The sequence below is a fragment of the Perca flavescens genome, chromosome 12, assembly GCF_004354835.1.
Source record: "Perca flavescens isolate YP-PL-M2 chromosome 12, PFLA_1.0, whole genome shotgun sequence".
NCBI classification, from domain to species: Eukaryota; Metazoa; Chordata; class Actinopteri; order Perciformes; family Percidae; genus Perca; species Perca flavescens.
The window spans coordinates 22668209-22740297 of NC_041342.1; the positions used below are offsets into that span (position 1 = coordinate 22668209).

Genomic DNA, 72089 nt, shown 5'->3' on the forward strand with positions numbered 1-72089 from the left:
CACAATTTCTTTCATTCTATAAAAATCACAGTATAAAGCTACAATGAGACAGGAAAATCTGCATGTACAAAATTAGCTCCAGGCTTATCATAATTTGCCCTGAGTCAGACTTAAACATCTGAGCCTTGGGGGCTGAACACAGGCTGAAGGCACACTGAAAGAGAGAGGCCGACCTGAGTTCACCTGAACCTTAACCGTTCTCTATTTAAACACTTTTGTTCTGTCAATAATAGTTCCCAGGGGCTCAGATGAGTAGTTGCCACTCACTACTGTTTTCATTTCCCTGGTGGTTCTTCTGAAAGGACTAATGATACCTACAGTACATGTTGGATTCTACTCTGTTATCCACACTCCCTCTATATGAGAAATGCTCATTATCTCCAACTGCGGTCTCAAACGCAGAATGCACCTGAGCTGTAATTCCTATCCTTGTTAACTCTTGCAGACTGGAGCTGATAGTCATTATGTCATTAGTCATGTTTACTTCAGCGGCATGCTGATTTGAAATGATGCTAACACAGCTGGAACGATAAAATGTTGACAACCTACTTAAGACTTTATTTGTGTCTTTCTGTATCAAATCAGCAGTATTGTAAACAACCATTTGTACTTTTTCACCATACTGTAGATGTGACTATTAAAGCTGCCGGCACACCACGTGTTGAATTACGTTATGCAACAACAGTGCCACACCCTGATATAGAACAGATCCTCATTGAGATATTTTTGGAAATGATGAAACCTCAGGGCCAAAAGTAGAAAATAAAGTTAATCAAATACAAGAACAGACTTTCAGTAATGCTTTAGATTGCAGCCAACACATTACAGTGTAATTATTTTGGTATTAGTAAAATACTTCAAACAACATCAGTACAATAGCAGAAGGCAAGAGGGTAGGTAATGTGACTAGCAACTTTGTGTTTAAGAGGGACATACATGTAAATTGCACTGTATTCCTTTTTTTTTATTAAAACAAAACTATTATTAGTGAATAATAATGTGGGGAAAAACAGGAAACAGGGTAACAGTGTAAGTACTGTAATTGCAATACAATGTGTTGTAATATTATTTATTTTTAAATCATGATATACATGCCAAAATGTTTTCAAATTATATACGAGTATTAAGAGTGGTATCTATCTTCTCATCTAACTCTCTACAAGAAAGTGAATAAGTGTATTTCCCAAAATGTCCACCTATTCCTTTAAGTTGTGTAAATTGAAATCATGCTGTAAGTTTACAGATCTCTCTAATTTAGACATTGGCTACTTCTGAACACTGAATACTCATACATTCAAAAATCTTTTACCGTTTGATTATAATTTTAAGCAAATATTGATAATTACACATTCAACTCTGACACATTCACTATTTTTCTTTTACTATCTGTCTGTTGATTTTATTAATTCAATGAAATGTTTTTGATTTAGCAGAACCTTTTATTTGTTGTCTCAAGTCATTATTGGTGTAATTTAGGTAGATTAAACTGATGTACTTTAAAATTTTGAAAGATATTAAGTAATTAGTACATGGTGGATAATTTGAAACTGAAACTGATGTCTACAGCTAAGACAAGAGAAAACAATGGACTGTCAGATTATTTACTGATTTTTGGGACAGATGACATGGTTACAGTTGATTGAAGACAGAACGGTGTCATCCAGGCAAACATTTTTAATGAGACACAAACGAAGATGTGGTTGAGAGGTGAATGAATGCTGCCTGTCTTCTGATGTGTAGCAGAAAGGTTCTTGTAACATCTGTGTTCATCTGTGCGTGCGTGCGTGTGTGTGTGTGTGTGTGTGTGTGTGTGGTGCTGATGATGTTGGAGTCTTAATTTACAATAAAGCAGTGGTAGTTCCAATTTTAGGATTCCTTTGCCTACAGATGACCAAAAATAAATAAATCAAAAAATGAAATAAAATATATTAGTGGGTTATTTTGTAATTTGCATCCACTGGTTTTTCTCTGTTTCAGAGAAAATGTGGCATCAACGGGAGACACAGTTGCTGATGATTTGACAAGTGTGACATTTACAAATAAACCTCTGGGGCTTTGAGAAAGCACAGACACATTTTCCTTCCTGACAAACTTTGATGAAAGCCAAGGAGACACAATTGATCTTCTCCCGCTGCGTGTCTTGTTGTTTGTGTCGGCATCTGTTTTCTGTGTCAGTTTCCGTCTTGTCACTCTGTGTCCCGTGTGATGCTCACCTTCAAGCTGGTGGACTGATCTGTGTCCATGTAAACCTTTTACTTCCATATTGCCAAAGCAGCTGAGAACAAGGTCTTGATTGCTTGTGCTCTTTCCAGACCATGTTTCACCAGATGGCTCCCTCTCAGCCTCCATTAAAGCAGGAGCTGTCCTCCCTGTTCAAGAGCTTTTTCTATCTATTGTAATCACATGCATGCAGGACAGTTTTCAAAAAGCTGTTATTTACATGTTCTTTGCAACCCTATTACTGTATGTTGCACTATTCTTGTAGATTTGTTCAAAATAACACATTTTCTACTCTGGCATTCTCATAAAAATATGCATTACATTGTGCTATTACTACTGAGAGCAGTTATTTCCTATGTTTATCTTGCAAAATGAATGCAATAAACCCAGCGGATTATGGGTTGCCATGAATAATGGAAAAATAAAACAATAAAACAACCTTCGGAAGTAATTCTTCGGATCCTCCAAAGTCACGAGCCTTCCGGTGGACCTTATTACGATTACCTCAAAAACCATCGCTGCGCCCACTCTCCACGTGGGGAGGGGCAGGGCCCCCTGCTTCCAGTGCGGCTGTTAACCGGGGCGGACTGTCTTCATTGTTACCCAACCGCGCATCGCATCGCCAGGGCGGGGATTGGCTCACGTAAAAAGGTGATGTAAGCAACCCCTCCCCCGACCCGCATGTAAACACGGACCAAGGAGTTTAACGCGCTCGCAAGTCGGGGTCGCTCCGTGGTGCAATGAAAGTGAAAGCCGGCGTGTGAACAGCCAAACAAAAAATCGTATCTGAGCAAAAAATCAGAATCAGGCATTAAGACTTGCGCTGTGAACGTAGCCTTTGGCCTGCAGTCTGAACGTAGTCTTAGTGTTCCTGTGTTTCTATTTTTGACTTGGACGTCATTTTGGATTTCCTTTTTTGCCTGCCTTTTCCAGGACTCCTTTGGTTTTGTATATTTTTATGTTTTATTAAATCATCAAACGTTTCGTTCCGTCTCTGCATTTTAAGTCTGCCATTCACCAACCCTCCCCCGACAGTAACATTATCTTACCTGATGTGTTTTATCCAGTGAAGTGTTTTCAGCAGATATACAAAAGAACAAGCGAAATCCTCTGCTCATTTGAGTAACGTTAACCCCCCTGTACGATACACAGAGACATCGTAGCTTCAGCGAGACGTCATCCATGCGACTTTGAAGTGTGTAGTCTTTCTAATTATGTATTTTCACAGTCTCATACTTCAACAGTTTAACAATAAACTGAGACTTTCTTCGGTTGAAAAATTATCTTTTAAATTGATGAACATCATATTTGTAATCCATGGCTCAATTCAAACAGGATCAAAAAATTATTATTATTTCTCCATTGACTCTCGTTCATATTTTTTCGAAAGATAGGTCCCATTGGCTGGAAGTCAAAGGGCGTGACTTTGGCTCTCTATAGAAACTGTCCTTTAAGAAACACACTTGTGTGGCAGAGTGGCTGCTGTGCTCTCAAGCCCTGTAATTTCTTCAAAACACTTTTTTTTCTACATGTGTGGAGTTCACTGTAATAATGACAGCGGTGGAGCAAGTCTTGAAGCAAATTAATCAATTCAAGAGCTAAAAAAAAGGTTTCAATTTCCTCACAGACCCCCTGTAAGCATACAGTAATTTACCCAGAGCAGTTGAAGCCACATCGATGTGCTGTTATTGTGTACCATTTATGAAGTAAAACACCCCGCAAGGACCTGTGTCCAGTCTAACCTGCAGAAGCACAAATGGCATTTTATTAAGTGATTAGGAAACCTTTTACATGCAGAACAGAAGCAGACCATTTTCTGTATCCTAAACATGGGATCGGGTTCATTACAGATATTTGTACTTTATTTAGACTGGCTTATTCTTCAGCAATCTGTCTGCGGTTGCAGACAGCAACCACACTGCCATCTTCCTCCCAGCGTGGACTCCAGAGAAAGATGAGGTCATGTGGCCATGTCCCCTTGCCTAACTGCCATCTGGAGAGTCAAATACAGACTGACTCCACTGATTAGAGTTAGATCCGCAGTCAAACAACCATATTTAAATTTTCTTTTTGTATTGCGTGGGTTGGCCATGATGTTCGCCCGGATGTTCAGAGTTCATGTAGAGGAGCAACCTTGACCCAATCTGCCAGTTCCACAGTCCCCATGAGCTCAAGACTTTCACCTTTCCTGCCATGCTGTCAGCGCAGGGTGCAAAATAAGGCAGAACAAGAAGAGAGTACATTAAATATTCCAGATGGCCTTCTGTTTGTTCAGTTGCATATGTTTTTGTAGGTGTTGAATTTTTTTACCTTGATGCCAAAGCACTCTGACACAAGGCACAACTACAGTCATCATCCTTTACTCATAGAAGTCACCAGACAGCGGTGTAGTTATGAAATGTGAGATGAAAATACAATCCTGGCAGAGAGGAAAGTAAATGCACTTTCCTACGTGTGTATGGAAAATGTAGCAGCAGGAAACAGAGGTTAGACAGTCATAACCCAATAAAACTTAGTCACTTCATGCATTTTGGGTGGACCGGACAGCAATCGAATCTCAAAAAAGCTAAGTGCATCCAACAAGCAATCGAGAAGGATTGAACTTTGATAGCTAAAAAGCCCCTTGGAAGGTGGTTTCTGTCATTCAAGCCAGATTATAAAAAGGTGTAAATGCATCTATCACTCCAAGTCACATACACTTGCACATGCACTTGTGCTCACATGACAACTCTCCGGCTGTTTGAAATGTTATTCTTGTGATCAGAACACCATGGGGAGGCAGACATTCAGACTGATTCTGCATGCAAAGGAGTTGAGGTTCAGCCTTCATCCCTGCTTTGACAGATGTCACTTTTAACAGGCCCATAACTCGTCTGCACTGGAACAGGCAGAATAACTATATACATCATAAATCAAACAGTTCATTGTGGCTGTGACATAACTGTTTTAACACCGATGACTCAGACAGAAAGAAAGAGGGAGGGACCACAAGACATTTACTGCTGCAATCCATCAGACAATGTAATGTTTGTATAATTACTTGCAAACAGGTTCAGTAGGCGTAAATGAAACAGGCTTGTTAATTCTTGAACTCACAGTTTGTGACCCACAGAAGGGTCTTTGCCGATTTTGCCCATATGTCCATGCATGTAACATCTCTGAAGCAGCCAGAAATTATGCTTTTCACAACTACATTATGGCTGTGGGAAATGATGCAACACATTATTATTACATTATAGCATTTTCTCAAAATCACAACAATGGATCCCAAGGGTAGCCGTACATTTAAAACAGTAGCTGGTTACAGCTCTCTAATTTGATGCTTTTCTTTTGTTCATATTTTTGTAAATTGGATACTTTTGAGTTTCTTTTTTTCAGATTGTAGGTGAAACTACATACACAGTTTAGTATCACTTGATTTTGGGAACTGTTGAAGGGAATTTGTTATTAGATTTGGATTGCTTTGCTTGTATGCCGTTGTTTCTCTCTGACACTAATCACCCAACCAAATCTTCATGCTGTAACCTTTATTCAAGTGATTAAAAATGCTCGATGACACACTCGAGCCATCCTTAACATAACCCCACCCTATATATAAAAACACAAGCTCTCTTAGCTCTTTTAGTCTAATAAATTCATGAATAAACAACTCTTTTCAATGCCACTTTCATATAAACACAAGCAAAACAGTCTTCACTAGCATACCTTTTAGTCTTTCGAGCCGACTCCCCGGTCTGCTGTGGGTGTGTGCTTTGTGGTAACATTAGCTGCCTAGAGAGTCCGTCGCCGTGGAGTGGCACTTGTTCTTTGGTTCAGGGTGTGTGTAATGTGCTACCGTACACTGTTTTTGCTACTGGGTTAGCTGAAACGAGTCTGTCAATGTGCAGCAGCTCTTTCTCAGGCTCAGCGCCTTCAGCGGACAAGCCCCTGGCACCTCAGAGCAGAGAACACTACTTATTTTTTCAAGATTTTGAAACCTAATTTTAAATAGGCTACTTGGCGATTTTTTTAATCATTCAGCTTTGGCTGGGTGATTAACAGAGGTGTATAAAGTACTAGAGACCCAGACTTGAGTAAAAGTACAAGTGCTCTATCAAAAAAGTGACTTGAGTAGAAGTTGAAGTTCTCTTTAAGCACCCCACTTAAGTGGAAGTACTAAAGTATTCAACATTTTTTGTACTTAAGTATTGCAAGTAGTTTATTTTATAATGTACTACTGAAGTACTAAAAGTAAAAGTACAAGTATTGTGTTATGTAGTTATTAAAGAAAGCAGTCAAATTTTGAATATCATATTGTTAGAGTTAAACTTTTTACTTGGTATAAGGCAGTCACAAGCTGTACATTGCTGGATATGAAGGAAGTTTCTGAAATAAACTCCAAAAGGTACATTAATGTCACAGTTGTTATAACTACTACTATCTGATATAACAGTGGGTTATTAATCACTTATTAATGAATACTGAAATAAAATGTGTGATGTAGTGGAAAGTTAGCAAGCTAGCAAAATACAGATAAACTAGCAGCTTCACATCACAGGGTCAAACGGTTAACATTCAGGACTCACTGCAGACTGAAACAACTCAGGAATAGATTACTCTGCTGCAACACTAGCTAAATAGAAAGAGTACAAACTTACATTTCTCTGACTTCTGAACGGGCAACCGTAATGAAAAGAAACATGACGCGATCTTGGGATTTGTTACATAACTTACGTACTTATCGTATGTAACTAAAGTAGCCGTAACTAAACACACTGTAACCTACACAGTCTCCGTAGCGTGAGGCATTCACAACAGTAACGAGTAACGATACAGCACATAAAAAATGTATCGTAGTAAGAGTATTAAACTCATCGAAAATATGTACTCAAGTAAAAGTGGAAGTAGGAGAAAAAATAATACTCCAGTAGAGTACAGATACAGCCTTTTAGTACTTAAGTACAGTAGTGAAGTAGTTCTACTTCGTTACTATACAGCTCTGGTGGTTAATAACACATTTATCTATGGTGAAACTCAGAACACATTTGTTTTTGCTTAACAGGACTTTAAGCCAAAATGTACCCTTTAAAATGAAACAAATATATTATAGCAAAGCACTAATAATTGTCCTTAAATCCAGACTAAAAGCCATAGAGCACTAAGGCTTTGGAAAATGATCACAACAATTGATCCCAGGGAGCTGTACGTACTTGTTCCACAAGTGTGACCTCCCGAATGTTTTACTGATCCTGATATGCTTTCCCTTGTTTAACCTTGTTTTACGAACTGAAAGTGATTAAAATGTAATATTGTAAGCCATGTCTCAAATTTCATCAGCTGATGGATATCAGTGTCAAACTAAATTAACACAATGAGTGATGGCAGTTTTGTCCTTCAACTTCACAGTCTCATTTGTCATTTGCGAGTCGCTTTTACCTGCCACTGTGTCAACATGACCACATGCTGTAACACTATGTAGTGTCATTGAGAATACATGGTACGAGACCTTGGTTTCTGGTCCATATCCATCCATCACAGCTCCTTCAGCGCAGCTCCAGCTAGACTACTCATGGCTAGCAGAATGTGGCCTTCACCTCACCTGAGCACCAACAAGTGATAAAAAGTGAGAATTATGATCCCAATACACACACATTTCCCCTCATTGTCCACAAGTTATGTCAGTTTTATTCCAATTCTGTTTGGCCTAAAATGGCAACATAAGGCAATTGATGAATGCAGGGTTTATGTGGGCAGTGGCCTACTTGAATGTTAGCGTGTGACTGATGGCTGCATCCATCACTTCAATGTCATTATTCAAAAGACATCAAGTAACTATTGGGAAAAGTGGGTCAAAAGAAGTAGAAGTTGGTGAGTGGACTGATTTAATAAATGGGAGGGTTGCATTTGAAGTTTAGTTTTGGCTCTCCACCCTGTGACAAATCACAGCAGCACTGGAGTTAATGTCAGTGCAGTAACTAAATTAACATTAAATAGGCGAACCCAAGAGCAGAGACGGCAAAGGTGGAATTTACCTCGGGGTCTAGAAAGTTAACACATAATCCTGCATCGGAGGAATACCTGATGAGTGCATATTTATATGTATGAGGGTTGCTGCCACTTTTTATATGCCCATGAAATGGTGTAGCAGATGGTAATAAAATTCACACGCCTACATGTTAATGTGTGTGTGTGTGTGTGTGTGTGTGTGTGTGTGTGTGTGTGTGTGTGTGTGTGTGTGTGTGTGTGTGTTCATGTATGTGTGTGAAAACCCAAATCATACTATTTCCTTTTTTTGAGAACAATTTGCTAAAAGAAAATATAGTAATGAATTCTTTTGTGGCTCATTTTAAATCATACCGCAGATGTTTGAAATACCAAAAACAATAACATCTTAGAGATGCAAACTGACTCTGGGGTAATGACTACATTTATGTGCGCACAGTAAATCATGTTACTGAGAGAAATCAGGTTAAGGCAAGAAATCAGAAAACTCATTCACATGCACTGCAATAACCTGGTTACCGTAAAACTTCCCAACACAGTGCCATATTTTTTAACCAGAGTTGAAATGTTATATGGAAATTGGTGAGATATGACTGCAGCCTGAAGAATTTTTTTTTCTTACTGTGTTCATATTTTTGAATTTTACAAATAGTAGAGTGTTCAGGTGTGGAAACTGACTTGTTTAGTCTTGTTAGTTTCAGTTCTAATTGGACTTTGGATGTAATTGTTATGAATCTAATAAGGAATGATCTTTTCTTTTCACCCTCTGCATTAGCCTCGTGAGACCGTCCTGATCTCGCGAGCTCCAGTTTTCCACTCGCAGATCAGTCTGGCATCTTGAGGCAGAGAAAATTTGGAACCATTAGCCAAACGACCGGGCCAATCAGCGTTGATTTTGAGGTGGGTTAGGTGGTGATAGACAGATGGTTTATCCAATCAGCTTACCAGTATTTTCAAACAGCGGTAGCCCTAATTCTGTTAGCCGCTCGCTAATGCTTTTTTTCTCTTGGATCCTTCTTTTGGAATATGGTCCGGGAACCTGAAATGGTGCCTTTTATTCCTAAATTCTCGTTACACAAACGGCAAATATCCTTTACAGACATGTTGCTTGCATGCTGAGCTAACGAGCTATGCTTTGCCTGCAGCAGCAGGGGCGGGCTTGTGGTTGTATTTTCATACGCTTCGTGGATCTGATTGGTTGATTTGGCCTGTCTATCACCAACATAGGGGATAGACAGATGGTTCATCCAATCAGCTAACCAGTATTTCCGCCCCTTCCCAAAAGTTCTCCAACGGAAAGTTCCCAGATGGATATGCCGAGCAAATGCGAAGCAATCCATCTGGCGGAGTCAGGTTACCTCTGCATTGCTGTCACAGCAATATTTGCCCAGTCTAAGTCATGCGCAAGCATTTTAGAGAGACTATTTTTGGAAAACTGGTTTAGATGTTCCTGGGAAATAAAACTGAAATTTTAAAGGAATAGTTTGATACACTTTGGAAGTTATGCTTATTGGCTTACTTGCCAAGAGTTAGATGAAAAGATCAATGCCACTCTCATATCTTTAAGCAAATTATATAGCCAGGAGACTCTTAGTTTAGCATAAAGTCAAGAAACAGGGGAAACAGCTGGCTCTGTCTAAAGTTAATAAAACCCCACCTACCAGCACCTCTAAAGGGCTTTCCACACCAAGAATGATAACTATAATGATAACTACACATAAAAGTCGTTCTAACTCAAGTGGATGGTGGAGTCCACTAGAGTTTAGGTTCTCTGCCCGAGCCCAAACTTGACCCGCGGGCTGGTTCGGGCCGATATTTCCTGCCACTATCCTTGGGCCGGGCCGGGCCCTTGATCAAGCATATTGTTTTTTTAGTCATTACTTTATTAGCTTAATTGGGTGGGGAGAAAGCTATGCCTCTCCAGCTTCTCCCGTAGCTCTGGGTATATGTCCTGCACTGACTTGAGTGTGATGTAAACTGTGCTAAATCGTGTCTCCCAACATCTGTAGCAGCTGTCTTCCATAATTGCGCAACCAGTCCAGATTGTTTCAGATATCTCACGAGTCCTTTAGCAGCAGATATGGTCTCTCCTATATCCGGTGCGTTGTCGGCCAGTGCATCGGCATACAGACCGTGGCGAAGGACAGTATTAATTAGGTGATCGAGACAAGAAAGTCTCCTATATGGTTCCAGGGCTTTGATTATGTTCAAAGCCCTGAACATGTGTTACCCACACTATTCGGCTAAAGGTTGTTTTTTTTTACGTTTCTTCATTCGGATCCATTTGCGATCCATTCCATTCTGAATAAACAAACAACACAGTTTACATGCTTCATCCTTGTTGCATTATTCATTAATTAAGATAATTCTAAACAGATTTCTGTAGTTCAAACAACTCGGAATTGTAGTTGAGAACGTCAATTATAACAGCCTAAGTATTAAAAAAATGTTGGGTTTAAATCGGGCTCGGGCTCATAATTACAGTTAATGTGTCGGGCCGGGCCGGGCCGGGCCGGGCCGGGCTCGAATACAACGTGCACTGGCTTGGGTAGGGTCAGGCTTGATTTTTTGGGCCCAATCTAAGCTTTAGAGTCCACTCCACAACTATAATGACGACAGTGGCAAACAATATTGTTGGAATCACTTTCAGAGCGATTTGATGAACGATAGAAACATTGACAGCCAATCGAAATCCATCTGAATTCTCAACATGGCACAGCAGGTGACACTGCAGAGAGATTACATTTATGTAGGACTTGAATTTCCTTCTTGCCTTTGCAAAACAGAAAATAAAATAGTTAACTATTAAATGTGTGACTGAGAAGTTGTCAATGTTCAAATTCTTTGGCTAAGTCCTGGATCTTCACAATCCTACCTACAGCACCTTTAAAGCTTATTAGTTAATATGTGTTTTGTATCTAAATAACCAAAGTGGAAGAACCCCATGATTCCAATCTTTATGTTAAGCTAATCAGCTGCTGGCTGTAGCTTCATATTTACTGTATTTACATGGAGGTCTTATCAAGAAAGCTAATGAATGTATCTCCCAAAATGTTGATTCCTACTTATCTGGTTTATTGTTTAAGAAATCACGATCATTATTTATAATATTAAATAAAATAAAAAATTAAAGCTCACAATAATACATATAAATCTAAGCCTTACTTAAATATTCTCCACGGGAAAATTTGTCCACTAATGTCCAATACTCACATAACATGGATGTGTCTGAAATGAGAAATGGAGAAAAACCCACCCAAACATTTAGAAAACATTTGCTAACTCTGCACAGAAAAGACATTATGACCACTGTGCAGCCTTAAGGTCTGGCTGGGCGCCGTCTCAATGAAAGTCAGCCAATTTAAAAGTTACTTATTATCAAAAGTTCAACAAAAAAGAAATTAACGAGGAGAGAGAAGTCATAAAGCAGTGAAAAGAAAACTATTTGAGTAATAAGGAGCATCTCCTTACTTCTCCAAGAAAGACATTTTCTTTATTCAGAAATATTTTTTCATTCAGTTGTATTCAGAAGAATAATGACTTGGCGGGCAAAGGGGAAGGGGACAGAGCAAATGGAAGTGTTCCTAAGGCAAGAGAGCTTCTATATATAAAGTGAATGTACAGTTGGTGATCACACACACGCGTGCGTGCGTGTGTGTGTGTGTGTGTGTATGTGTGTTTGTGTGTGTGTGCAGAGTAGAATCATTCTTTTTAATTGAAACCAATACACATTTATCTCTACAATAAATGGACAATTGCCTTTTTGAGTAATTTTAAGCTTCTGTTGGGCAAGTTTTAAGCAGATTTAAGATAAAGTGTGAGTGAGTTCACATTTCTCTGTATAGATCATACAGAACACAGCCCTGTCAGACAAACCTCTTAAGCGAGACCATTTGTCAAGTTACAAATTTGTTCATTTGAATTGATCTTAAACTAATATTTAACAATAAGAATTATATTAAAGTGGATAGAATAATGTTTTCATATAGACAAACAGCTTTGAAGCAATTGTTGACTCAAACTTTTAAATCTTAGTGTCAAGGACTTTGTGGCCTCTAATACCCCTTTCACACAATGGCTCAATCAGGGTTATACCCGGGTCGACTGTGTGTTTGAATGGGGGTAACCCTACTCAATCTACTCTGTTTTGCAACCCAGGTAGCAAGGTGGGTTTGATCAGGGTAGACCATAGACTTATTTACAGTCTATGGGGTAGACTAGGGTCGATTTCAATGTGAATTGTGCAGCCGGGGCGGGACAAATGTCTTATTGGAAATAACAGTGGGGCATTGGTCACAGGTCGCCACACACTTTGAAAAAACAACAACATAGTTTTGTCTCAGTGTGCTTTACGCTGGGCACTGTATGAAACTAGGATTTTCACTAGTCAGCGTTTTGTAGCGCGGTAGCGAAGTATTACAGGCAAAACTGCCAGTAAAAACCCAGCGTAAAACGTAAACTTGAAAATAAGTCTTGTTTAATTCTCTTGGCACCACCACTCTTACTCCCTCTCTCTGGCACCCGTCTGCAGACTGCATTTCAGTGCAGCTGCTGGGTAGCGTGAATCGCTCTTTATTTTTGATCAACTTCTCTTTTAATGAAAACAAACAAAGCGAAATGTTCTCCCCTCACCCTAAAATGGTCAAATTTCGAAAAGGAGGATTGAACCCTGATCAAACAACCCTAGCCCAACCCTGGTAGGTGGTGTGAAAGAGGTATTAGTAATAACCAGTGTTGGGGAGTAACTAGTTGGATGTAACGGCGTTACGTAATTCAATTACAAAATAAAGGTAAGTGTAATCCGTTACAGTTACTGGGAGAAAATGTGTAATTAAATTACAGTTACCTATTACAATGTTCATGATTACATCTGAAAAGGAAAAGGGAAGTTTGGGGTCCCCTGCTGGAGCTGCTCCCCCCGGGACCCGACACCGGATAAGCGGACGAAGATGGATGGATGGATGGATGATTACATCTGAATATTTTCTGTAAAAAGCTGGACTAAATGTTGAATAATATTAATTGTGTTGCTTTGCAAGTTTTTCATGTGCACAATTTTTGGTGCATATCCAGTTAAATTATTATTAGAAATATTTCTTCATGTGATGAAGGAGTTTGACAATAGTCAGTGTTGAGCACTGCTGTTAGGTTAACACTGCTAGGTTTAAACTAGAGCTCGACTGATATATAGGCGGGCCCATATTATCGGCCAATATTAGGCATTTTCCAAACCATTGGTATTGGCATTTATAATGACCGATAAATGAATATTTAAAAAATAAAAATGAACGAAACACCCTTCAAGCATGTTATCAGTGTTTGTCCACCAGAGGGCACTCTACAACGTCCCTGTTGGTAACACTTGTGTTTAACCCTTTACATTTCATATCTTAAATTTGTATTTTTATATCGGCCGATTTATCAGAATATCTGATTTTTAAATCACCAAATATTTGTATCGATATTGGCCTTAAAAATCCTTTTATCGGTCAGGCTCTAGTTTAAACATTTGAAAATGGTTAACAGTTGAAAACATTCATTTGAAATTTAGAAAACTAATCAAAAAGTAATTAAATGTAATTGGTTACATTACTGTGATAAAAATTTTAAATAGTTACACTACTATTACATTTTAAATAGGGTAACTTGTAATCAGTAACCTATTACATTTCCAAAGTAACCTTCTCAACACTGGTAATGACACACAGAAGATCATTCTGTCTATGACAAACCCACTGACCAAAGCACTTCAACAACCATTTACTACATAATAATTATTTCACATTATTGCACACTCAGAGCTATGAAGTCATTATGAGATCTTTGTGCTGACCATATGGTAATATGAACTATAGTGTTACTAAAATAACTTAAGCTATAAAATTACAATACATGAATTAATGGTGAAATTTTACATCAGTCACATTAAAAGCCTACTTTTATTTTCCCAGAGAACACAAGTCACATGAAGGGCTGACTTCTGCAGTCATTATAATTGTGCAGTAGTTGCATTTATGATCTGTTTATAATACATGCAAATTGCAAGAGTCAAACATAATTGTATGCTTTCACATTTTTTATCTTACAGTAATAGTCACTTCTGGACAAGGTGCACTTTAACCCCCATACTTGATGTAAAAAAAACATTTTATAGTGTATGGGTTGTAATGGCCAAGTTAGTCTAATTTGTAGGAATGACACAGAGAATTTTTTGACATTGATCTGAGGACAGGATTCTGCACCATCTTTCTGGTATTTATTACAGCTGAGCTCTTTTGTCTCCTCTATAATTGCACATGGTTTATAATCGCCGCCATCAGGTTATCTCTGCTTTTGTTGCCACCAGCGAGCCAGAACTGAGAATGGGTTTTCTTTTAGTTTAAATAAATTATTTGCAGCTATTTATTTATTTCTAGTCCCTACAGGCTATTGTTTCATAATGAATTGCAAAGGACAGTTGAGTTGTCTATTTCCCCAGCAAATAAAAATTCATAAAAGACATGAAAAAGAAACATTGCCTTCAGGCAACCAAGCTATGAACGATTTTTACAGCATGTCATGTATGCCATTGTATTATGCTTTAACAATTACAGAAACAGTTGTTGTCACTGACAATCTTGAACTTATATATATATATATATATATATATATATATATATATATATATATATATATATATATATATATATAGTAACACAGTACGTAAACTATATGAAGTGACGTCTTTAGGGTAAAGTGACATGTGATGAGCTCAACAGGTTAAAAAGTATTTTGGCCTGTGGTATGAAACTGAGCCTGGTGGTACAGGTGATGCAACACTATCTGCCGGATGGCAGCAGGCAGAACAGTTTGTGGCTGGAGTGATTTGGGTCTCTGATAATCCTGTTGACTTTCTTCTTGCATTACTGGGTGTAAAGGCCCCACATGGATGGCAGCTCTGTCCCGGTGATGTTCTTAGCAGTTGTCTCCACCCTCTGTAGTCTTCTTGGTGCAGCTGCCATACCCGGCGGTGATGCAGCCAGTGCTGGAGTCCATGTTGAACCTCCTCAGCCTGCGGAGGAAGAAGAGCTGCTGTCTGGCAGTCTTTGTCATTGTGTCGGTGAGACCTCGGTGTCCAGGTCAGATCCACGCTGATGTGAACACTGAGGAACCTGAAGCTGATGACTCTCTCCACCAAAATCCTGTTGATGGTAGTCTATATCAACAACCTTCCACTTCCGGGATCCAGCTCTGGTGCCGGATGTCCCTCTTTTCGGGCGGATGTCCATTACCTTCCACTTTCTTTGTGTTGTAATGTTCCACCAGAACAAGTTACTTACTGAGGCAATTTTGCAGCGGCGCTGTGGCTCCGACCAGCACCTAGCGCCAGTCAAGATGATTGCGATTGGTTTAAAGAAATGCAAATAAACCAGATCATGTTTTTCTCCCATCCCGGAATGCTGTGTGGACTAGCCAGACCCTCCTTTGCAGCGCTGTTGAGGAAGGTCTGGCAATACGAGACTATGTTGATGGAGTAAGGGGAGTGTCCTTCTCTTCTTTGTTTTGCTGACATTGAGATGGAGGTTGTTGTCTTTGCACCAATATATCAGGGCTCTGACCTCCTCTCTGTATGCCGTCTCATCGCTGTTGACGATCAGGCCAATGATGGTTGTATCGTCAGCAAACTTTATGCTGGTGTTGGAGCTGTGTGGGGCCACGCAGCCATGATGTGGTGGAGCCTATACACACTGCCTGGGGTCTGCCCATCAGGAAGCTCAGGATCCAATCACAGAGGGCAACGTTGAGTTCCAGGTCTCTGAGCTTGGTGACGAGCATAGAGGGCACAATGGTGATAAATGCTGAACTATAGTCTATGAACATTCACAGCATTACGTGTTCCTCTGGTCCAGGTGGGAGATGATGCCAGTGAGTCAGGGAGGGAAAAGGTGATGAAGGTTATGACTAACCGCTCAAAGCACTTCATGATGTTGGAGGTGAGTGCTACTACAGGGCACTAGTCCTTCAGGTAGGAGGCTTTGGTCTTTTTGGGGACAGGGACAATGGTGGTCTTCTTGAAGCATGTGGGGACAACAGACTGAAGCAGTGAGAGGTTGAAAATGTCTGTGAAGATATCTGCCAGTTAATCTGCACACACCTAGAGAGCTTGATGTAATTTAAATGTTTTTGCTGTTTAATTAGTTAAAATGGCAGGCGACAAAATATATTTCTTTGAAAGGGAGAAAGAAGGTTCTATTTTGGAGGCTATTTTTCTGAATCATATAGTATACAGTGTCATTCAGTTGCAAATCCATTTCGTAAGGGCTTGTTTTGTTAATCAAAATCAGTGTAAGCTGAAGCATTTGTATGCAAGACAACAGCCAAATCAGGGACTGAGAGACACCAGATTATCTGAAACAACGCTTTGTGCTCTGATAACTACCTCATGCTGACACCAACAGTCACAAAATGTAAAAAAAAAAGGACCTGAGTGCCTCAGCTTCGCTTCAAGTGATAATGACTGATGATGTTGGTGAAAGGATGTGTTTACCTGCTGCACTTCTGAAGACACTTAGACCTTGATGCTGCCTGCTACACAAACAATCTGTGAAACAATGATCAAGGTCATTCACATGCATCTACCTGAAGTCATTCACAGGAATAATAAAGAGCAGAGGTGGTAGTTCTCAGATTTAAAAAATACAAAAACTACATTTTAAAATGACTTCCTGCTTTTGAAATACTATTTGAGGTATTTTCAGCTAAATGTATTTGAAGTATCAAGAGTAAGATTAGTTGTTCAATCAGAATAATCTTGCCTCTGAGTGTAGTGTTATTATCCTGCATATTACATTATTAGATTGTGATGCATTAGCTAGTTTTAAAGATATAATATCTAATATGTCCGAATTAAAATGTCTAAAAACTACTATACATGTTTTATATTTTGTTAAGTTATGTACTACTTGCATTATCCCAAATGTTTCCAACAATGGTCAAACCCAGAGAAATTTATGATTTTAATCAATGAAACGGAGCGTGTCATTTGGCCGCCTGTCAATGGCATCATAAATCCTTTAACCCCAGTTGCTGTAATAAAAAGAAGTTGAACTTCCGGTAAAATATGAGAAATGTCTGGAAACGCCAGATGATATCTTAGAAAGTACTTTGTACTCTTCGTACTTCGACAGCCACAGCTAGCCCCCGGCCAGTGACTACAGCCCGTCATTAATATAAAATAGTGTCGCACTATAGCTTTAACTCGTCAATCTTTGCTGAAACTTGCTAACAACTCACAGACACCACTCAGTGGCTGCTGTCAGATCTGTTGCTTCGAGGTATCTTTTGGCCAGTGGACTAAATTATTAACAAGATGATAACTCACATGATATGAAGGCCAAATGATTACAGCTATGATCAATATTGTGATGTGAGACACAGATTCCTTCCACACCAAAGCTGAAGATGTCAATAGAGCTAAAAAATAAAACAAAAATAAAAACACATTCCTCTTCTGAATTGCATTCTTCTTTATTTTCTCGTAGTTTTACGCTCCACCACTTTCGATATTGATCGTGAGTCTTTCATGGCTATTAGAAATATTTTGATGGGTTTCTTTTTAAGCTGCAGACAAAATGAGAGTGTGCGTTCCTGTTTGTGTGTCAATATGTGTAAGCGTTGCATGTGTGTGTGTGTGTGTGTGTGTGTGTGTGTGTGTGTGTGTGTGTGTGTGTGTGTGTGTGTGTGTGTGTGTGTGTGTGTGTGTGTACACAAAACATCTCTTTCATTTAGCTTAGTGAAGCATGGGGACTCACGCCTTGTGCCGGTGTTCGTTTCATACTCCCATTTGTATTGCACATTTGGAATGCAGATGAGCTTCACTGCTGGTATTTTAGCACTTGCTGTTTGGCTTTGTCTTAATGAAGTATCAGTAAATGGGCTTCTATTACACCAGATATGGTGCTTAAGGCAAGACACAGAAATATGTTGACACAGACCAGTAGGATAACCTTAATGAGCTCGGACTGGAGATTTCCCAATACAGATATGCAAATAGACACATTGTCATTAGGTGTGATAATCTGCAAAGTCCTGTGTACTTGTGTTTCCTTCAGGGCAGTATTGTGCTAACGTTAAACTGCTGCCTCACTTACACATAAAAATCAGGGCTGAGCCACAAAGTGTCGCATCCCTCTGAACTAATATTTGTTCTAATGCCCCAGAAGGAATCTCCCTCTATTTTTAAGCCGTGCAAATGAGGCTGCACAGCCATCTACTTCTCATGATACTCACACACAGAAAGGCATGCATATTGTAGGTGCACCCATACATTCACACATGCACACTCTCCACAGATGTGCTCTCAGACTCCAGAGCTCCCGGGGATCCAGTTGAGAGGGATCGATGATGGTGTCCGCACCTCCTGACCTGCACTCCGAGTCCCTGGCACCTCTCCTCCAGCCTCCAAGAGCCAAGAGGCAAAGAAAATACAGACACACACACACACGCCACAAACTCGCCATGAAATTAAGATACTCACTCTGAAAAATGTCTGCGGTTTTATGCACTCAATGCCACAGAAGGTCCTTGAAATCCACTTATTCTTACAAGAGCGCCATCTTAAACATAAGGTTGAAAGAGAGGTGGAAATTTACCTTAAAGTGCTGCTGAACTTTGTCAGGTTTCAGCTGTGTGGGAAGTTCTGTCACTTCAGTGCTGCTGAAGAGTGTTCTGCCAAGGTTAACCAGTTTAGTTCATCTTATTGCAACAGAGACAAAGATAGAAGAAAAACACAATCAAAATACAGTAACAAAAAACATACAGGGGGTAAATAGAATGAAACTTAATATTAAAAACCCAAGGGGCTCATGAAAGCATCCCACTTTAAAACAAAGAACAAAAAAACAACACTTTGATCCCTTTCTATTTATATCCCCACTTGAGTTCTACTCGTTAATATGAAGTATGATCATTTTAATGATTAAAGCTGTAAAAATTTGAATCTGTTTGATTAGAGAGTTTCTGTAAACAGGCCATCACATGCTACAGTGTTGATGAAAAGTATTCTTTCATGTAAACAATCTGTGTTTTATCTCTCCAAAATCTGAAGTGATTAATTCAGTTGAAGTTCAAGTGTTCGATTTAAGAGGAGAAATCTAATAAAGCTTTCAGGTAGAAGGTGGGCGAGAGCTTTGATGGAGATGTATTAGGTCACAAATCTTTATCTACCAATAAGAATGATAAAGGTGTCATTTGTCACGCCCTAACAGGTGCAACAGAGCTAACAGGAGACTCAGGAAGATGTCAATCAATCAGTCTAAACAAACTCACACAGTCCTGGGAAGAGGTCTAATCAGACTGAATAACTGAAAACATCTGTGTGGGTGTTCAGAGCCTTGAATGTGTCATTATATGTAATCCCTGATGATAGGTGATGATGGTTTCTCATTTCATTTCCACAAATGCCACGTCGGCAGTCTCACACCTGCAGCGCCATTACCGCCAGACCAACTCTGATCTGTATGCTGGTCACTGTTAAGCAGACATCAGCAGTAATAACTGACAACTAGCAGTCAAAGAGACCTTAAATCAAAATGCCATGTGACTGCACTCTTTTAGAAGTATAAAGATGTGTTAGTGTATGCCCTTGGGAAACAGTGATCTCAGGTCAGCCATTAACAACACAGCGGCAGAAGATGTTTACCTTTTTGATAAAAAAGAAAAAACGAAAGAAGTGACTAATAACCTGAATGAATGTGTCACTGGATGCTTTAAACATACTCATCAGTGTACATCATAATTCTCTCTCAGTCTCTTTAGTCTTTGTATTTTTTTGCTGAAGTATGTCAAACACTGTCCTACAGTGAACCTGTCTATTAAAATGCAGAGGCTGCAGAGCGGACACAGTCCAGCTGATGTGGATCCAGACTCTGTTGGACTATCATGATTCATTAACCAAAACAGAGTGTGCAGCTCAGAGGCCGTGGGCCAGATAGGGGTCTTAACATCAACAACTCTACCCTACAAAATATTTTTAGACATATTATTTGCCAGATGCATTTTGTCATGAATTGAATTGCTGCCCTGTGTTGATTTTCTTATACTGTGCAAGACCTGGGGTACACATTATCTGTTGTTAAATTTAGGCAACTTAAACCCATAACACAATCTTTCTCTAACAAGTGCATAGGTTTTAGAAATACTGAAATGAGTCAACATTTCCCCCCAGCAGCACTTCACCCACCTAAGAAATGTATGACTAGCCACCAACCATACCCTGTAAAAATGATCAAAGAAAATCACAATATTTTATTAACTCTGTCATTATTTTAATGTAATTATTTTGGGGAATACTAAATTCCTATTTTCCTTTATTCCTTTTTTATTTTGAGCTCTGTCATGCTGTACTTGCAAAGTAGTTCTTTGAGCTAAATGCTAAACATCAGCATGCTAACATGCATGCTCACAATGACGATGCCAACAAGATGTTTTTAAGCAGGTATATTGTTTACCATGGTCACCATCTTGTGATTTTTTAGTATGTAATTAACATGAAAAACAAAGTACAGCTAAGGATGATGGGAATGTAGTATTGTCAATGTCAGTAATTTTGCAGCTTATTTGGTTTTTATCCCGTTTAAGATTCTTCCTATGGGAATCATGAATGTCTGTACAAGATATGTGCCAAAGCATTGTATAGATGTTTTATGACATTTGACTGGATACGTAAATATTACCTCCGTCTTCAACGGGGTCTATTTCCCTGTTGCTTTAAATTGCCTAAACATAGCCATAACAATGGTAATGATGCTTTAGACATTGCACATTGAATATTGTAGGGATAAGTCATAAGAAATACAATTGACAACACACCAAAAAAAAATGAGGACATGAGGACATCGGCTCATGTATGTAAACTATCTTGATGAGCAGGTGTTAAACATGACTTCTCTGAGTTTATTCCTGCATTAAACTCTTACTCAGAGCAAAACCTCATTTATAAATGATTTCCTAATCCAAAATCCTAATCCTCAACTACCAACTGGGCCGGGTAAAATGAAGACTTGCCACTATGACATCACTTCTCCCAACAGTCCAAAGCTCAAAAATGACACATACAAGTAAAAAAAAAAAAAAAAAGACTCCACAAACACAAATACTGCCTCTCTCTCTCTCTCTCTCTCTCTCTCTCTCTCTCTCTCTCTCTCTCTCTCTCTCTCTCTCTCTCTCTGTCTTGATCTCTTTTCCAGGCGAGGGATTGGACACACTTCATCCACTGGACAGTATAATCTCACTCCCCCTGTCTCCAACTCACTAAGAATTTAGTACATGAAAGCACGGGGGTCATGTATGCTATGTGTGGTGCAAGACTTGTCAGTTGAAGAGGTGGATGATGACCCAGACCAGGTAACAGTGACAGGGAGGGAGTGATTTTCATATAATGAGAGATGTGCTGCAGACAAAAGGAGCACTGAGTAAAAGAAAACACTGCATCTGTGCACCGATGCTTACAGATGTTTAACTAACCTCTGAAAAGTAAGCAGGACAAATATGCTTCCTCTTCAAAAGTTTCAGAAAGGTTTGAGTGCGAGAGGCTGCGGGGCAGAGATTAATAGATATGTAGACAGACAGTAATACACAGTGACGGGGAATGGGAGAGCACATAAAAAGAGCAAAGACTTAAAATTCAAGTAAGAGGCTTAGTTTTAGTCAAAGGCCTCTTTTTTTGTGTCCTTTGGTTCTTCATGAAAGCTGACAGGGCAGATTATCCTGACAGCAAGGGTCAGAGTGAATGTCATGTCTTTCTATGAGCACAAAACTCAACAATATCAAACAGTTCCCCACATCAATAACACAGTTCATTGTGGCATAACTCATTGCCAAATATAAAATGTAACATGATGTCCTGGTGTCCTACTTTTTGGTTGGAGTCAAGGATGTTGTGGAGGCAAAACAAAAGCTTTATTAAAATGAAATACAAACAAGACTAAGAGTCTACAGTCATGCCAGCGGCTCTGTGAGGCTGTATTTGCTAAGGTCAGCATGCTAACATGCTCACAGTGACAATGCTAACATCAGCAACTTAGTTTAGTGTAAAAACGAGCAGTATTTAGCGACAAACACTTTCCTCATACCTGACCTCCTCCAGGATTGTACCTCCTCCCGCTCTCTGCGCTCCTCCTCTGCTGGTCTAACTGTTTTATCTGTCTGAGCATGTGTTTGATCTACTGCAAGGCAACCAAATAAAATGTATTATTATTATTATTATTATTAATACCAAAATAACAATATAAATCAATTCAAATGCATGCTGAGTGCATATCTCAATGTATACAGCTCTCTCACTCTCTGTACTTAAAACCTCTGTATTATAAATAGCAAAACATCAATAAAACTGCTATATGCTACTATGAAAATGCATTTAAAGATATTCCATTACTTTGAATCCCTGAACATTAACATTTACATAGCTTGAACAGAGTAGGCGACAATGTATACCTTTTGATGCTGCTGCAGTGTTTATTGATGTATATATGCATGCATGCTATATTTTAATATTTTTAACTTTTTTATCATTATTCAGTGGGTTTTATTTTCCATTTTATGTTATGCATTCCATGTATCACATTTCATCTTATTTTTTTTAATCTTATTTTTACTGTAGTCATGTGATCCATTATAGGGGGGAAAAATCTAATAGCTGCTTTAAGTTTACCGATATACTGTTACTGTATGACTGCATACTTTTAGAAAAGGGCTTATTACATTTTTTGTATGAATTGTTTTTATTCAATTGATTATCTAGTTCATACAGATTACTTCTTACAGTACATTCGGTTGCCCAAAAGCTATAAATACAATGTTGTCATGATTTCCACTCTGAGCTGTGAAGATGGCACTCTGTTTAAAAAATGTCACCTTATGGAATAAAGTCTACACTGCATGCCTGTCATTTTAAAATGTAAGTTACTACGCTTGTTTTCTTCCTGAAGTCCAACTTGCTTGAGATCAATAAGCCACGACAGTGAAAATCATGTGTACTTTTTGTCTGTTACATTATCATCATGAGAGAATGCAGTTGTAAGTGTGGCTTGATTTAAAAGCTCTGCACTGCATTGCAACATTGACTTAACTTTGACAAAAACAAGAGCCCACATAGTCTGATGCTCACTTTTCGATCTCAAGCAAGTTACACATCTCTGTGAGTTGTTATACCAAAGTGAAAAAAGTGGAATCAGGTGGCTGTTAGCAGGTTAAAAAGCACAAATACACTCCTACTACATCTCTTTCATTTGTATATAAGCTAAAACATGCACAAACATTGGCAGAGTCCTGTAACTGTTTAGCTAAACCCTGGTCAATATAACAGTCTTTTTTTATTACTTTGAATCATTTCAAATCATTACTTTTCTCAGCTGCAACTGTGAAACACTGATTAACTTGCACTTCCCATGCTGGGCAGCTCTATTGATCGCCTCAATTGACCTCAGAATCAGTGTCGAGCCCGCCGGGGGTTTCAGTCAGACAGCCGGCCGCCCAGAGACACAAAGAGAGCCACTGAGGATTATTTGATGGACTATTCCGTACTATACGGAAGAACAAAGTCATCATTTGATTATTATATAGGCTAAAATGAATGCTAAGAGTGCTCTATCTGACAGCCTCGCAATGCTCCTCGTGCATCATAATTGCTCATAATGTATTTTTGTGAGCCTTAGCACAGGAGAAGCTTTGCAGAGCTTTAGTGAATATGTAATGATTCCTCAGTCAGTGGCGCATTAACACGTGAAAAGAAAACATCATGAGCATTTTACCAGGGCGGTGTCATTTGAATACATCACATCACATCTAATCCAAACAATTGCTAATATATCCATCCTCAGCGGGCAAAGCTGTGTACACATTCTAAAACCTGTTGCACCGTTTCCAAATAGAACAGTTTGCTGACTCTCCTGAGCACCTCCAAACTTTTTCAAACTGTACAGGTGGCAGTTTACTGAAACAACGTGTGACCTTCAGCTCTTGTTATTTTACGTTGTGTTTGTAATTTGCTCGAGAAGGAAAACTCAGTTTCCAAAAATGATTCTGCAGGAGACACCCACACCAAAAGAATATACAATCATGTATTCTAGCAGCAAGGTCAGACTTATTGTGTATCCTCTGGTCAGAAGAGACAGATAAACATTTTTGATTCTGTCATGGTTTGATAACGTCCTCTTAGTGTGATTTTAATGCTGTGATGCTTTGTTGGTATTGTCAAAGTTGCTAAACAGTTAAAGGACCGTTGTATGTGCATTGAGTCTATGTATTCACAGCATGGCTCTATAGGGAAAACAATGTTGAAATGTCTCAGCAATTATTGGATGGATTGTCAGGATATTTTGTGCAGACATTCATGATTATTCATAATAATATATTTCAGCCCAATGTTTTTCGGGCCACACTTTAGGCCTACTGTTAAGGGTTGACTCCCAGCGCTCTAATCTGCTTTGTTTGACTGCAACAGACACCATGTTTTCAGAAAGCAAGCAATAAAGCTCGAAATTCCCACTGTACACTGCCTGCTCAGCACCAAATGGCAGAAAGACAAAGTTGGTGAACGTAACAGAGCATTCAGTAGACAAAGAATTTCCCTCAGTAGTTGATGAAGACTAAAACAGGGCTAAAAAGGTGATTAAATATGGACTTCATAAAGCACACACAATAAATACACACACAATAAGAAGTTAGAATTATTAATAAAATTAGATTTTCATGCTTTGTGAAAATGAATGGAAACAAGTGGCTGACTGGAACGCAGTGAAAAAAATGTCAAAGTAAAATCGGCATTTGTCAGCTCAAACATGCAAAAACAGTAATTTAAGGTCAGTGTGTATGTGTATGAGAAGTGACACGGCTAAGGAGAGACCTTTATACCTGACAATGATAGATGTTTTTTTTTATCCACAATTATGGTTATTATTATGCACTATTTTTCTACTCTTTTGTTTTGACTGAAAGTGAAAAGAGCAGAATTTCTTTTAACCGATTACTGTAACATCATCAATGAATTGCTGATTCCTGTCAGTGCTTTGGTGTCAAAAAACAATGATCTCTGCCCAAGAAGAAATTGATTTTTTGCTTTGTAACTCAGGACTGAAATTCACAAGTGCTGAATTTCTTTTACAAAGGAAACAATAAAACAATCAACCTTAACATGAGTCTAAGGTCATGGTGACAGCTTGACTTCTAATGAGAAAAGAGCCTTGATTTATTCTTTTAAACTAATGCCATTTCCAAGCATTACAGGAATATAATAAAATATGATAATGTGGCTGATAAGGATCTGGCTCTTTTGTGTGCACATTTAACAAAATGTGACATTTTCAAAACTTTCACGATAAAATAGGCTCTTATTAACTGGTGCAAGACAACATGCTTTTCTGGGGGGGTTTTAATAGAAAACTTGCAAATTACTTTGCATTCATTCTTTCCAAAGTTCAGTTATATAACGAAAGAGGAAAGGAAAAAGTAAATGGCTTTTCAAGAACTTTTCATCACTTTTTAAATGCGGTAAAATACCAGGGCCAATTTCTGAATAATGATCACATTAAAAGAGAATAAGAAACAAAGAAAAGTGACTTAAAGTTGAACTCTGGTGACATGGATGTCCCAGTGAGAGATAATTTTCATAATGGCAAGGTATTTGTTTTCCTGCCAAACCTAATGCTCTTTTAGCATTCAATTCTTTCTTTCAGTGCACAGTAACTCTAACTGTAACTTGCCCTTAAGTGAATTTTAACTTAAAAGTTTGTCAGTAATTTAAAGCTCTCACATTTGAAAAGGTTACCTCTGCATACATTATTTATACTCCTCCAAACAAAAAGGTAAACCAAAATACAAAAAGATTCCGACATCCCGCTGGAAACTGCTGCAGGCACGGAGGTCACCTTGACTCCCCGTCCTAGGCCTGCACACTGTCCAGCAGGACGCCCAGAATTCCAGTCCTCCACGCCTGCCCTGGCACCCCGTCTTATGCAGAGATGGAAACGGACACAGAGATGGTCCTGCCTGTCCACACAGTCAGGATCTCAGCAACAGGTTGCAGCTGACAGCCATCCTCACCCACTCCTACGTATCCACTCTGATGCCCACACCTGAAAAAGTCGACCGGCCAGGCTAGCAGTGTCACTGGTGAGTGGACTTCCCTGTCCTGATGAGTGACTCAAATTCATGAGATGGCTGCAGAAATGGTCTTGCTAGTTTGAGCTCATCTTCTCCACCTTTTCCTCTGTGTCTACACTGATGTTTACATTTGAAAACTTGACCGGACAGCCGGCTAACTAGCCTAGGCTAGCAGAGTCAGCGGGAGACTGGTAAGTTGATTTCTTGTTCCTGATGAGCAACTCTAGCCTAGAAATCTAGACGCACCCTAGCGGTAGCAAATGTAATTTGCAGCCAGGGTCAGTCTAGCAACTCTCTGTTGGCTTGCGAGCTGGAAAAAACAAATTCTGGTCAGGCCAATCACATCGTGAAACACAACCGTTTATCCCGCCCCTCGGATTGAGCCCTGCCAATGGTGAGATCCCAGACCCAACATCTTGATGTGGGTCTGGCTTGTCAGGCTAGAGCGACTCATAGCCACATGCCATCCCCGACCAACGTCAACCACAAGAACAACTAATAGTGTGGAAATAAACATTGCCTCTAAAAGTTGGAGAACTAAGCTGAAACAATCATATTTAGGGTTTATGAGAAGTGACACCACTTTATTAGAGTCCTTAAAGTACCCAGCAAGGCCATGAAGTGCATTTTTTGCACATATGTGCAATGTCATTTAAATGCACCAATCTTTATATTTAAGAGCATTTAATAGCACCGCATGAGGATATTTATTAGATAGAAAAGCAGTTTTATTTCCAGAGTGGTGTTTAATTACCTTTTCTGTGCACAGAGGTTCCTCTCCTGTTGTGTGACAGGCCATCAGTATTCTAGGTCAGCACTCCAATGCTCCAGTGTGACTCAAGAATGAAAGGGCATGTACAGGGAAGAAGCAAAAATAGCAGCTGGGCCACAGAAGCCAAAGCTTTGACAAAGCCTCGGACATGTGTGTTCCCTGACCTGAATAACCAAAAGAGCTGGGGTGCGCTCAACCAGGTGGGCCCTAGACGCGTTCGGAAAATAACACTATTTTTCTTTCACATCAATTGCCACTTTTCATTTGTTGTTTTCTCCCCCAACTTACGTACATTACAAGCAATAGCAGAGCTGACAATTGTTTTTTACTCAATAAACAAAATAGTGTAATGGGGAAAACTAATCAAACCTGAATTCATTTATTTTAATAAATCTCAGCATTGTGTTCATGTTTAATGTGCTGAAATGATTGTTAATGTGTCTCGGTCCCTCTCACGCTCAAATGAAAACGTGGGAGGCATTTGCTGTTTCGTTTCCAAACATCTTTTCTGCTTGCTTGTCCAATTACCCACACCAGAGAGTTTTCCCTCCAATCGCTGTCTTCACTCCAGGGTTAAATGGAATTAGCAAAGGCGAGACCTCGTCATTATCCGTTCCATTTTGTTTGTACTTTCACATTCACCACCTGCCAAGTTACATTGCCTTTCCATTCTGTGACTGAGACTTTCAAAGAACAATGGGCACACAGCACACAGTGTGGCCATGATCTGCTTTAATGCTCATCAACTACAATTCATTCTTTCACAATTAAAGGTGCAGGACAATTAATTACTCCATAAAAACACATTTGTAGTCTATGGAATGCCGTTTTATTCAATATTAAATAAATGAACAAATACATAAATGCATGAATAAATAAATAAATAAATAAATAAATATGCCTTTGAAATACATCATGAAATAAATAAATGAGGCAATAAATACATAAATAATTAAATATTCATATATAAATGAATCAATTAGTTAAATAAATATATTAAAAGGTTTTACTTTTACTTTTTTCATGGTACTTTTATTTCATAAGTCCATGTTTATTTATTTCAAGAGACTTTTATTTCATAAATCCACATTTATTGATTTCCCTCTCTATTTATTTCCAGTGCTTATATGCAAATCAGGGGGCGTGAGTATATCTCACATTCAGAACAGAGCCGTGGACAAAAAAAAGGCTGGCTCCTCATTCATCTTGTTTCCTTCTTGTACAGCCGCTGCAGTTGACATACCTGTAAACACGATGTTATATCAAATAAACAAATACAGAAACGTCCACATAAATAGTCCCAAAGAAGTCCCATTCACCTTGTCTCACTTCACCATCAACAGAAATGTTCAGTTTAATGTGAATTAGAGCAGTCGATTGCCCGCTAACTCACTTAACAACGTCTCAGCTAATGTGTCAACCCGCAGTGATTAAAACAGCAGTTGGGTTAATGAATTTGTCCACCTATAGCTAGCGATAGCACAGCAGCACCCCATAACAGCCCGACTCATAAAATACGGCTACTACCTCAGCCCGTAAGAGGGGATAAAATGCGGCCTGTATTATAAATGTTTTTGCCCACCATGGCCTACTTTTTAGCTCAATAAGTAAGTTAACTCTCCTAAGGCTGGAATATCCAGAGGCAGGTGTCCAGCACCTGTGCTTGTAGTACCAGCGCTAATGTTGACTTCTTGGACTTGGACATCTTACACAGGAACACGGTGCTTAAACAATTTAAAACTTTGTTGTCTATGTATATTTCTTGAAGAGCACTTATCTGCCCTAGTATTTCCAAAAATTCTTCAATATGTGCCAAAATAGTATCTGCTGATGAACCATGTTGATCGATTTGATCTGCTAATGATAGCATGCTATCTCGGAGCCCACCAATGTCTTCCATTATATCCACACTCTCACTTCGCCAGCCTTTTTTTTGACCACGCCTCTGTTCTGAATGTGAGAGATAGCCACGCCCCCTGATTTGTATACAAGAACTGGAAATAAATAGAGAGGGAAATCAATAAATGTGGCATTAGGAAATAAAAGTCCACGGAAATAAATAAATGTGGATTTATGAAATAAAAGTCTCTGGAAATAAATAAACATAAGTAAAAGTAAAACCTTTTAATATATTCATTTAACTAATTAATTTATACATGAATATTTACATTTCTTTAATTATGTATGTATTTATTGCCTCATTTACTTATTTCATGATGTATTTCAAAGTCATATTTATTCATTTATTCATGCATTTATGTGTTTATTAATTTATTTATGTATTTATTAATTTATTTAATAACGAATAAAACGGCATTCCATAGCAGTCAGGGAAAGCTACAGCGTGTTATCAGTTGAAACAGAAAGAAGTGAGCAGACCTCTGAGATGCCAGAGCGCTTGAGAAAAAATACTCATTTCAACAGAGACAACACCAAGATTCACATGCACACAGTAACAGACACACAGTCCTGTTTTATGCCAAAGCCTTCATGTCATAGGGTGCAGTTGAACGTCTTTGCCTGACTTCCTAGTGTGGGAGGAAATCACAATGTCATTTTTTACTTGTGATTACTTTGGCACATTGCATGTAACCGGGCTTGAGGCGTTTGTGTTCAGGCATATTGACACCACACGTCCCGTCAAGCCATTTCACATCATCTTTCTGGACAATTCTGAGTTTTTCTGCCCTTTATTCTCATCTGCTGGAAGAGGTAGATTCAGCGGGATGGTTGGGGCACAAATGATCAAAACCGGCTACATTCGTCCTAAAGCTCAGCAGGCGGCCGAGGAGGGAAGAGGGGAGGGGGAGGGAATGAGTCAAACGAGAGATGACAGAGAATTCAAATAGACAGAAGAAGCAGAGACGCTGAAAGAAAAGGAGAGACTGCTGGTTTGTGTGGTGGAAAGGAAGTAAGCGATGTCAGACTGGGAAAGATAGAGAGAGCGAGAGGAAAGCAAAGGAAGGAAAAGAGAAACGGGGGGCTGGAACTTTTCAATTACAGCACACACAGACAACAAAGACCCAGATTTCAAGAGACTATAACAGTTTGCAGCCCGGAGGGAAAAGCTCATTTAGCCTCCTTCATTTCTTCTGTCCTTTCTCCATACAAATTACAAGTTGGAATATTGAATGTGTTCTTTTTGTTGCACAAGCAAACGCAGGCTTCTCTATCATTACAGATGTCCTGAATGCCAAGATCAGCTACCTGGGGAGGCAGATCCCCCCTGCTGTGTTTGAGTTGATTGAGACGGTCAGCAGCACCGACAGTTACTACAGCTATTTAGGCTTTAAAGATGTGATCTCCAGTTATTGAACTGACTGTCCTAATTTGAGCTTGGAAAAGAAGAAAAAAGATGTCCACTGGCATCCTGAGGGGCACTTGCCAAATAACATTAAAGCAAAAAGGGAATCAATGGAAGCAGCCAATTGATTCAACCACATCAACAGACACTCTCCTTGCAACCCATTTAACACAGGGAGGCCTTTGTCTATGCGTTTTTTAGTGTGAACGACAAGCATAATGACAAGATGACTTGAGCAAGCAGGACAAAGGACTCTCCTAGCAAACATAAAGCATAATTGCCAACATCAAACAAATTCTAGCTTTGGAATTTGGCTTTTTTTCATTGTTGTAGTCCCCGAGGAGCAGACACAAGAGTCTAATTAGAGATTCATCTGCTGTACCTGTCGACCCCCATCCCCAAACACACACACGCACGCATGCACGCGCACACACACACACACACACACAGAGCTACATCCTCCACCATAATTTGAAGGCTTGGCAGCTAACTTTCCTCTAACGTCGTTCAGCTTTCACATGTCTGAAAGATTTGTCAACTGCACGTCAAGTGGTTTTGTTAATGCTGCGAGGAAGGCAGGTGGTGAAAAAATAATCCACATCAGCATCTGTTCCTACACCTGTCTCGCCCATAACTGTGTGAGACATACCATTTGAATTCACACTAACATGTTTAAGAGGGTTCAAAGTTTATTATTTACATGTTACAGGTCAACGTTTAGTTTGGCCTTATTGTGAAATTAAGCATCCTTTTAAACAGAGAAAGATTTTTATGCAAATTATGATGCTCAGAGGTGGCAAAATGAATATGCACTCCTGAATTTGAATTACATTATCCAAGAAACCTGTTTCCTGATAATGGCCTGTAATTATGCTCACTGGTATGTGCATGTCACTCTAAGAGAGGTGGACCAGTTAGTCATGCAAGGTACAGGATCTGAACTGTGGCACAGGACAATAAAGGGGGGGAACAACACTGGCAGATAATTTGCCGTTCGCCAAAGCTCCTTTTTAGCGCTTTGGTGCCACGTTCACACAGAGAGGAACACGCTGTGATGCCATATAATGAGGATTAATTATGTGAAGGTAAGAGTGAATGATGGAAGCAGCCCTGATCATCATCATCATCGCCCTGTACTCCTGAAAACTTGAATCCACTGATAGAAACTGTATATTTCACCCTGATCATGATTTACTTGCTCAGATTCTTGCTATCTCACAAAAAAAAAAAAAAAAAAAAAAAAAAAAAAACTGGGGAAGAAAAAGCTCTCTGTGTTGAAGCAGGCGCTCATTCATCCACCAGCTCGCTCTGCGGAGGGGGGGGATAACAGCTCACACGCAACATTTATCAAGAATGTAGAAAAATAACAGCGACTTGAAGGATCATACGGTGCATTAAAGGGATTCCGCTAATGATGGAAAAATCTACCTTTTGCGTTCAACCTCTGGAAATATCTCTGCCCGCACGGACATCTCCAGAATGAACTCCTCTGTGTTCGTGCCTCCGCTGCTGCAACTTCTCACAGAGGAGCGGTTCGGTGCACGGATGCGGGAAGATCGTCTCCCGAAATAAAGTTGAGTGAGAGCAGGGATCAAGTTGGAGTAGCGCTTGAAAGAAAGGACTCATCACGAATAAATGAATTTGGCCGGATCAATGAACTGGAGAGGTTTTATTCGCAGCTCTCGCAAGATAGATATAGTTCACTTATTCTTGAGAGCGCATCGTTTAATCCCTATTGCAAAATCAGGTAGGCCTACGTGTCTTTTTTTTTTAATAAAACATTTGATCGTGCACTAAGTCTATTCAACTCTCAGATGCTGGGTTTAAAAAGGAAATGTCCACATTATAGCCTACCGTCCAAATCTGCGCCATGCACTACTTTTTTTTAAATTTTTTTTTATTATCTCGTATGTTAAACTATATACTGTCTTTCTTGTCTGTACTCTTCCTAGTCCGGAGAGAATGAGGTGTCGCTGGGTGAAGCATGAGCTGTCAGAGAATCAGTCATAAGCGGCTGTCTCTGCTATGGGAGGGGGCGGCTCTCAGCCTCTGGCTCTGCTGCTGCTGCTGCTGGACCTCCGGGGTCGGTGGAGCCGCAGCCGCGGCCGGACAAGGCGACGACGCCCCGGCCTCCCTGAGCTGGCTGCTGTCGGATAAAGGGCCCTTCCACCAGTCCCTGGAGTTCACGGAAGCTGCGGAGAGGTACCAGCAAGGCTTCAGCACAAGATACAAGATCTACAGGTGAGACAGACGGAGAGCTTTGTGTTTATTGTGTGTGTGTGTATGTATTTGCATGCTTCTTTCAGGAGTTTCAGGTTTGGGCTGTGTGAAAGTGTTCGCAGGTTTTCACCCAACATGCCACTGGATAATTTCACTAATGAGCACTTTGAGCCAAAATGGAAGCAATCAGTGAAAGCAGCTGCTCTAGTGATTGGAATGAAAACCTGCACACTCTCAGGATAGCCCTCACAGGTATCACACCTGCACCAAATTAGTTGCAAGCTGATGAGCAAATCTGAAGAAGTACTGTAGCAATGCAAAGTATGCCCTGTTTGCAAATACCTTTAGTATTCTGAGTGAAAACTTATCAGTAATGTGAATACTGTAGCACCAAACATTCATTTATTCCTTTCTTGGGTTTTTGCTTCAGTGTTTTTACATTCGATTATACAGCAGGAGTTAATCCCCTGCTAGTGTGTGAACAGTTACTGTACATTCTTTCAGTGACTTCCTGCACTGCTGCCTTTGTCGGAATATTCTTCACAAGCATTCTTAAAATGCAGTATACTGTATTTTTGCTTTGTCACAGCTGTTAGGTCTCCATTAAGTTGATCGATGCATTCCAGTCAGTGTTTAGGGAACACACATGCAATAAGATGGGTCTGAATTAGATATATTAGTAATTGCATATGTTAATGTTTATTTTGTTGAAGGTCTGTGTGTTGATATGTTGTTGCTTTACCTACAGTTGTTTGGGTGTAGATATTGAGAGATTTTTTATATAGCTAGCATTAAGATGATTTAAGAGTTACTTCATGCTCTGCATCTGTACGTGCATGAATCAACTGGTCCATTATCTCCTCTCATGAATCATTTAAGCTGTGGTGTTTATCTCTTAATGATAGCTGCATTTTTTTTTCAATAGACCTGCTGCCCAAATGTCCCAATAGCCCCCTGACTTGAGGCTTCTTCTTTTCCAAACCAGTCACATATTTAGTGAAATAGGCTTGGACTGTTGAAGGCAGGCCACTATTTGTATCGGCTGGCAGACATCTCACCGCTCGAGGGTCTTTTACCCTGAAGCAGTCAATCCTGTAACCTGTCAGAAGCCTGCTCGCATGTCTAACCCAAAGGCTGCTATAAGGATTAGGGATTAAGGATTTTAGGGAAGACTCCAAAATGAGACCCAACTTTGGTCATTTGCCTGTTTTGGCCAAATACTGTCTTTTAGATATCAGGAAAAAAATCAATTGTGGAAACACAGAAGGATTTATTCTTAGAAATATGTCATAACTATACACATAGCTATATATTTTACAGTCCCCACAGAGTTGCAGACTCTTAGTATTTTTCTTTGTGCTCTTAAATAGACTGGAGGCTGAACTGCTTATTCTGCCCCTGTGACCTCCGTAATAACTGAAACACCACCATGAGCATCACGTGGCTCTCAGTCATGCAGCAGTATGTAATTAAGCTGTCGATTTGCTCCTCACTGCTCCTTTTGCAGTGTTTTCTCTCCTTTGACTTGTTTTCATCGCTATTGATTGCTTACAGTACATACAGTAAACCTTTATCTTTAGATAGCTGAATACATTCCTACAGAAGACACCGCTATTTTGCCATATGTGCATGCTGATGGAATAGCTGTAGGCTAAACCCTGGGCTGGAACCACAATGCCTATCTGTCCACACAGGGACGGGCACTCAGCCTGTCCCCTCATTATGATGATTGGCTGTAATGACACACTCCACACTGTCCTGGTTCCCCAATTATTTCGTTGCCGATCACTTTTCTCATGGCAGTGATTTGATTGCTTCCCAGAAGGAGAGAGGTACACAGAGCAGCGGGCAGCACGGTGGGAGAGGTAGACATTAACTGATGAGAGAGAGAGAAAGATATATATATATATATATATATATATATATATATATATATATATATATATATATATATATATATATATATATATATGTCTCCCAGACGGTTTGTGAATAGCTGGAGTTCAGCGAGACTTGTGTCCAAAGGGCACAAGATAACAAGTGATGGCAGCTGACGATGCGGGACTTTATTTTGGTTTTATGTCTTTCTGTTGCTGTGGGAGTTGCAGTGCTGCATGCCAATAAGATCTTTTTTATCCATGCAGGAGTTATTTAAAGCTGTGGCAAGCTTGTTCAGACAACAGTGACAGATATCAGAGATTCACAACCAGGGGGTATGTGGAAATATTTAGAAGTTGTTAGGCTCCAGTCAGACCCGGAACTGAGAAACAGGCACACGAACACAGATGAGCAGTTTACAGTGTTTATTAGAAACGATGTTTGATAGTGGAGGAGGGAGATGGCCAGGATAGCTGCTCCAGGTAGGGTCGAAGCCGGAGATCAGAAGGCGGGTGTGTGGCCAGGCAGCGAAGATGACGGCTGGGTGGAATGGCTGGTTGAGAGCGGAGTGGCGAGGTGAGTAGGCAGCGAGGAGGCAGATGAACGCTGATGAGCAGCGGGTCCAGAGGCAGAATCTGAGCAGAGAAGGAATGCGTGAGCCAGAGCATAAATGAGGCAACAACCAAACTGAAAACAGGGATAAGTCTCTCAAGCACAGAGTAGAGCTACGTTACCACGAGAATGGTTGCAACGAACTGGCGCTGAAGAGGTGAACAGCCCGGGTTGATAACTGTTGGTTGAGTACTGGAATGAGCTGCAGCTGGCTGGAGCAGGTGAGTGGCCACGCCCCTTGACCTAGATCCTCTTGAGTGACATGGAAGCTGGTGGAGACAGACACAGACAACACACACAAGGGAAAGGGGAACAGGAAAACAGGCAGGGACAGGGAGACAGACACTGATCCCCAACAGAAGTAGCTCAGCTATTTTGAAAACGTAGAAATTATGATTTATATATATTATTAGTAGTAGTATATTTGCTGTCTGTCCCATTTACCAACAATCAACTAGCTATGACAGGCAGACTGCACATATAGTGACATATTATTATGTTATACATATGTTAACAGTATGAAACCATTCACTGCTATTGTTTCAAATGCCCTATACAACAGAAATGCACGCATTTAGCTGTGATTTGTGATTTCACCATAGAGGGAGGTATGATGTGAAAATTGGCCCAAAGCCCGGCCCAAAGCCCGGCCCAAAGCCCTTTAAATAAGTCGGGCCCCATCAGGCTTGGGCCGAAATGCAGGGCTCTACTGCATAGAATATGTTTCCAACCAACCTGAGTATGTTTTAACACCTGAACCACTAGACTGTAGCAGTTCTTTAAAAAAAATTGACATTTGACATTTTGAGAAATACACTCATTTGTCTTGGTGAGAGTTAGATAAGTAGACTGATACCTCTCTCAGATGAATGTGTATCAAACTATTCATGCGACTCTCTGCAAGAAAGCAAACAAGCATATTTCCCAAAACATCAAACCATTCCTTTAAGGAAATTCCTCTGAAAATCAACAACTGCTTATCCCGGATATGCTTATCCTTTGTTTCTATCTTCCCTATTGTCTTTGCAGGAAACCCCCTGGGATATTATGGACCTGTAATAAAGAAATTACAGTTTTCTTTCTGAACATAAAGGTCTTAATGCAGTTTCAAAGCCTCTCTACTAAAAAAACAATTGGTAGAATACTGCATCCTGGTCCACAATTACTGGTATCAGCCTAAAGAAATCCCCCATATTTCCAGACAAAATAACAGGGACATGACCTCAATCTCCTCAATAGTAGCTACAGCCCTGGCTACGATTAAGAGTGCATCAAAACTAGTTAAGTGAGCAGACAATTTGAAATGGAAAGTTAAAAGTGCTGGATAAATGGTGGAAATGTCGAGCTTCTGCTCCAAGTGGGAGTAGTACAAAGTCAAACTTGACTGAACCCACTGATGAAGAAAAAGACATCAAGCCTAAACATCAACAATCCACTCTCATACTGCATCATTAATAGTGTTAAATAACACAAATCAAATTGACACATCAATGCCCTAATAAACTTTATGTGATTCCCAGAGGAAAAGCCTGGGCAAAATCTAACAAGGGATAAATAACTAACCACTACCTGATTGACTTAAAGCCCACAGTAATCTTGCACTCCCTTTGGTAAAAAAAACAACAAAAACATGTAGTTAGAAGTGGTTTTCTTATACATCAGAGATCACCCCAGGGGATACGTAACAGCTTCATCATGTGTTAATAATGTTTTTGCATTTGTGTGGTTAATACCCTGTACACTATTATATACAGTCGCTCACTGTATGTGACACACATTCACCTCTGCCTTTTCTTTCTACACAGCTTGTTAAACAGCCGCCTGGGGCCTTTTACACCACTAAAGGCCTAAGCCAAGTGAGCCAATGTCTCTGTGCATGTGTGTGTGTTGCTTTGTCTTCAGGGAGTTTGGTCGATGGAAGGTCAACAGCCTGGCGGTGGAGAAGCGGGAAGGTTTTGGTGGCAGCGGTGGCCTGGCTCTGCCCCTCGACCCCGACTTCATGCACACCATCCGTCAGCTGGGGAGGCGGCCAACCCTCCAGACGATTACAGAGAGTCTAATCAAGAAATATGGCACCCACGTCCTCTTCTCTGCCACTCTAGGAGGTACAGTGGAGTACACAGCGCTTTAAAGCATGCCTGGTTTGCACAGCTTCTAATGTGATTCTTTTTTAAGCACTGATTTTACCGTCTGTTGCTTTCTGAACAACAAAGCATATAATAATTTTTCTGGATCAGTGTTTTTTGGCTCACAGAAAAACATCAAATCGCTCCGATACAGTGTACAAAAAATAAATTGGAGAAGGCAGTGAAAGGCAGATTGTATATTTTTGTTTGGCTGTCAAAAATAGCACATTTCCCAAAATGAAGCTTCATCACTTTTGTACACCACTATCATTTGTATGCAATTGGCTTATATTTAATAACTCAATATCAGAAATAAGTGTGGGTTTAAAAAGTGTCTACTGTAAGAAAATACCACAGATTTTGAAGGAACTATCCAAAGGTAAATTTTGTTGAGGACAATTATTGGCAAGTCACCTTGAAATCCAGGATTATTTTGATGTTCGGTGCGCTTTTATGTTATTCCCACAAATACAGTAACTAGCCAAAAATCTACAGTAAACATACGGGTTGGCTGTCAGTATCTCAGAACTAAAGACAAAACAATTCTTTATAGTTTAAACATTTCATACCAGTGTTCAAAAATCTCTCAGGCAGAAATCCATCATAGACCAGACAAAGAAACAATCACCTCCTTTGAGAGTGGACTCAGCAGACCGCAGTGCAACACAGAACTGTTTAATGTTTAACTTGGAGCAACTCTTGATATAAGACGGTCAGACTTTGACTGACATAGCTGATGTTTTAAGTGGTAAAACTTGATCCAAACGAAGTTGGAAGTTTTGCGAGCAAAAGTTTTGAACAGTCAATTCAGATGTTTTGGGGGCTTTGGAATTGCCTTTTGAGAATGTTGTTTTTGCCCAAATGTTTAACATGCCCTGTGTTTAAGTTTACCTAACCAGGACCTCTAGCAGCTAATGACAATTATGGCTTGTGTCTGTCAGAAACAAAGGCAGAAGTAGCATAATTTAGTTCTAAAGCCATAAAACATTGTAAGGGGCAAGGCGAGGTGGATGGAAAGTCTGAACTTGGACACAAAAAGCTGCTGTTTGTTTCTGGTTTCCACTGACAAACAATGTAATCCTGCCGATAGGGGCATTAGATCATGACTATTAATGTGACTATTTTCTGATCTGCCAACATTACGATGGTTTGGTTTGGACTCCAAAACTACATGATGAAGGGTAAGAAAAGATTTAGTTAAATGTTGATTGTTGGTATAAACAGGAAACAAAGAGCACTATCCTGAGTTCAAGTCACATTCTTGCCAAAAAAGACATTGTTTTCTTTTAACCATGACTTTGATTTTCCTTGCATACAGTTTTGATGACTAAAGCTATACAAACATCAACCATAGCAGTGGCATATCAGAAAACAGTTGTATGAATTATTTCTGTATCAGTCATATGTTAAAGGCACTGACAACCGATGTCATAGATCAGAAAGCGCTCATGTGTCACTTTCAGAGGCAATTTAATGTTTTAATTTCGGCACACCAATGGCAATGGCTTATATATTTATTCCTGTGGTCAAACTGGGAAGTGTTGGATGAGTAAGATCAACAAGGTTAATCCCAGGCAGAAATTTTGCTGATTAAGCTAAATCACATCTGAAGGTAAACCAGAAATCTTATTGACTGTTACAACAAAAGATGTCAGGTGTTTTGGTCATTATTTGACTGGAACATATTTTCAAGTGGGCAATTCTATTTACACGTGTATTTACTGTATATCCTTCTCCTCAATGCACTACAGAGCAAGTACAAATGTCACCAGAGTAACACTCTGTAAGGGCTGTTTTATAGCTAGCGCGCGCCAATGTGACGTCAAAATGACGTCAAAATGACGTAGATCTCACTGGCGCGCCAGGATTTTGAGTGCGCGAGCAGAGGGCGCGCACCACTCTATTTTTTTCAGCAGCGCGCAACAAAGCGGAAACAGGAAGCATGGACGAGTTCGCGGACAACCGGATGCCAAGACTCTGAGTGACTGCAAGTCTCTCTTGTAAACTTACTGGGTTAGGATGAATTATTTCATGGTGAATGAAAGGCTTGATCTGACAAAGTAGGTCATCAATTTGATTTGATGACCTACTTCGTCATATATATATATATATATATATATATATATATATATATATATATATATATATATATATATATATATATATATATATATATATATATATAGTTTGGACACACCTTCTCATTCAATGTGTTTCTTTATTTTCATGACTATTTACATTGTAGATTCTCACTGAAGGCATCAAAACTATGAACAATTAACACATGGAATTATGTACTTAACAAAAAAGTGTGAAATAACTGAAAACATGTCTTATATTTTAGATTCTTCAAAGTACTCACAAACGCAGCAATGTGGTCTGATTTGTAAATCATACACCTGATTCTTCTTTAAATCTCAATCATTGGGATACTTGGCTTATTGGACCAGTCATTGAGAAGAACAGCAAAGAAGCAGTGCAACTTCACCGATTGTGTCGCATCGGCAAAGTTCTCCCAACAGCACCAGAACAGCTGTCATTGTGCACCGCTGTAGCTATTTATAGTGCCCATACCACTAATTCATCACATGAGCCTGCAAACCATCTCAATTATCATTATTAAATGTCAGAAAGATGATCAATGATTCAATTGAAACAACAATGTGAAAGACAATGTGCGTTAAAAGTGTAAAAAGACCTAATTAGTCTGTTGTGGTAGTTTGGTTTCCCTGGCTGCTTTTTATTATGTAATAATTGTAATTGTTTGTGATTAAGATGTTTCCAATTGTAGAATGTGCTTGTATCCCAGAGAAGACCTGAGACCTTCTGTTTTGTTGTTAATGTCATTTTTGGTTAATATAAGTTAATCAATGATCTTGGATAAGCTCTCTGTTCCTTTTAGTTTAATAGATGCAGAGACCTTGTCTGTGCCAGACAGACAGGGTCTCTAATCCAATCCAATCATCCAAACCATCAATTCCCCTGCACTTAGGCCTAGTCCACATGTACACAGGTATTTTTAAAAACTAACCTTTTTCTATGCATTTGGCCTTTCGTCCACAAACGGCATTTTAAAGCTGTAAATGGAGCTTTTTGGAAAACTCTGGCCAGCTTGAAGACTTTTTAGAAACACTGTTTTTGTGTTGTTGCATAGACAGCGAAAAGTTGTTGTCTTGTAACATCAGAGTTTGCACCATTCTCTCCTTTGTGAGGCTTCACAAATGAGGCGACATTTCTTGCAATGGCAGATGTGGCCAAAATAGTACTGGTAACAGCCTTGCTAGCAGGACTTTTTTTACATATTTACACATACATGTACAGTTACACTTCCATTGTATTGTGGAATAGAGGTCACTGCTGCATAATCCAACACTGCCACGACACAGACCCAACGCCAACGTCGCCAGCCTTGGACAAGGCCGTTGGACTTCAAGTTGGTGGGTAGTCTTTCGGTAACAGCTTTTTTTAGGCTTCTGATTTGCCAACATCTTCTTCTTCTTCTTTGCGCTACTAGAGTTATATCGCCATCTGTAGGCTTGGCATGCTCTTGACAGCACTTCAATTATGTTTTTGCATTTTCATGGGGATGGGATTTTTTTTAAATAACTGTGTACGTGTGGCTTAGGCCTTAATCACTACTGCGCTTTTCTATCCAATCTGAAAACATACTAATGAAAGATGAAAGATTAGTGCTGCTCTGTCAGACCTAATGAAACTCTCCTTTTCCCTCTGCCTGACTGTCAACAGGGGAGGAGTCTTTGACAATATTTGTGGACAAAAGGAAGCTCAGCCAGGAGTCTTCACCCACAGGGGCCGATGGCAGCAGGAGCTCAAACACTACAGGGTCGGTGACCCTGGAGGCCCTCCACCAGCTGGCTGCTTCCTACTTCACCGACAGAGAGAGCACCCTGCGCCGGCTACACCACCTTCAGATTGCATCCACCGCCATACGGGTATGTGGAGGTCAAATAGAAGTGTAAATACAGCAGCAGTCTGTTGCTAGATGATACGGCAAACAGGCACTGTATAAAGGCTGTGTGGTTTCACTGGCTTGGTGTTTGTTAGCCTCCTCCAGCATTTCATATGGGAACAGCAAGATATAAAGCATCAAGGTGGACTGGTTTTGGGTTCTGCTGAAGTTACTGAACATGTTTGCATGACTTATTCAGTCATCAGGGGAGGAACATTGATTAATAAATAAATGCATACACACATTTCACAAAGTTAGTCAGTGGTTTAACTTCTCCTCTGCAAGGATGTAGAAGTGTACTCCAGGGTGCGTCAGTACAGTTTAACATCACTGCTGGGTCTGGTTACAGGTACAACGGACTTGACATTTCAAAAAGAGAGAGCAGTAAAACACAGTTATTATGCAGACTGACTCCTGACAATGGTCTTTTATTATATTATTGGATCTATATTGTTGATACACTGACATTTACTCAACAGTTGAGGTGGAGCTAATTTAAACAGCATTTTATACTGCTTGGTAGTTTAATCTATAACAAGGACTCATTTTACAAACAGATCATGTGGATTGTGTGTAACATGTTAATCTGAAAAGTAACAAGTAACTATAGCTTTAAAATAAATGTAGTGGATCAAATATACAATATTTCTCTCAGAAAGAGGGAAAAAGATAAGAAGTATAAAGTAGCATACAACAAGTACCTCAAAGTTCAGTACTTCTACATCTTTCCACCACACAATGTGTGTAGAGCAACGTTTAAATTCATGACCCTTTGATAACTCAACTTTAAGCGCTAACATGCACTAACAAATCCTTTAATTCCAGCTCAGGGAATTTACTTCCATAACTTTTTTAATCAGGTAGGATTAAGAACAAATGCTTATTTACAGAATTGGCTTGACACCAGGAACTTCACCTGTTGTAGCTGCAGGGGTTCAGCAAAATCTATCTCTCCTGTTTTTCTCTCTTATGCGTGCAGTTTATTGTCACATAAAAAAAGCAGGCACTGGGATGATTTGATTTGCATCAGACTGATAAATTAATTTGTTGAACTTTTATCGTAAGATGGTCAAACGTGTCTTTGTTAATCACCTATTACAGACTAAGTGACTGACTATTTTAAAGCAGTGGAAAAAATGTCTCAAAGCCATCGCCTCCCCGCTATCAAGCTTTAAAGAGGAAAGTGAAGAAGCAGAACGAGGCGAGCAGCAGTGGCAGTGCCTGTACTATGAAACACCAATCATCCATTTTATCATCTGAAATGGCCATTAGAGTGTACACATTAATCAGCCTGAGGGGCAAACATAGATGCTAAAGTGAGTAGCCACTGATGAAGACAAGTGACCCTCCCCCACCCCTCCCCCCTTTCCCCTCCTAAACTGAGAACGTGTTCCTATGGTTGTGCATCAGCTTGATGGATTAGAAATATCATTCCATTAATTTCCAGCCAGGCTGTCTTCCATTTATTTGCCACTTTGCAGTGTGTGTGGAGTTCAGGCAGATTGAAGATCAGAGCGAGAGAAAAAGAGCAAGAGAGCGAGATGAATACTCCTTTTATTGAGGGATGTAAAGCAGTACCTGCGGTACATGGCCATTCATTAAAATCACACACGGTATTGAGGGTGAGGAAATAGGATGGATCCTTAGCATAAATGTATGCTAATATGCACGAGTTAATCTGCACAAGTTATGTGTTTTTGTGTTCCAGCGTGTCATAAATTGTAAGTTTAACATCAAGATGAATTATTGTTTAAATTAAGCAGAGATGTAAATCAGTCAGGGGCACCGAAGCTATTATATGAAGTCCCACCCACACTTTTACCATGTCGAAAACCACATAAAAACACAAGAAGCATTTATTGTCAGGACTGAGGAGAGAGACAACAGAGCGCTGCAGCGGTGTGTGTGGTTTAACATTAACATACATATCACCACAAACACACACACACACCAACTTCAATACACACACAGAGCAAGTGTTAATAGATTGCTTTCTATTTTCTTGATTTTTTGATTTGTACCTTTTTCTTTTAAATGTCATTATGAGCCTTCTTGATGCTTTGGCAATATTGTCTTTGTTACAATCATGCCAATAAAGCATATTGAATAGAATTTCAATTGAGAGACAGGAAGAAACAGAGAAAGGGGAAGAGATGGTAAAAAATGGCCTATTATTTCTATGTTATAAATAACTTACTTGAAACCCTGCTTTGACCCACCTGTCCAGAGTGCCTCTCTAGCAGTGTTACTGTATGTGTGTGTAAAACGTGTGTGTGAACAAAGCCACCAAGATAACATAATTTAGCTTTGAGACATAGACCTCAGGTCCTGGTGAATCTTAGTAGTAGTAGAAATGATTGGATGATGAATGTAGTTTATTGGAGAATGCAGTGGGGCACTTTGACAACAGATTTCCTTTCCACTTCACTCATTGTTTTGACAGCATTAACAGAAATTGCATAGAAGTATTAAGAGATCCTCAAGCCACAAACCTGTTAAAAGGCACTAGAATACAGGAAATGACTAGCCTGGATGCCAGCCGAATTTAGCCCCGCCCACAACATTTGAGGTTGGGAAGTTTGGTCTGGACTTGATCCGTTGTGGAGCAACTATGCTCGAGCCAGAGCTGTTCGGACCAATCAAATTGTCAGGGTGGGCTTTATACGATGATGGACAGATGATCAACAGTAACTTAATTAACCACGTCACCAAAGAGTGCTTGGGTTGAATTTGTTTACAACAAAGACGGCTGCCATAAGATATCCATAAGAAGATATCGGCAGTGCATTCATTTTAAAAGAGGAACACAGAACCGCGATCACATATGTATACACATTGCCACACCCATCCGCACGACACAGAAACTGCCGTCTCTGCCTTTGCTCTGTCGAAGCCTGCCTTTGACATGCAGCTTCTGTGACGTCTGTCTCTGTTGCTCTGATTGGTTGTAGGTCTGTCCAATTGAGTGCAGGCATTTTCTTTTCTGGTTCGATTGAAACCATTGACATATAGGTTGAAACACGCCCCATAATCACAGTATCAGACTCATATTCTGACTAGAATCTGAGTATGACGACGTCAGGCAAGGAAAGACCCTCCCCTCCCCTCCCCCTCACCCAGAGGACCCCCAGACCCCCATTAGATTGTCCCACCCACTTATCCTATGCTTCCTAGTTTTTAAGTCGAAGGGAAGTAGATTTCTTCTCTTAGATCAGAACCAATTACTCTCTCTAAGAAAGCTTTTTAAACGAAGACCTTTTAAATATTACTTCTGTGACTCATTGCATTTAAAATTCATTTGAGGCATAAAAAGCCTTTTGATGAGGCTTTTCAATGTTCTTTTGGGATTTCAAAATACACGTGAAGTAAAAAATGAGTCACGAATCAAATGAATACGAAAAGATCATGTAAAAGTTACGTGATAGATGAGTTTCCCCACTGACTGAAGTTTATCCGCTGTCTTGTTCTCAGTATTGGCAAACTCAAGAGATGAAATGACAACAACAAAAATCACAACACAAAAGATTCACATTCTCTTGATTTCTTTGCAGGTGACGGAAACTAGAACTGGCCCGCTCGGATGCAGCAACTATGACAATCTGGACACAGTCAGCTCTGTACTGGTTCACAGTCCAGAAAACAAGGTTCAACTACAAGGTAAAATCTGCTCCTTAGATCATTTCAATCAGGAGAGACTTCGTTGCAGATATGCAAATATTTATTATAGATGAGCATGATATGAACATGGATACATGAAATATGCCTAGTCTTTGGGGATTAAACTCCATCATAGTAAATATTTAAAGGGGCAGAGAAACAGGCATATCCCCCCCCAATGGAGCCTAGACACTGGTGATGGCGGAGAGGGAACCAGGAGGTCGAACGGAGGACCCGTCCGCCAGAAGGGACTCCAGTTGCAAAGGTTGACGAAGCCCGGAGGTGCAAGGGGAGGAGGAGGGTTGCACTTTTGCCTGAGAAGACAGCTGATAGCAAGAGAGGGACATTTAAAGCAACATGTCGTTCTGTGATTGGATCATGATTTCGTGGCCAATTCTGATTGGTTTACTGAAGAGTGCACGCCTCTTAACAGCTGAATAGAATTAGGGAGAAATAGTGGTGATTGCAGTCATAGAAGTCTTCCTGAAGGAATTTGCGCTGAGCTTCATAATGGTGACATCATCAGTAGCCTCATGTTTACCCCAGTGGCAACCTCCGGTGCTGAACAATAAAGCCAATGTGAAAATGTGAGAAATGCAGTTTATTGAATGGCCACATGAGAAGAGTATAGACTGTAGGCTTCATTTGGCCCACCTTAGCTCCACTTACGCCTCACCTTTTGTGCCCATTTTGTGAGTTTGGTGCACACAGAAGAAGTCAGCCTTCAGAGCTTTCTGCCAGAAAAGGTTTGTTTTAACCCAAGCCACGAAGGCCGGAGCGGCTCACACTGAGCTTTACAAGGGCTCTTCAGAAACCTATAGGTGATGTCACGGAGACAGCGCAACAATGTGGCTATTTTTTTGTGTTTCAAATAGCTTAAAGCTGCAGTGGGTAGAATGCAATAAAACCAGCAGAATTTGAAGTAGAGTGCTCTTCCTGCCGCTCTCCCTCTGTCCTCTTTGTGCAGAACAGCTAATAGCAACGCTCTCTCTATCTGAAATGACCTGTGATTGACCAAAGTCTCCCGTGACACCTAGCTTATCTGAAGCCTGAATACAGAGCCAAGAGGAGGCGCAGGAGTCTAGTTTTCTCTCAGACCACTATGCAACAATATGCTAAAAGATTATTATGGATTTTTTGCCCAAGGACGCCCAAAATAAAGACCGCAGCCCATCTTCATCCAGTCTTATACCTTCCACAGGGCTGCAGGTCATCCTACCAGGCTACTTGCAGAGCCGCTTTATTCAGGCGGCTCTCAACTACATCGGCTGTAAATCTGAGGGACAGTTTGTTTGCCAGAGCAGCGACTGCTGGTGCAAGTGCAGCGTGGACTTCCCTCAGTGTAACTGTCCTCTCTCTGACCTGGACACTCTGGAAAGCAACCTGCTGCGCATCGGAGACACCTTGAAGCTGACCTACCAGAAGTTTGAGGAATCCGGTGAGTCAGGGATTTTAATTCATTATGACACACCAAAATGACACCTCGAAATGTCAGCTTGAATGGTACTGTCAAAAACTCACGGGGTGGAACATTGGCTTTTAAAACTCTCAAAATGCTGGACTTCAGGACAGGTTATTTTTCACAAAGAAAAGAAATTTAATCTTGTCTTGTTTTTGTTCTAAATGTATTTTTGGCTGTCAAACATTGGCAGCTGCCAGACGCTGAATCAAGAGACCTGTCAGTCATTGTATCAGATCAAATGATGCTTCTGGTGCTCTTTAGGTGCTCAGGGCTGCAGTGTCTGAAAATACACAGATATTTTAAAAAGTCCATCTGTTCTCACCAAAGTGCTGTAAAGAATCACAAAAAAGTGTAATTAAAGGCATAGTTCAATATTTAAGGATTAGCCTACGCTTCTTTGCTTTCTTGCTAAGAGTTATATGAGAAGAATACCACTCACTTGTGTGTACTGTAAATATCAAACACATGACATCTTGTTTGTTTAATTCTTACAAAAACCAAAATGTAAAAATAGTCCAGCATATAACTCACAACGTGTTGTCTAATACAACGAGATATGACATGTTAATTAGTGAGCTTTCGAGGTGCTGGTAGGTGGAAATTGTTACCTTTGGACAGAGCCAGGCTAGCTGTCACCCCCCCACCCCACCGGTCTTTATGCTAAGCCAACTAGCTGCTGGCTGTAGCTTCATATTTACTGTGCAGACAGACATAAGAGTGGTATCAATCTTCTCATCTAACACTTGGCAAGAAAGGGAATCAAAATGTCGAACTATTGTTTTAAAATCATGTCAGTAAACTCTCATAATGGAAAAGGCTACCTCTGCATAAATTCTATCTATTTAGAAAGGTAAACCAACTCAAATCAAATAAGGATATGAAATCACAATGCAAAAATGTTGTTCTATTCCTCTAATGTGTTGAGCTAACCAACACAATTAGAGCACCAGTGAGCTTATCATCACGGTTGGTGAATGTAACGCGGCGCTCTTTCATTGATCGTGTGACAGTGAATGAAAGGCCTGGTGTATAAGAGCATACTGTGTTTTCCTCATTCATTTCTCCTACAGTAAATTCCCTCAGCTCACTGTACTTGAAAAGGGCGTCTTTACACATAAATGAACCAACAATTACACAAAGCCTGGCCTGCATCCAAGCACCTAATTATGTATTATTGCATTCATTTTGAGACAGTGCTATAATTACCATTTCAACACACCGTACAGGAAGATCAGTAGCCTCGCCTGTCATTTACACAGACATTTACGACATTTGCAGCAACTCTGATTGATTGTTTTGTGGCATAAATCAGAAAGGAAGAACCTGCTGTACTATGCTATTATAGTACAGAAAGAGAGTGGCAGAGAGTGCAATGCTTTCATGTGTGCGCCTATGTGCAAATAATTTGTACCAGGTGAAACGCAGATGTGTCACAGCTGAAAAAGTTTCCTCATGCGTCAAAAATAAATCCTAATTAACTTTTTTTTTCTTTGAAACGTGATTTAAGTCACCTTAGCGATCCAAGCCTTACTTTCACATTGTTGAAGGCAGGAACAGCAATTTGCTTTCAGTTTCACTCATGTCTAATTAGAGACTAGTTGCTTTGAAGGTGTACAGTACTGTACGCTGGCAACAGGTGGTGATTAACATGTATCCTCTCACAGAAACAAGATATGAAAAGGACGCTGTCCTCTGACATGCTCATGAGATCAGCATTCCCTCCAAAGAAATTCAAAATAACAAAACATGCTTTCATGGCATGTTGCAGCTGTTATTTCTCTTCTTGAGCTGTTTGCTTTTCTGGGATAAACAATGAGGAGTAGACAGTTTTTTCTTTTCTGGGAATAATGTTACCCTGCGGCACACAGCCACAGGCAGAGTTTACTCATTCATGTGCTTTTTCTCCTACCAGAGGAGTTCCAAAGCTTTGTTGGGAAACTGCCAACCCATTACGCTGTAAACACATCTGTTGTGGAACACATGTGGAGGACAGATGCCAGCATGCTCCAGCGCTACAGGCAGCTGGAGACCAGTAGCAACCAACTTTTCGCCAAAGCTCGCCGCGCCGCTAACAAGCTCTTCAGCCTCAGCAAGAGATGCCGAAAAAAGCCCAAAGTAGTCCTGCAGAGGACAAGGTAAGAGGCAAGACAAGTACAAGAGAGGGGAATATTTATACCGCAGCCTGTTAACCCAAGGTGCTCCCCAAAACTTATAATTATGAAAATGATTTATGCACCAGGTGCTGGGAGAAAGCAGCAGAGCGGGACGGTACTTATTAGAAGGCACTTGAGGAAAAGTAGTTGTGGAGTGAGGCGAAATGTGCTGACAGGAGCAAAGCTGCTCCTCTGTTCCACCGTGGGGGGCGGAGGGGGGGTGGAAGACAAACGGGATCATGTTTGGCCAAACAGACACATTTAACTGCCTGCAGGTTTATACTGCATTACATCAATCCAGCATCCTAAAATTCCTCATATAATAATCCATTTGTTTGAACGGAATCACATCCAGGAATTTAAGCTGCTGTGGCCAGCAATACATGATGACTTTGTTTATATTTATTACTGTATTTTCTTTACTGTTACAGCTGCTGTTTCAGCAGCACTCCCACCTGGATACTCTATTTCAGCAGCCTACCAGAGACCACTGTGGTTATAACTTCTCTCAGATTTATGCCACTCTCATGAACACTCTATATTGATAGCTATTTCTGGCAGGGAAATTAACTAAATGACACAATACATCAGCTCTCTAGTCAAATTCCGACACAGCCTCTCTTAGTTCACAATCCAATTACACATCTTTATCACACCCCTTCTGCTAGTAAAAAAAGGATTCAATAGTAGTTTAGGGTCACTGGGTAAGTCTATTTCTTTGTGTCCCTTTTGGAACGGAATATTGTGGGTTTTATTTATTGTACTTGTATTTAAATAACATTGTTATGTGCTGTATCTGCTATAAAATAAACAGTATTAACTTTAAAGAAAAGAAGACAGTTACGAGACAATAAGAGTATGTATGGGTATGTGCATCTGTTATGTGGGTGTCATCACCACCCATCAGCACCACAGAAGGGGAATTCAATAGATTCAAATATTCAGTTTGATCTGATTTTGCTTTCTGGAACTCCAGCCGAGTCGGAGTTTGGCTAAAATTGTTTTATGCTGCACATCAAAACAACACATATTTTTAAAGGCAGGATTAATCTTCTTGGGCAAAACATTTCCTTCATTGCATGCATAAGCAAAAAACAAACAAACATGAGACTCAAAGTAACAAATATGCATTAGATATTCTTTAATAGCCAATACAGAAGTGTTGTATCTCTAAGCTTGAAGTGTTTAACACAACTGTCATTTCATTCTCAGGCCTCTGCACTTCTGGTTGAGCTACGCCCTCTCCGTTTTATACTGCAGTGAGAACAACCAGGTTGGTGTTTACAGTGACGAGAGCCGCAGCTGCTCCTGCCCCTACAACCATCCGCCTTGCCAGGGCCTCATTCCCTGCTCTGTGGGCGACGGTGCCCGCTGTGCCTCCTGTTCCTCAGAGAACAGGACACGATGCTCCAGCTGCAACCTCGGCTTCACCTTGATCCAGGGAGCCTGCCGGCCCGCCGTGCCTGACCCTACGGACCCCTACCTTGGCTTGGAGAGTGACCGAGACCTGCAGGATCTGGAGCTGCGCTACCTGCTCCAGCGGCGCGACCCGCGCATCGCTCTGAATGCTGTGTTTGTGAGCAATGATGTGCGTGTTAACACCTGGTTTGACCCATCCTGGAGGAAAAGAATGCTGCTCACCCTCAAGAGCAACCGGGTGAAGTCCAACCGCGTTCATATGCTCCTCGGACTCGCCCTCCAGTTTTGCCTCACCAGAAACAGCACTCTGGAGCCGGCGTTGTCTCTGTTTGTGAATCCCTTTGGGGGCAGCCATTCAGAGAGCTGGACCATGCCTATAGGTCAGCATGGATACCCTGACTGGGAGCGAACCAAGCTGGATATCCCGTTGGACTGCTATAATTGGACTTTAACTGTAGGAAACAGATGGAAGAGCTTTTTTGAGACAGTTCATTTCTACCTGAGGAGTCGAATCAGGGACCCTGTGGGAGTGACAGGAGGAAACAAAAACATGACGGTGTACTATGAGCCTCTGGAGGCAACAGAGCCGTCTAACAACATCGGCTACATGAAAGTGAACAGCATGCAGCTTTTTGGATACAGCGTGCACTTTGACCCCGAGGCGATCCAGGACCTGATTCTCCAGATAGACTACCCGTACACTCAGGGATCACAGGACTCGGCTCTGCTGCAGCTGGTGGAGCTGCGCTACAGGGTTAACCGCCTCTCACCTCCAGGGGCCCCGCACGTGGATCTGTTCGCCTGTCTGCTCCGCCACAGACTCAAACTGCCCACTGCAGACGTGACCAGAATACTCACTGCCCTGCAAGCTTTCAGTGCCAGACAACCAAACTACGCAGAGTACGAGGCAAATAAACTGTGTAGTTAATGGCCACTATTTGATGTTTTGTACTATTTCCTCGTCACAGACAGGCCCGTATCCTTTGTCAACTGGATCCATTTGTGTCAAGTGTTTGACATGTTGTTCAAGGCTTTGTTGTACATACACTATGTGCAATTAAATTTGATGTTTTCATAATTTTAGTGTAGTTTTATGGATTAAAGCCCCTGAAAACTTGTTTTTTAAGTATTTCACTATAATATGAAACATGTGACTAAATAAGCATTAATCAAAGAATCAAAGTTAAAGTTTGGCAAACAAAACAACAATATAATTTATTAATAGTTCAACATTTAATAATCTGCTTCTTCAGGACAGTGTGGATGTGGTTTGATCAGATTTGATTGACAGTGGCCTGACAACATTTTTGATTCTGATTGGTGCATTAAAATGCGTGACATCGCCTTTTCCAAACTCGGCAACTTCAAAGTAGTGAGAAAAACAAACTATCCATAAATCTCTCACGTGAACTGTTGCATAAAATATTGTGTTCATGCACGAGCCCATTGCTCATAGTAAGAAGCTGAATGAGAAGATAACTTATTGTTATCACGTTACATTTTAATCACTTTTACACAAAAAGCTAGCACGCATCACAATATCCTCACATCGCCTTATCTCTCTGGAGAGTTGTAGTGTTGTGTGCTGTGTTGTTTTTGCCCATCTGGAGCCTCAGAACACAAGGTCTCCATTCTCCATTGGGGGAATAGCCTCAGCACAGATTGCTAAGTATATAGTGAGAGAAGGGAGGGTCGGAGCGGCCTGCCTCTGTTCCTCCGCTGCTCCCATCCGCCATTCACAGTTACTGTGATAGATGAGCTGGGGTGCCGCAGAGACATGCCCAGCATCAAACAATAGTAAGCTAGGTATCAGTGACAAGGATAGTGCTCATGCCCGGCGCCGGAGCGAGTTGGACCCTCAAAAGAGTGACTCTGACCAAAAGGGAAATCAGTTTGAATCCCCCAAGCTGTCGACAGCGGAGCCGTAGGCTAGCAGCATGGTGCGGCTTTTATTAGACGAGCATCTAAAGAACTTGTAGCAAAGACGTACCTTCATCAGAATTCACCGGACATGTTTCTCCTGAGATTAAAGCCAGACGCAATTTGCTCTGATGCTACCATTCCGAATGTGAAGAGGTTGTTGATGCAGTTTTGATTGTGAAATGAGGTGCTAAGCATACTACTACCACAACCACCCCTACTGCCATTTAGATTACTATATGATGCATCATGCTGCAGTGTTACAGTTTAATCAGTTTATGTGGCAAAGAGTAGATTGGCAAAATGCCTCAAGGCATTCATTTCATTACAAGCATCTTCCATTGACTGTCTTTGAGCTCAACCATTGATTTTACAATGTTATTGGCCACTTTTAAGACACAGCTGCGCTATCTCCAGACTATAACACAAGTCTTTTACTGAGCTGTCAGACATCACAAGAGCATACTGGTTATTAGAACCACCCTTTAAAATTAATTTTTACAGCTGTTTTTCTTTTTTCTGATGCTCTCATTTTAAAAGTTATTTTACTTTATAGCAGTTTATGCACTGGAAGTAGTAATATTTAACATGCCAAAATCTACCAGCATGTACTGTGTGTTTTGATTGACTTCAGGGGAAAGGTTGTTTGTGAGAAAGATATTGAACTTGGATCACATCCCAGTAAAGAGTTAATTCTTGTGGTAAAACTGTGAGCATCTGGTGTGATTTATAAAATCTTTTTAACCAGCAAATATTCTGCATCTGGGTGTGAAAATATGGTGCAGTGTTATTGGAAGCAGTCCAGTGTACCTCTGGGGTGAGACATAGGAAGAAAAAGAAAAAAAGAGTTTGTTGTTGTGAGCAGCTCCAGTTTTGGTTTTACATTCACTTTCTCCTCAAGATCAGCTTTAAAAAAAAGTTGTTTTGATAAAGGAGGCGTCATCCTTGACTGAATTTCTGTCAGAGATTAATGGACTGAACACATTTTTTTATCAATTTGGATAAAAATTGAAGCTACATTTATGGCAAGCCATTTAATAGCTAGACTGAATATTTATTGCAGATATCTATAATTCAACTCTTCCTAGTCAAAAAGAACAATTCAGATATCCACAATGACATTCTTCCTATCTACATTTGTCATTTCAGATATCCACAACATTATTCTTACTATTACAAATGACGTCACGTTTCCCATTCATGTGTATGGGGCTTTCAATTTCAGATATCCACAACATCATTTTTCCTATCCAGAATGAACATTCCAGATATCTGCAATATCATTATTACTAGGAAGAACTCCCATTTTAGATATCTACAATACAATTTACTAGTCAAAACTCTAATGTCAGATATCCAAAATGAAACAAACATTCCAGATACAAAAAATGTTCACAGCGTGAAATTTTGAAAATCCTCTTTGTGAATTCAAGAAATGTAATTTAATAATAAAAAAAAAGAAAACATGCACAGGGGAATATTGCTAAAAAGAGCCGTGACCAGCCAACACACATTTAACAAGAGTTGATTTTGAAATAACCAACAGAATGTAACAACTAGAAAACAACTGAAACAATAATGAGAAAATCTTTAGGTCAAATTACCAAAAGATTTGATTGGACTCGGCTTGCTCTGTTTATTTCCTCACTAACAGCTGTGTAATGGCCTGCTTCTGGTGTTTACCAGGAGCATACTGTTTGTGCTCATGCAGGAGCTGACTTGATATCTTTACAGTCCTAGGAAACAGGATGCTCCACTGCACAGGCCAGGATCCTAACACATCCAGTCTGTTAGTTCTGCAGATTTAGTTCATCACATTGATGTTTTGACTTGGTTTTGCTTACAGTTGCTTAGCTTACCCTGGGGTATGTTTCCCTATTTGATACTTTAGAATAGTTTTGATGTGCTTGACCTCAGCGCTATTGAGGAACTTATATGTATGCAGATACAGTGATGCGGCTGCATTCAAACTCCAATTGACCTGCAGAGATTGATGCATCCAAAACAGCATTCCTCTTGGCGCAGATGAGTCTGAATATATGTTGCAATGATATGTTAAACCATATATTAGAATAATTTTTCACAAGATTCCTTATCGGGATATTTCTATTTTCATTCAAGTAGAACATTTGCATTTGTGCTCTTCTGCTAATGGATTCTGGGTCAAATTCTTTACAGTTCAAGCCACACAAACCAAACATACAAGGTGATTAAGAGTATGCTTGGATAAAGAAAATAAATGTATGCATCCTTGAGAGGTTTTATCTGAGGGCAGGACATTAGTATAGATGTGTGCAAGCAGCTATGCACACACACATTTACTTACACACACACACACGGGGCAGAGGCTGAGTGATAAGCAGGAGCTTTGGGTTGGCAGGCTTGTGGGCCTCGGAGGAAACATGAGTTAGACTAATGTGTGTGTCTGTTTAACAAGCATGCTGGTGATGGGAGGCAGGGGCTCAGTGAAGGGGAAGAGTTTATGGAGAGGACGACCCCATGGGAGGCATCAGGAATAATAGCTGACGATACGTCAGAACAGCCCAGACAGCTTGCTTTAAAAGACACGAGGGAGACCTTCCTTGGAAACTAACTGTAGAGCATTGCTTCTGTCTAGAGCTTTTTATGATAAACTGAGCACACAAAGAAGCAGGAAACAGGTTATTGATCCCTGAGTCCCATTTGTATTGTTGGCTTTACATTTGCAAATACTCTGGCTGCTTGGAGACTGTTTGTTTGCTTTGTGTCCTAATTGGACGTCCACATGTGCCATCAGTACTTAATAGTACACTTTTTGTCTCCAGGAGATGTGGATGGGCAATGGGGGCATTCATATAGCTTTTCTCTCCTTCACTCTAGATGCTGTCTGAGAGCTATTAAAACCCCATTCAATTAGCATAAGGACATGTTAATTTAGAAAATTAAGAGTGTGGCTATATTCTGCCAGCAGTAATAGGGGGTCTAATGTAGACTGGAATAATGATAAGACATCAAATCATGTTAGGCAGATCCAGCAGTGTAATACCACACTTGCAAATCAAATGAGATCTGACACACCGCTGTTTGAATATGTTGTCACTGCTCATGAAGATAGCCAAACTGAACCATATGATCGCCCAAGATCAGATTTGACGGAGAGTTTGACTGATGGCTTTTCAATGCAATACTGACATTTTTTCCCATTGTCACTAATGCATCTATAAAATGTGTTTTTTTTTAATGTCAAAAGTAGTCTTAATGTTAAGTGTTTCTTCTGGGATTTTACTGACAGGGTGGAAAATCCTCTCAATCATCGTGGACTATAGACACTATCAATGGCACAGAATAACCGAGACTAATGGAATAATGAAATCAGTCGGCAAGGCAGGGTGACATCCCCGACATTTTATGTCAGGGGAAAAACTCTGATATATATTAAGTATTTCTTATGGAACAAATAAAAAATCATAACTGACAATATCTAAATAGATTTCAGGTTTCAGAGAATTTCGAATGCAGGCAGAGAGAAAACTATAAAGTAGAAAAACGACAATGACTGCTATAAAATATAGGAAAATGGAAAGTATTCACCTTATACATCTGCAAACCAATATATTGGTTTGTTTTGCTACTCCAGAAGAGTGTCCATTGTGGGATAAAACAAAATGAAGTTACTGATTAGATGTTTCAGAATAATTCAGATCTGGCTATTTGCTCCACACTATCAGCCATAATCAACATCATCATCTTATTTCATTTTGAGAGCTGTGTGCTGCACAATAAAATGTTGGGGATCGCTTCCTCACAAAGATTAACAACAACAGAGGCTTTTGGATTTACATAAAGTCTTTCTATAATGAGCAGTGCCACTGCACCCCTCCCCCCTCCCACACACACACACACACACACACACACACACACACACACACACACACACACACACACACACACACACACACACACATTTATACCGTACAAAAGCAATGTATCCAGAAGGTTGCAATTCTTCACCCCACTCTCTCATTATTGCCGCAGCACTAATGGCGCAGTGAGGATCAAGGTGCTGTATGGAGATGAAAGAGGAGATGTGAAGGATTTACAATGCTTCCCAGATCACTGATAAAGCACAGCGTAAACAAAACTTTGCCTGGGGTTTTCACCAAGAGGGAGATGGGATTTAGGCTCCAGATTCAGCGTCATCCACTTTAAACTTGCAGCATTAGAGAGGCAGACTGCAGAAATCCTGATGAGGCTCCAAACTGCAACATTAGAACAAATTCACTTGGTTTGGATGTCCAGGGCTCGTACACAAGCACTGTACGGTCTCATTACCCCACTGTCTGTGGAAACCCTAAAGTGTCCTCTAAATGGCTCTAGAGCAGAACATACTGTATAATAGTCCATTAATCAGTGGCTCGGGAATACTTGTCAGCTTGGAACTTGAGGATCCTTGAAGTGCAATCATACTTAATGATAATCGTCAAGGCCACTTTCACTTGCATTCAAGGTCCCTATGGCAATGTGCAACTGTAACTGTGATAGCATTTCACTTCGTTTTTCTCTTTGAATGACATACATTGAAGTGAAGATGTGCAATGTGCAGTAAGCTGTTGGAGAATATTTCATCATCTCATTAAAAGAAGCCACTATCTTCGCTGCCATATCTAGCAGTTTCCCCTTCAAATGTTTACCCCCCAACACTTCCCAAAAACATTATGCAAGCTACTTTAATTATAAATAGACACATTTTTTTTCTTTCTTAAGGGAATAATATAATTGCATCAAAGTCCAACTAATGTAGCCTTATTTATTAAATGTCCTAATGCCAGTGCAGCCGATGCTATTACTGTTAATGGTTATACAAAGCTGCACCAGCCATAGCGCATGTTTGTCCCAAATGTTGATTTCAAGTGACGACCTCATACATTGAATGTTATTAATATTTCAAATCATAAACAAACAATTAGTTCTGTTCATTTATTCAGCAGTGTTGGGTGACACCTCTGAGCCTGGCAGCACTTTCAGCTCTCCCCGATCACATTAATCAAACTGGGGCTGACTCGCACAAAAAAAGGCATCCGTAGACCATTTTGCGATTTAGAGAGAATAAGTTCTCTTATAAAAGCACGCAGAATCAGCACTTTAAGCCTGTGGGGACTGTTGGAAAGCAGAAGCTGCCATAACTGGACAAACAGCAATCTCACAGCCAGGAATCGTGCGGACAATTATTGAGGGGAAACTGGCATATCTAAGGACAGCTCCGAAAACCTCAGCTGGATGTAGTAATTATGTTTCAAAATCACAAACCATTCATCTCTCCGAATGGCATTCACCAGCAGAATAAATAAAATGAAAATGTAGACTTGTCCACCCGTTAGATTAGATTTATATGTCTGCCAGTATAGTAATGACTGTTGTAGTTATCCCAGTCAGAGGCTCAGTGTGCTTGGAACAGAGGGGAGCGGGGTGAAGTCACGTTTCTGATGACTAAGCCAGTGACAAACCTCACCTCAAGGAAAAATAAACTACCTACCTAAATGCCTTTTGAAAGTTGTTGTGTCTTCCCTCGGTAAGCTGTCTGTTCAATTAAGAAGGAATTTAGGAAAGCAAAGCCAGGTTGTCTGCGTGGCAGCAGTAGCCGAGGATTCAGCTTAACTGGGTCACAGTAAATCGAGTCAGATGGTCACATCACGTCTTTGCTTGTGGACTGAGGAAGGCCACTGAGCTTTAGTTTAGCAGCACACACTGACTCACACTCTCTCTCACACACACACACACACACACACACACACACACACACACACACACACACACATGCACACAAAGTGACAAACCAGGTTGAGATCACCTAAGAAAGGGCAGAGAGATGAGAGCACAAGCTTTTATTCTCTTTTAATATCCTGCCTTTGCGTTCAGTCAAGAGATACAAAGGCAAGACTACAAGTCTACAGCCATCTATAGCCATGACAGTGCCTTTGTTGTGGTGTGCTTATTGCTTTGAGCTAAATGCGTGAGGTGAATTTTAGACATGGCATGATTGCATATAAAATCAATGGAAAGACATAAGTAGGTGCAGCCGAGGCAAAGGTACGAAGTTGAGGAACTTAAGTAAAACATTAGCACTTATCCCAAGGCTTTGTGAATCTAAAAAAAATGAAAGAAATGAAAGAGACTGAATGAAAATAACAGGACGAACTGGAGTTTATGGTGAGATCAAGTTGACCACAAATGCACACAGGCACAATACCACTCACACAAGGTCGCCGCATACGTTGCTAGCTAGCATACAGTTCTGTTTCTGCAAACCACAGATACATTAATATGAAACGTATTTGGCACCCTTAAGCGTCTGTATGAGACGCACTGGGCTTTCAACTAACTCAAATGTAAAACCATCCACGTAAGGGTTAGGTTAGGGTTGAGTTAGGGTTAGGGTTAGGGTTAGGGTGTATAACGAGCGTCATTGTGGAGGATGGGTGGGTCATAAAATTCTGGATTTTCACCCAGTAAACTGTGGTTTGTTTTCCATTTTTGTCCGGTATGAACGTAAAACTTAAGTTATGTAACAAGCGCACTTTAAAAAAAATAAGTAGTTTTTGTTTGAATTCACAACATTAACCACGTGTTTAAAACTGCGACCGTGAAGTGTCACTACCCAGTGCGTCAAAAAGTGACGTAAATGACAATTTAGCCTGAAGGGAACATGAATGTCTGTTTCACATATCATGGCACATTTAAACCACAAATGTTAACATCATGGTGGCACTAGAGGAAACCAAAGAGGGATGTAATGTCTGAAACCATTAATGTCTGAAGTTTCTGCCAATCCGTGTAGAAAATGTGTTGATATTTTGATAGGTGATGATAGGTGAAAAACCAGGGGATAACCAATTCCATGTCAATCAATCAGATAAATGCTGATATATTTCAGTCTGGATCGATCACAGACTGTTATTTCCATCGCTAGAACCACGCCACTAGCACAAATAAAGAATACAACTGACTTGATGTGCCTTGACTTGAACTCTTACAACAGAGAGACCAAAAGGACTCATAAGAATGAAAATTCCTTCCCCTCTAATTATTTCAGCTTTTAAAATATACAAGAAAATGTAGCTCCTCACATTTCTTTCTGTCACCCTGATTCAAACACCCCCATGCCCTTGTTATGCTGCATTGTAAGCCTGCCATTCGAAGCCTTCACTCATAATTTCCACACACATTCATCAGGCACAATAACAAGGCTAATTTTAGGGTAAATAATTGTCACCTGGCCCTGTCCCTCACAGTGGACGTGTCATGTCTTAATTGACTCTTCACTCTGCTTCTAAACACTGCAGACAAAAGGGAAAGTGGGGGAATATATTCTTTGAAAGCGAAATCTGTCTTTCCTCCCTGCAGGTAAATGTGTACACCATGAGCTATGAGCATGCACAACTTTCAGGTGATGATGATGAAAGAGCGCTTCAAGTCTGCTTGAAGATGAAAGAGATGTCTGTGCTCCTCTCTGGATTCATTAGTCTCAATTCAAGTGTCTTTTACACACTCCTGTCCTCCACTATACCTTCCTTGCACCTTTCTGTCCTCACCCGCGCACCCCAGTCGCTATTCAAACCCCCCACTCAGCTGTCAGATCCCACTCGCCATGGCTCAATGAAGTCGTCTTCACCCAGAGACGTCCACTAATAGGATCACAATGATGCTCAAAGGACTTTGATGGAGAAATTGAGACAAATCGGTTGAATTTCACGGAGGCTGTTGCACCGCCTCAAACAGATCTCAGTGTCAACATTCAAGGATTTAACAGACAAATGAATGCTTAGCAAAACACATTTCCACACTAATAAACTGAAGGTCACATCTGTTTGAATGCTTACATTTTGGTTTATTTCACACCTGAAGGCAACAGGGTTTTCCTGGTCGACATCGATGATTTTCTAAAAATGTTCACGATGGGTAAATTGGGCAAGGTAAGATCGGTCAGACTGCATGTCGTGCTATTTTTCGTTGTGCTTTGTTTGTTTCCTTGCTGTTGTTTTTTGCTGAATTCAATCGTTATATTTTCTGACTGACAGTTCATCAGATGTGTGTTGGCTTATCTCTGTAGATTTCTGCGTTTGTGAGAAGGGGCTGTATAAATAAATCTGACTTCCAGCAAACGTCAAAATGAGCTGAGTGGTTTGCAACTCTTATACTTTGTAATTGTGTTGAATATACAATATTTAACACAGCACTTCACAGGTGTTCTGTTGCAGAAAAAATATCTTCATAAAGAAGTACATTTTCACCATGCAAGTGCTGAAGGATGGGGAAGAGAGAGATAGAGTGAAAGTAATAAAGTATTTACTTCATTATTTGTCTGTAGCGCGTGTTGTGCCATTGTGGCAATATGACAGATAGCGAAAACATTACATGGAACAAGGCTAGGGAATGAGAGCCTACCTGATGGTGTAACCTAACGTTGTTACACCGTTAGTCATCCTGATTGACTGTCTGACAGAGTGTATAACCCTTCTCTTCTCTATCTGTCACTGGCCATCCTCCTCATGGCCCACTCGGCTCTTGGCAGGAGAAGAAAAGAGAAGAGAAAAACTGAGGAGAATCGAAGGCAGCGCCAGCTCTCGAAATACCAACATCTGCAACATCTATTTCACGGATCGTAAAGCACCAAAGACATGCAGGGTGACAACAACAGGTCTGACCAGAGACACTGTCCTCATAAATCCTCCAGAAGATGATGGAGCGATTTAAGAATGATATCCTAAATTCTGCGGCAATACATCCCACTTGGATGAGACAAATGAAAGTCAAGGAAATAATGTGTTTTGAGCAGTGATGCACAGTGTGACAGTCAAGAATGAATCCCACAGAACAACACACACTTTTGTAGTACTGTATGGAAAGTTATATGGCATATATTGTCAAATGTAACTCCTCTAATTGGTAAGATTATTCCTTTTCCATAACTCTCCCTTATTCACATTTATTATATAATTTATTTGAACACATTTGTACCTGGATAACCAGTCTCACAGTTTCAGTGACTACAGGGTAGTAGCCTGATAATTACCTTTTCATTTCACCTCTGAAATGGAATTGTGGGTAGCAATCCAGGCTCACAAAATAGCTCAATACAAAACTAAGGACTGTTTAAAATGATTAATTACACTTCTCTAGCCATAAACAAAAGAAGAAAAGAATGTGTCAGTTTTTGTCTTACTGTAGCATACAGTACTTGTTGAAGATGTAAGGTTATGGATGCATTTATTGATGTAAGTTAACAATAATAATCGCCTGTTTTACTTCAAGTAATGGAATCTTTTGTTTAATGCGATTCTTTTGATTTGTAATACTGTATATTCTTTGTAATGTTTATTTAATTTATCCCTTCATCCATCTTTCCATGATTGACTGCCACTAATACATTTTTGGAAAGGCTTCTGGATCCCTGTGTCTTTTCGCCCTGTGTTTTGTTTTTAACTACATTAGCAATGTGGCGCCTTGGGATGGAAATGTCAGTCTGTTGGTCAGTCACTGCCCCACTTTGGTCCAGGCTGAAATATCCCAACAACCATTGGCTGGATTGCCATGGCATTTTGTAGAGACATTTGTTGTCCCCAGAGGACAAATCCCACTGACTTTGGTGACCCCCTAACCTTTCTTTTAGCACCACAAGTAAGTCCACAGGAACAGTGCTGGGCTTTGAGGAGACTCTGACAGTACATTTAGAGAACATAAAATGCCTTTCATTTCTGTGTAGAAATTTCCTAGAAAAATCACCACATACCTTCACTGTGACCTTTTCTGTCTTTTCCAGGTAGGTCTTCATGAAAGTGTGCATACTTCACAGATATGAACTACTTCTGGCTACAGGAAACTAAATGTTCGCTCATGCATACTATTTTAATTTAAGGCAAAGACTAACTGGCTATTATGATTAACCTGCATATCATTTTCACACACCACATCAGGAAACGTATCTATCTTATCTATGTATCACAATCATAAGAGGTATTTCCAAAATGACCCTTGTCTCTTAAGACATGTTATCCTCTCTTACACCCATAGAAGGCATTCACTAGTGATTCTTAATTAAACATGATCAGCAGAGGCTAAGTCTTCATTTCTGTCTTGATAAGCCATAAGAGCTCTCCTGGGTAAAGTGAGAGCTAACATGCAGTGTGGGGGGATTACGATTAGCTTCAAGCTCTGCCTCGTTCCTGCTGCCCTTGTACAACCTCAGCAGTCTGTCCTTAGCAGTCTGAGACGCCCCCAGTGAGTTAAAGAAACATGCATTTACATTACCGATGTGGCCATTTAAAGTTCTCCAGAGTTTTCATCTCACTCCAGCCTCAGAAACTGACATTTTAAGCTGCGTGGCAATTAACTGGCTCACATTTGGGTTGGGCCTCCAAGAGAACCGTTACCATATGCTAATTTGGCAACTAAAGGCTTGGTGAATTACTTAAGGGGATGAACTATATGTAAGTTTTATTACTGCTATGGCAGATGCTTAATGGCCCTCAACAATGATACAATATTTTATAATGATCAAACTCTAAAAACTCCAGGCAGGGGAGCTGCAAGAGACAAATAATTTAGCAGCCCTCTGTCTGTATAGAGCTCAGAAACATTTTAATTACATCATGAAGACAAAATCACGTAGTCTACGAGGGTCCTAATGCCAAATGTTTTACTGCAGCCTGAAATTCCTATCAGCGCTCCTGACTGATAGCCTGATCTGGCTATTGAAAGGCGTTTCCATGTTTCTTAAAATAGTCAATGTTTTTTTTTTTACATTGCTTCTTCTGGATTGCATTCCTTTAATGGGAAGAATGAATAGATAAAAGCTTTTTTAGTCATGTTGGATTTCTTAACAAACTATCTTTCATGAAAACATCTATAACCCTTTTGTTATCTTTAGTGCACTTTGGGCATGAATTCATTCATTACTGCAACGTAAATATGATAAGATTAGTGATATTCGTAGTCTGGCCTACTGAAAAAGACATATTTGTTAGAGCTAATGGTCCTACAAGAGCGCAGTGCTCCAAGTAGCTCCCTCTTACTGAAAAGACTATCAAGATCTCTTTGGAATGTAGACAAATCACTTCAATGGCTTTCATCTCCATTTATGAAATTACCCTTTTAGCTTAAGTGCTCTGATATATTTGCTCAAAACCGAACACACTGATAATGTATTTTTCCCTTTTCTTCCTTCCCCCATGTAACTGTAATTCTCTCATATTATGTCCAGAGAATTATTTGGATTTGTGCCTTGAATGGTAGTTTTAAATAGTTATTAATTATTAATTAATATTAGAGACATGAGCATATTGTAAGGTTGGAGGTTACACGCTGCAAAGAATAGAATAGATTTGAAAAAACTTTATGGTCAGATTTGCCCTGTGTCTTACCAATTGACATTATCATTACAGTTTTGGACATCCTCAAAAATGTCACTTCAAATTTGTATTTTCATATTTTTCTGTTAGCCTGAATTACCTATTAGCCATGCTGGCTGCGTGGGGGTGGCTATATGTCACACAGTCAATGTAGCACTTTGGTTCAGACGGAAATATTTCAACTATTGGATGAATTGCCATTACATTTTGCACAGATATTTATGGTCCCCTGACAATAAAGCCTACTGACTTTGGTAGGCTAGTATGATTATTTGGTTATATGACTTTTCCTGTTTTACCATCATTAGATAAACATTTGAATTTGTCCATTCATGACTAAATACCTGCTAAACTAATGCCATTCCCATCAGCCTCAGCTGTACTTTGTGTTTAGTGCTAATTAGCAAATGTTAGCATGCTAACATGCTAAACTAAGATGGTGAACATTGTAAAAAATTACACCTGCTAAACATCAGCACGTGAGCATTGTCATTGTATGTTAGCACGCTGATGTTAGCATTTACCATAAAGCAACACTGTACAGCTTCACAGAGCAGCTAGCATGTCTGTAGACTCTTGACCTTGCTATGTAACCTTTTACTCCAAACTGTGTGCATTAAACACCAGGCACCAATATAAAAAAAGTTTTAGAAAAGACTAGCAAAAAAAGTAACATTGACCTTTTTTACAGTAGAAACTGAATGTAAAGTTTTACCTCAGAGGTTTTGAAGATATACCCTGCTTTCAATGCCTCAGAGTCACAATCGTCGGTAATTGGTGTGCCAAGATAATGTGATTCCAAATGATTTATAACAATCAAACAGTGGAGCGGCCAGGGAGATTGAGCCATTTCACAGACCAGGGGATAGACATCACTATTGCCTTAACTGCAGCCCCTATTTCCACTTCTCATTGCAAGAGAGAATACTGATTTAAGCTATCATCTTCAGACAGGTGCTCTTATGGCCATCATCCATCCCCATTAGGCTTCAATCACACCCACTGATCCCGGAAGACAAAATAGGTCTAGAAGAAGGCTACCTTATAGTAAAGATGTATTAAACTTGCCTCACCTAAATGTATTCATACAAGAAAATCGCTCATGGTGGTGTGCTGTAGTATCCACCTTGGCTTTTTTGTTCAAGTATATTCAGAGAGAAGAGAAATAGCTGAGACACAGTTGAAATGATTGGCTTTATTTAAAGCCAAACACTTGCATACATAATCAAAAATATGCTTACACATGCATATCTGCACCCAGTGGATAACACATGAAAGCGTTCTTAACATTTTTTTCTATTGTCTCCTATGGAAACATACAAGATAATGTGGTCCTTTGGGAGGAGATGCAAGAGAAACGCAATACAAAGTATCCATGGGTTTTCTGCAGGATAAGGAACTTGATCAGGAAAACAAATACAGCATTCTCTCGCCTGTTTCTATTCATCTCTCATATCTGCACGACATGATTAGTGTTTTGTATTAAAATCATCTACTTTCATTCACAGTGTTTAAGACATATCCAGTAACTTGCATTCATCATATGCACTCACACAATCCTATTTGACATGACACAAAGCATGCTAAGTGCGTCCAAGGACTTGATTTCAATGGTTCACTTGTGCTCGGTGCCCAATGTCTCTTTACTATGTGTAGTTCAAAGCAAAGCAAATTGATTTTTAAGTCTTCACATATCAATGACAAACGTTGGTTTCAACAGAAAATTAGAGCTTTGTTTCTTTTCTTCAGCAGTCCGTTTTCATTCATTCCTGAACCTTGAATGTAGCCGACAGACTGTCGTTGTGTAAATGGGAAGTGAGGAAAGATGCCTTAATGAGAGTTGCTGCAGAATTGTCAGGATGGAACACTGATTTCAAGCAACACATCATGGATGTGACTCTGCTGCCATCCGCTGGACAAACACTGAAGGACCCATTTCTATCAAACTGCTGAAAATGACGTTTTGGACTGACAGTTCTACTCACAACTTGGGAATAAAAGTGATTATTCAAATTAATTACATACAATGTACAAGTATTATTAAATTGAAGAGAGCTGCAGCAGTTTCGTAAGTCAGTTATGACCAGATCCTGGTTCAGGGGTTGCCAACCTTTTTGGCTTCTGTCCCCTTAAAACGAAGCACTGTTTATGTCACCAGTTTAATGTTTTATGTGCTAAGTCATTCAACCAGAGGTGTATAAAGTACTAGAGACCCAGACTTGAGTAAAAGTACAAGTGCTCTATCAAAAAAGTGACTTGAGTAGAAGTTGAAGTTCTCTTTAAGCACCACGCTTAAGTGGAAGTACTAAAGTATTCAACATTTTTTGTACTTAAGTATTGCAAGTAGTTTATTTTAAAATGTACTACTCAAGTACTAAAAGTAAAAGTACAAGTATTGTGTTATGTAGTTATTAAAGAAAGCAGTCAAATTTTGAATATCATATTGTTGGAGTTAAACTTTTTACTTGGTATTAAGGCACTCACAAGCTGTACATGGATATGAAGGAAGTTTCTGAAATAAACTCCAAAAGGTGCATTAATGTCACAGCTGTTATAACTACTATTATCTGATATAACAGTGGGTTATTAATCACTTATTAATGAATACTGAAATAAAATGTGTGATGGATCCGGCGACTCAAAACGGGGGTTGGAGGTAAACAATTACACTGCCTATGTAGCTTCTCTGACTAAAAAAACCTAAACAACGCTGTGTGTACATCAGGGCAATGTTTATTTCTATTTCAGAACACGTGCTGCATTGGTGCGAAATGTAAAAAAAAAAAAATGAAACTACACTGCAACAATCGTTTTCACAAGCAGCAATTATCCATCGGACTATTAAATGCACCAAGAAACCCACCGTGGTCTCCACATTCTTGATCGGCAGAAACGGTTTTTGCTTGTTTGTGATCCGACTGGCCAGCGTATTTGAAAAAGTTAAGCAAACTTTGTTGTCTTTTTGACATTTTTCCCTAGACTGAAACGAGGCTCTAACAGTAATCTCAACCAGCACAAGAGCTTGTATCACTAGAAGTGCAGCGCCGCGCTGTTGAAGTTCCTCCCCTCCCTCCCCCCCTGTCCCCCCCTCCGTCTTACGCTGAAAATTCACCTCAAAACGCATTGAAAATGCAAACACAAGATTTTTGTGGAACTTCAGGGGAATAACTAGACTAACAAGACAGATAACAACATTGAACACTACACAAACAGTAGGCCTAGTAAACTTTCCTGGTGACACAGGAGGTGCCGGATTCAATAAAAAAGGTTCCGGATCCAACGTCGGTGCCGGAACATGTTCCAGCGTGTTCCGGCTCAAATTATAAACCCTGGTTAATATTCAGTACTCACTGCAGACTGAAACAACTCAGGAGTAGCTTTATCTGCTGCAACAATAGCTAAATAGAAAGAGTACAAACTTACCGTAATGAAAAGAAACACAACGCGATCTTGGGATTTGTTACGTAATTTACGTACTTGTCGTACAGAACTAACCGTAACTAAACACACTGTAACCTACACAGTCTCTGTAGCGTGAGGCATTCACAACAGTAACGAGTAACGATGCAGCACATAAAAAATATATCGGAGTATAAGTAGGCCTATTAAATTCAAGTACTCAAGTAAAAGTGAACATTTCAGTGCCTGTGTAGATACTCTCGGTACTTTAGGTTCCCAAATTCGTCCTTTTACCAGAAATCTGGGAGTGATTTTTGACAGTGCTTTAAAATTTGACAAACAGATTAGTTCTGTTGTTAAAACTAGCTTCTTCCAGCTGAGACTTTTGGCTAAGGTCAAGCCTTACCTGCTACGTAAAGACTTTGAAAGAGTCATGCATGCATTTATTATGTCCCGTTTAGACTACTCTAACTCACTGTATGTTGGATTGGATCAGTCATCCCTTCGTCGGTTACAGTTAGTCCAGAACGCAGCAGCTCGACTTTTAACCGGGACTAAAAATTGTGACCATATTACACCGGTTTTGGCCACGCTCCACTGGCTTCCTGTTTGTTTCAGCATTGAATTTAAAATTGTATTAATTGTTTTTAAGATATTAAATGGGTTCTTGCCTTCTTACTTATCAGAGCTGTTACATGTCCACACGCCTGTCAGAGCACTGAGGTCGTCCAATCAGATGCTTCTCGATGTGCCCAGATCCAGGTTAAGAACCAAAGGTGACCGAGCCTTTTCAGTGGCTGCTCCAAACCTCTGGAATAGTTTACCTAGTCATGTAAGAGCAGCTCGGACCATTGAAACGTTCAAGTCCATGCTTAAGACCCACTATTATTCATTGGCTTTCAATTCTAGTTGAGCTTTGATACCTTGACATTATTAACCTTATTCTTTTTCTACTGTCAGTTATTTTGTATTGTACATTGTGCCTTGTTTGTGTTTATTGTTTCGTTGCTTTTGGAGCATGTTAAGCACTTTGGTCAACTTTGTTTTTAAACGTGCTATATAAATAAAATTGAACTTGAACTTGAACTTGAATTGAACTTAAACGTGGAAGTAGGAGAAAAAAAATAATACTCCAGTAGAGTACAGATACAGCTTTTTAGTACTTAAGTACAGTAGTGAAGTAGCCTAGTTCTACTTCGTTACTATTTGTAAGTGATTTACAAAATGCCATTATGTTAGCTAAGCTAATATTATAAGGTAATAATATTAATAGTATATAATTCAGAATATGATCGTTTAAGGCTATTATTTGCATTTGAATTACAGTAAACATTTGAAAGGATGTTACATTACTTTTTTCTTTTCCTATTTGCATCTATCAGGGGTTCAAACAGCAATTATACTACCAAACTTCTAAACTAAACTAAAGTCTCTATTGGTTTCCTTTTTGTTTCCATTCCAGCCAATTTCCCATTAAGCCATTCCTATTTATAATTTTTTTATAAGTTGTTATTGTTGTTAATATCTGCTGGAGATAGGAGGAATTAAGGATGTTACAGACAATACAAATACCTTTTTAAAATAACATATTTTTACAGTTTTAAAAAGGAAATCAATGGAGATGTAGGGTAAATCCTGGTCTCTGATTGGCTCTTCCTGCTAGGATCATTCATGTGATGTAGTCATGTGAGTAAGTTACTTGATAAATGTGTCTTATTCTTCGGTTTTGGACTATTTTATACAGTCCCATTAATTTCTTACCTTAGTTGGCATTTTAGAATACAGCCTTAGATAGATATATACTTTGATAGATGAAAAACTCACATTAAAAACGTAACTCCAACATGAAGCAACATTGCTCTTGTAAAAGTGATTTAGGTCACACGTTGGTTCTGGTTTGTCAGCGGACTCCAGGGTAAACACAAGAGAGAGCAGCCAGACCACAGACTGGTGATTTTTGTAACTTGACCCTTTGTCATCACTGCTATGAGAGTATCTCTAACACACAGAGACCATGTGTGGTGTGGGAAATAGTATGGTGTGTGGCATCCAAGGCTCCCCTCTCAATAAACACATTGGAATGATACCCCCCACAAAAAGGGAGGGGAGTTGAATTAAAGGTCCCATGACATGCTGCTTTTTGGATGCTTTTATATAGACCTTATTGGTCCCCTAATACTGTATCTGAAGTCTCTTTCCCGAAATTCAGCCTTGGTGCAGAATTACAGCCACTAGAGCCAGTCCCACAATGATCTTTCCTTAGTATGTGCCATTTCTGTGTCTGTTGCTATTAAGGAGGAGGGAGAGGGGGTCAAGGTGACCAACTGCCACTTTGCTTGTTTGCAAGCCATGATGTCGCTCTCTCTCTCATGTATGGGCCAAATTCTCTGGGCGGGCAAAGCAGAGAAAGGGGAGGTAACCTCGCTCCTTATGACCTCATAAGGACCATGAATCCTGATCGGTCAATCTGAGCTTTCATTTTCTCAAAGGCAGAGCAGGATACCCTGCTCTGGGGGCTCGGTTTACACCTATCGCCATTTCTAGCCACTGGGGGACCATAGGCAGGCTGGGGGGAACTCATATTAATGTTAAAAAACCTCATAAAGGGAAATGTTCATGCCATGGGACCTTTAAAAAATGGTCTTGTGTTTGTCAGCCTAGTCTTTGATGCATCAGAGCAAAATAAATCAAAAGGTTCCAATTTTAAGTTAGCTTTTTATGTTTTGATGTGTCACCTGCTGAGGACGGAGGAGTGTTGGACCAGGATGTTCATTGGGAAGATTAGGAAAACCTGCCTTATCTCATTCTGTAGTGAAAGGTCATTCATCTGAAAGGACAGTAGTCTTTGTTGCATCTTCACTTTGTGATTAATGTTGATCTGTCAGGTGCATCTTTGACTTTTGGTTTATTTCCATTATATTTGCTCACAGAGCCTGTTCATAAGAAATGTATTTTTGTAGATGAAAATAAACCCACGGTGGTTTCCGTAGGCATGTAGCCAAGAATGCTCTTGCCTCAGAGGGAAAACCAGAGTTCAGATTATAAAAGCCGGCTGTGACTTCCTCAATTCTTTATCTTTACGATAAAAAAATAAATAAATTAGCTCTCATGTGACAAATGTTGTGTCTCATCAAATGATGCATGGGGAAGTGAAAATTCCCACAAACAACTCTGTGGCTTGCAGTCGGACATCAGGGGATCCACTGCGCCTGGAATGTGGCAACATGGGAAGTTTGTTGATCATCATTGTCACATTCACTCTCAGTTAAATGATAAAATCACCCAAACAATAGCAGTTCTGTCACTCTCTGAAAGCTTAAATACACATAAACCAACATAAAAGCCATCATGTATGAAAAAGTATAATGTGTGTTTTCATATTCTATCATTGGTATTCTGACATGAATGCTTTAATGCTCTCTTTTTCTGGGAAACTGACATTAAACTGAACCTCTACAACATGTCTGAGAGAGATGTCCATTTACAGTCAAAGGGCACAATCTGCATACATGTGTCTCCATTAAAGCGAAATAATGAAATAATTACACATTTTACATATAACATACACATGAAAAAAATAGCAAGTAATACAATATGCAGTTCTTTGAAGAACCGGATCAGAGTCGTCAGTGTTTTGGTAAAACAGCTCCAAATGTTTTTTTAGGTGATGGATCCTCTTGTTGTGGTTTTCTGCGAGCCACCAGCTTGAATTCATACACAAGTTAAGTATTTGCTATCCACTTCAGCCTTGGCACATACGTCGGTAAAACAGAGGGAACCGTTCACAACTAAAATTATCAGCACTATCACCCTGGATTTACCCGACTAATGATAATGTGTTTTCATTGAAAAACGTCTACAAGTGTCAGAAAAATCTAACTAATATACATGAAATCATACTGACAATAGTTTATAAGAGACCGTTATTCTATGGCAATAATTATTGTGATACATTTACAATGAATAGATATCTCTACTGACTGGGTGAGCAGGTTCTTTTTTAAAAAGGCATTACAAAGTCATCAGTCTTTTGGGGGGGTTATTGATTGAGATGCTATTTGGGTGGACATTTCACAAAGTCAACAGCCATAAGTGGGTTTCAAACAATTGAAACCTCCAATGGCGCTGTGACGCTGTCATTGTGCTCACTTAGTAAGCAACCTTTTCCACCACCTCCATTCTTAATGTGAAACACTTTGTCTTGCTTTTAAGATTTGGAAGTGCTTTTCTGTGAGCACAGCCATGAAATGATTAAATTATACTGTAGGTTAAACCTTCCAACACAAGTGGGAGGATTTCAGAGACAATCCAAAAAGATGAAAGAGAATCAGGTGCATTTATCATTTTAATTACTCACATAAGAGTGTGTAAATTAAGAATCTATGATAATTAAAAAGGAGCATTAAGTAATCCATGACCTTTATCAATCTTTGTAACTGTCTCATTCTACACAAAGCCCTGACAAAGCCCCCTTCTGTTCCAGTCCTGTCTTACATTTTGTCAGTTAAAATGATGTGTACAAAATAATGTTTTTTTTTTAAACTAACAATGTCTATCATTCAAAATACACATATAGGCCTACAAAATATACATAACAGATTATTCTAGTCTGTAAAGTGAAAGGGATACATTCCAGATATTTAATTTAAGCTCCATTACCCCAATGCTTTCACAGATGTTCCCCACAACATGGATTGATGAGTTGGAGTTCAACTACCATTGTGATACATTGCAGAAAATGTGACTTCCTCATACCCTAACCTCGGAGTCCATGCTTCCTTTATTGCTATGCTTGTGCCATGTGACACAACTGATTACAGTCAACAGATCCACTGAGGTCTCTTGGAAACCCAAAGATCAGCCAGGCAGACAGTGAAATGTGGTGACTTCAACTTTAATCCTGCCAGAGCAGGAAGAGCATCGAAAAGGTCAGATTTTATTACCTTTGCAGTCTGGGATATTCTGCAGCCAAATACTGCTCCAATCACATACAGCAGGAGGTGTCAGGACCTTTATTTTCATCTTCTACTTACTCTCTGAGTTTTGCACAAAGCACCCTAAGGAGGTATTCATGTGTAACACAAGATGCAAAATGTGAAATGCGAAAGTAGACCTTGAAATTCATGAAGATGGAAAAGAAGATCTGGAGGCCCCCTTCCGTGTTTTGGAATCTTGTCCATTTTAATATTCCACAACATTTCCATCCCTTCTGTTACTCCAGGTTAGCGGTAATTCTAATTAGATAGATGCAGTCTAAACTCAGAGGTACACAATCTGCCAAACAACCAAGCCCACTTCCATTCATTTTCTATGAGAAGTGAGTTATTCTCTGTGCAATGCATGCAGGGATCGCTTATGGAGCAAGTTAGTGCGTGGCAAAGAGAGAGAGAGGGCAAATGAATGGATCCCATCAGTATTATGGGCAGAAGCCCTGTGATTTCATAGCCTGGCTCAGACCTCCTACATACTT

The 72089-nt window shown here is 39.9% G+C and overlaps 1 protein-coding gene and 1 long non-coding RNA gene across 3 annotated transcripts; one reads left to right on the forward strand and one right to left on the reverse strand.

The window, feature by feature from the left end:
- The first annotated feature begins 31415 nt into the window (after positions 1-31415).
- On the forward strand, positions 31416-50994 carry LOC114565665 (BMP/retinoic acid-inducible neural-specific protein 3). Of its 2 annotated transcripts, none has more exons than XM_028593853.1 (8): positions 31416-31504; positions 32372-32660; positions 37032-37234; positions 41003-41208; positions 44777-44882; positions 46084-46320; positions 48257-48479; positions 49710-50994. In XM_028593853.1, the coding sequence occupies exons 2-8, from the start codon at positions 32404-32406 to the stop codon at positions 50842-50844; spliced, it is 2367 nt and encodes a 788-aa protein (XP_028449654.1). In that variant the 5' UTR covers positions 31416-31504; positions 32372-32403; the 3' UTR covers positions 50845-50994. The 2 variants fall into 2 exon arrangements, with proteins under 2 accessions (XP_028449654.1, XP_028449653.1); XM_028593852.1 differs by lacking the exon at positions 31416-31504 and adding an exon at positions 31711-32166.
- On the reverse strand, positions 34928-35343 carry LOC114565666 (uncharacterized). The gene is made up of 2 exons (XR_003693958.1): positions 35252-35343; positions 34928-35152 (listed from the first exon to the last, which is right to left on the reverse strand). It is a non-coding gene; the product is annotated as an uncharacterized LOC114565666 (long non-coding RNA).
- Positions 50995-72089: the final 21095 nt, after the last annotated feature.

What these genes read in the sequence shown, in the direction of transcription:
- LOC114565665 (XM_028593853.1), top strand. Translation starts at nt 32,404, where the DNA reads ATGAGCTGTCAGAGAATCAGTCATAAGCGGCTGTCTCTGCTATGGGAG. An exon ending in CTTCTCTGCCACTCTAGGAG is followed by an intron (nt 37,235 to 41,002) that starts GTACAGTGGAGT and finishes GACTGTCAACAG; the next exon opens with GGGAGGAGTCTTTGACAATA. An exon ending in AAACAAGGTTCAACTACAAG is followed by an intron (nt 44,883 to 46,083) that starts GTAAAATCTGCT and finishes TACCTTCCACAG; the next exon opens with GGCTGCAGGTCATCCTACCA.